Genomic DNA, 71,386 nt, shown 5'->3' with positions numbered 1-71,386 from the left:
ATGCTGACGCTGTGTGGTGAACAGTAATGTAACATTAGTGATTTTTTTTTTTAAAGACAAAAACTACATGTTGAATAGCTTTAGTGCATGACAGGAACAACAAGTTCCAATGAAGTTGAAAGTAGTCATTATTAAGCATACATTAAAACAAAAAGTTTATTAAGCTTAATCAAGATGGACTTGTTAAACATTTACAGTTAAATTTCTTATATTTTTACCTCTTCAGTCTCTGAGGGGTACTCTCTTGTTTCAACTTCTCCCGTGAGAGCTTGAATGCTGGAGATTCCATCTCTTGGGGTAGATACTTCTCAGCCTCACTAAACATGTATGATTTTGTATCATCATTAGCAAAATTCACTATTACATTTTCAAAGAATATCATAACAATTACAACAATAATATGTCAACAGTTAGTCTGATTTCACTCACCTTGGGGTCAGGAACTGCCAGTCCTTCACCGAGGGTATCCATTCAGGAAAGACCCACGGTAGCACGTTATCGTTACGGCTGAAAGAAAACAAACAGCTTAGCTACACAATAAAGATTCTCTTCCTGAGACACTTCAGGCAAGTGCATTTTTAAAATGTTTTAAATAAGTTTGGCAGCAAGCTCAGCTTCATCACTGAAATAGTTCCATGTTCAAAGGGACTCCTACGAAGGCCCATGGTAAGATGATCCTGTCAACAACATTCCTCACACACGAGCCAATCTAGTTCCTCTCACTGCTGTTTAGACACCATGCATGAAAAAGTAGAATAATCATAAGACAAGTGGAACTGCAAATAGTGCAATATTAAAACTGTGTTTGGAAGAGGCAGCCATGGCCTACTGGTTAGGGCTTCGAGCTAGTAACCAGAGGGTTGCCGGTTCGATCCCCGACTAGTCAATAGCTGAAATGCCATTGAGAAAGGCACCTAACCCCTCACTGCTCCCTGAGCGCCGCTGGTTGGGCAGGGGTTAGGGTGTGATTCACCTCACTGTGTGTTCACTGTTTGCTGTATGTGTTCACTAACTTGGTTAAATTGTGTTAAAGCAACACCAAAGAGTTTTTTGTACCTTTCCAAAATCATTTCAGTGGTTCATCAACTCGTAACTTCGCTTCAAGGCCCTCTATCGGCTATAACTGCACTATGTAAGTTCACCAAATCAGGTAGCGGATCAGTAGTTCGATTGAATGAGACATAAGAAACTACAAATTTGACTTGCTTCGATGTCGCAATGCATCATACTTTCATAAAGTCATGCAACATATTATTTGCTGGATAAACAAATAGCATGCATGCAACAGAGAAAAAGTGCTTTAGTGTTGCTTTAAATGCAGAGACTAAAATTCATAGTGAGCAGCTGACATACAGTATCTGTCTACATACATTCCAGTGTGTCTACTTAGAAAACCTGCTTATATCAAGGCATGACAAGAACCTTCTGAGGAACCAAACAAAGAATCAATGAAGAGCACTGACAGAACAAAATACAGAGAGGAACTTGCTACCATCCATAGAGAAAACTGCTGACACTCACAATTCCTTGTGTGCAGAGAAAGCCGACCACACAGGAAACATCAGTCTATTGGTGAGGCCATTGCTTGCCGTGCCTTGTCTCTGAGGAGATACATCATATTAATATAAATCAATACATTAATATACCAATCTAAATAATTCATACAAAGCAGCAGTGGCAACTGGAATTGAACCCACACCTTTTCTGGCTACAGCTGCATGTTAGCCCAGCTCCTTAACTACTATGCTATCACCCCAACTATGTGCTCTGTGCAAGTGCCTAGTAAAGAGGACATAACTTGGAGCAGCCGTGGCCTAATGGTTAAGGCTTCGAGGTTATATCCGGAGGGTTGCCGGTTCGATCCCCGATCAGTCCAGGGCTGAAGTGCCCTTGAGCAATGCACCTAACACTCACTGCTCCCCAAGCGTCGCTGTTGTGCTGGTTAGTGTGTGCTTCACCTCACTGTATATTCACTGTGTGCTGTGTGTGTTCACTAATTCACAACTTGGGATAAATACAGAGACCAAATTTCCCTCACAGGATCAAAAGTATATATACTGTACTTATACTTATACTAACTTGGATCTGGACTCACCCGTGACTGTTGAGGACCTGCCGAGAAATTTTTCCGAAAAATTGGAAATGTCTTGCGCTCGCGCTCGCGGAAAGAGAACTCTTCGTCCAGGTCCTCGTCCTCCATCTCCACGCTGTCCTCGCTCTCCACATCATCATCTTTTTCCTCAGGGACGAAGTCGGAGTCTTCCGCCGCATCGCTGTCTGGCTCAGGAGCCTTCCTTTTTTTCCTTGGGCCTGTCGCCTCTTTTTTGGGCTTCCTTGCGCTGGGTGAAGTGTCCGTGTCCATGTCCATGTCCTCGTCCTTATTCGGATAATCTGCATGGGTTTCATTCAGGCTCTTCACAATGCTGTGAAGGTACTCAATTGCACTACAAAAGATTGAAAAGAAACCAGTAGAGAAACTTGAATGTTATTTTTTGAGAATGCATTGAGGTAACAGGACCAGAAATTCTAATCTAATCATGCAGGACTGAAGTTGCATTACCAGCAACAATCTATTGCACCAAAGCTTAGAAAAGCAATACATCTCTCAGCAATAAGTGCTGCATAGTGAATGAACTCACTTGCCAACAGGTTAGCAAGATTTAGCCTCCTTAGATAAGGATACCCTAACTCTAAAAAAATGCCACAACATAACCTACATTGGTGTGACCGGATGGAAGTGAGATTTAGGGGGATACGTGTAACACTAGCCTGTAAATAAGTAGCACAGACACCTTAAGAGACGTGCCGGCAACAGCTAGCACACATAGGTTTAAGCCTCATTGCTAGCATACCCACATTCCAATCCGAAACGCTGACATGTTTGCAGCTTCTAGCCTAGACAGGTGCCAAACTGAACTGCGCTCTCAATACAACAAAAGGTATGTTAGCTGCAACTTGTTTTTACGTGTCCTGCCAGACATCATAGGTCATGCTGCCCTCAAACCAAGTCTACTGAATACTAGACTTTAATTAAGTCACTACTATGAATTCCTATGATGGCAGTGCACCTACTTATGAATATGGGTAAAGAGGAAACTGACAGGGAGAGTAAGGCATTCTATGCATGTTGCTGTAGTGAAGTGAATAAATGTATGGTTCATTGCTGTGTAGACTACATACGCTTTGGCTGCTCTCCTCTTGGGCCGACCGCCTGGCGTCACCTCTGGGGACGAGGGAGCCTCTGGTGGTGCCGCCATCTTGCCCATGGGTGTGCTGGTGGCCTGTGGAATTGGCATCATAGGCTTCTTTCCTGTGGCTTTAGGGGTAGCTGGGACAGCTTTGGGAGTTTTGGGAGCTTTGGCGGGGGTTTTCACTGGTTGCTTTTGCTGACCCTTCCCCTTGGACGGAGGACGCGCTTTGCCTTTTGCTTTTGATGGCGTTGCATTTGTGGACCCGTCAGATGTCAGTTGAGTGCTGTCTGATTGTATGCCTTGAAGGATAAATTATAGCATTTATAACCATTACTGATGCTTCACACAATTTAAAGTGTGCTGATTCTGAAGCTGACAAAAATATCATTTGTACTACATTGAATGGCATGGTTGAATCATTTCATACAGGGTCAAACAATATTTAACATGTTCAGAGTATGATACCTTGCTCACAATCATCTTGACCCGTCCCTACAGTGGAGTTGACCTCATCAGAGCCGATCTCTGCTGCCAACTCGGCCTCTTGCAGGTTGCTGTCAGATGCTTGTGAGCTGCACTTCCCAGCAGTTCGTCTAGGAGCTTTTGTTGAATTCCCATTTGTGCTCGGAGACGACTTGTTGGAGCTCTGATTTAGGCGGCGACCCGCTTGCTGTGCCAGATCCTCCGCTTTTGGCAGACCCATGCCCCTCTCTTTACGTCTGCTCAACCTTTGAGCACCGGATGCCATGGAACAACAGTGCCCCGTCTCGTGCGAGCTGGTGCCAGGTTTTACCTATGCACACCTGAGAAAATAAGGATGGTCAACTAAGCCAACTTAACGTTACTGTATGCAACTTTCCAACATGAAAATAAGTTTGTGATCAGACTGGTATTGCGAGTATTTTCCACGCTACTTGAGTCGTTTAGCATAACAAGATCGTCTACTCTAATGTCAAACTCATGTTCATGTAACATTACATCATTCGGTATCATCATTCATTAAACGTTATCAAAGCTACTTCCCATCTTTCATTATAGCGTTAGGGCTAGTTTATTTTAGCATAAATGACCACACTGCAGCTAGCTCCAAAGCTTAACAAGGACACTCAAGTACAAATTATTGAAGTGACCGCGATAAACTACAGATTTTGATAACTTAAATAAAATGTGATAACGCTAATTGCGGTCATTGTCAGTCAAGTCATCTAAAAGATCACCCAGATGCTTCATGTTTCATAGCAACTTTATTTGCCATGCTAGTCAGCTACATTTTGCAACGTCAACTCTGACAAATGTGTGTTACTTGATATTAATTACAGAATATAAAGAGTATATCTATGTGTAGAAATGGATAAAAGAAACCCTATCTCCTTACAGAGAGCACAAATGACATAGCCTTATTCAACCACAGGCCACATTGTTTCGGTGGCTCAAGCCTATAAGCCATGACCAAGAAAAGGGCCCCTTTCCCCGACAGATCACCGGTTCGAGACTCTGTCGACCTCGTTGAAATCATACAAAATACCAAATTATAATGTAACTTACTACACTCTGGTGATCCAAGTAAAATCTCAAAACACTTACTTTCGTCGTCCATCCGACGGAGAACAGGGGAAATCCAAAAAATCGATAATATCTACTGTTCAAACATACATACTAGCACCACGAGCCATCCGCGATTATGTGTTCCGCCATGTTTGTTCAGTTATCCCATACACTTTAGATTTACTCATTGCTGCCCCCTACCGAATGAAAGCTGTTGCAATTTGCCGTTGGGTTTGTAATTCGCCATCTCCCCACTGGGTGGTGTCACATGTTTCTCAGCAAAGAAAAATAACTCTGAAAATGTCAACAGTACACAACCTTTTAATTACACATGTCGAAAGTACATTTCCTTAAGTTGCTGCAAAAGGGTACATGTGATCTAAGTAAAATAATAATAAAAAAAAACACAAGTAGTATACAAGTTAACTAACCTAACAATATACTTTCATTATAAATACAGCTTGTTACAGGGCATGGAAAGTACTCCCAAAACCACCTGTAGACTACTGACATATACCATGAGGTTACGGTGTTAAGCTGACAACAACCTAAGAAAAACTGTACGTAAACGTCAATGCAATTGTCTTCTAGTGTTACTTTGCAGACGAAACAAGGCATATTGGGGAACAGATTTACAGAGCACAGTGGGATGATTTCCTCTCTCTGCACAATAATGCATGCATTCCTTTCATCATTTCTCCTGTGGCATGAACTGAACTTAGTAATGTTCAGCAATGTCTAAAGACTTATTTTGGTCCTTTGTGTTTAAAAACATCATATATGACAAGTTGAAAAAAAGTTTCATGACTGTGCGCAACAGTTCAACATTGTCATACACAGTGGCAGTCAGACAAGAAGTAACTCATGCAATACTCCTGCCACTTCTCTTCGTCATGAATTAATCTCTCAAACGTCATTTCTCAACAAAATGCACACCCAGAGCCACCTGCTAATTTAACTACTGCTCTCTTTTGCAGAAATTGATGATTAAAGTTGATAATGTTATCTATACAAAAACAACAACACCATCTTTCCCTTTTTTTTCCACACAGCAGCAATGATCACTACCATTCAATGGGTTCTGGAAAGAGCATTCTGTACAAGACCACATCACACATGCAGCTGGTTAAACACAGATTGAGCAGAAGTAATTTGGGCATCAATGTACCAGTTCGGCGAACTCCCCCTCACGTTCCACGTTCTGTATTGAAGTCAAATGAAAAAAAAAAAAAACACTGGCGCACGGATGTCAATAGTGTCAAAAGTAAACACAGTTACTCTTGGTTGGTTAAAACTGACTGTTGCTGCTGTACTACTTGTAGTACATCAACGTTGCACTCATGATTCACATGAAAGGACAACGGTCTGAACGTCTGAGAACCCAATGATGGCTGGGTTGGTTGGATAACAAACAGACGGACAAAGGCAGGTGTGTGTGCAGGTTAGGGGTGACCCCTGGTCTGCTTGGCGGGAGGAGGAGGCGGCGGGACGGCGTGGTGGGGGTCGGCGATGGGCGGCCTCCTCAGGGCCCACGTGTCCTGGCCCGTCTGCACGGCCGCGTCCTCGGCCTCCGACTCGCTGCTGGAGCTGCCGCCGCCGCCGCTGCTGCTGCTGCTGTTGCTGCCGTCAAAGTCGTAGCAGTCCTTCTCTCGACCCCCCTGCTCTCGAGCCCGCTCGCGCTCCCGCTCCCGGTCCGTCTCCTCGTCCTTCTCGCCCGGCTCCTTCCTCTTGCCCTCGGCCTCCGCGGCCCCGGGGTTGGCCATGATGACGGTGGAGGGGGCGGCCGCGACCGGCGGACCCATCTCCTGCCAGGTGTTGAGGCCCGGCGTGAAGCGGAGGCCCGGGTTCTGCTCGACAGTCTGCTCCGGCACCATCACCATCACCGTGGGCTTCGTCTTCAGCAGCTTCTCGAAGTTCTTGGAGGCTTTTTTGCTCACCACAAACCACTCCTGGTGGTGGTGCAATACACACGAGAGACAACAGTGGGGAAGGACAGTTACAGACACTTTGAACGCTCCCCTCAGTAAGAAAACTACTGACACAATGTTCATAATACAGCAGATATAATACTATTGTGCCAATACCAGTACACCACATGGTTGGGTTATCACAGGATGAGGATACATAGACAAGTTGATGCATAGTTCTAAAATTCACTGTAAACATGAGACATTGTGTAAGTTAATCCATGTACTCCATTTACAATACTGCTGATGAAAACCACTACTTACCTGAGAGTGGACAGAGTTGATGTGATACTTCACCCCACTCTCAGAGTTGAACTCTTTACGGCATATCAGGCATTTGTATTTGCCAGCTTCAAACTCTCCCTGTGCAAATAAAATAATAGAAAGATCGGGGTGAGAAGTCTTGGCCTGCCATTATCTACTTATAAAACAGTGGGTTTTAGATTTGGATATTTTGTTCTACAAAATTGTATTGTGCACAATAGTTTTCTTCAACTGGAAAATATTTCAGAACAATTTTATTGGGTCTGGTCACAGTTTGTTGAGCTGTCGAATATAAACTACAATTTCTAACAGCATATTTTAAAAGCAAGAGAAAGGTAAACATGCCAAAATAAATTCCTCACCATTGTACAGAGACCCAGGTGGGCTTTCAGCCCAGACACACTGGTGTAAACTGCACCACATCCCTTTGGACAAGAAAAGGAAAACTACTGTTGTCAACATATTCACACGATCCATAGATATGGCACACTCACTGAGAACTGACAGTTCTGACCTGGTTTGGGCACTGCACTTTTCTTTGCAGTTTGACTTCATTCTTCCACTTGCGCAAAACCTCCTGACTGAAAGCTGGCAGTCCAGGACGAGCGTATTTGAGCTGTCAAGTGACAAAGTGAGCTATTTACTCAAACAAGTCGAAAAGCACGCATCACATTTCGAAAGCACCCTCCCTTTAGAGCTTAGTTAGACTGGTGGCCTAGATGCAAATTACACAATTGTTTTTGTCTTCCACAATGCTTTTTTACGATTGACCAGGTCAGACTAGGCGATCAGAGAACCATAACATTTTGCCTGCATCTTGGTCCGGAGATTGGCCACATTACAAGATCATGTGGCCAATCATAGCCTAAGCCTGGCATGCCGCCATACTGTCAGTGTCAATGCTGGAGTCGTAGGAGATTCTCCAAAAATTGCAACATGCTAGACTATTGGTCGTGGAATTGTGGAATGCTGCAGACGATAAATTGCGGGTCGTTGAATAGGTCACATTATAAGACACGTTCCTCCTTCGCCATTGTTACCAACTTTTTATATTCGGGACACAACCCAAGAAATTTGTCGGCTACGAAAAAATCATCGCTAAATTGGGCTGAAATCGCGTAGTCTGCATGAGTCATAAGTTAAATAACGGATCGAGCGGTACCTTCTTATCGTCCGGGACCAGGTCCCGTTGCACCTTCCTCTTGGGCCACTCCTTACTGAGCTCGTCGTTGGCTATCTCCTGCAGGTGGTAGACGGCCACCTGGGCAGACATGCGCTTCACCCGGCCGCTGGACGTCCTCTCTGGACTGGGCTCCTGTTGGGCCTTCGACTCGTCCTCGTCCGCCTTCTGGGGCGTCTGTGGACAGGGCACGACCGGTAGATGTAAAGAGAATCATTCTTATGGTGTCAAAATGTGTCATTGTCAACAGAGGGATACAACTGCACCAGATTCAGTGATATTCAAACAATTCAAGCAACATAACACCAATTTCAAGAGTTTTCCTGCCTTCTTTTAAACGTCAAACCTTAGGGTACTAGACTAGAACACCTACAACATACTCAATGCAAGACAACAATAGAGTAAAAGATCTTATTCTTTAAAATAGCATACTAAAATGCATTACAATTCGTTTATCTTTTTTTCTCCTAATATTCTTGCATGGAACTGTTTAAGGAGCTGTTTACTTTCACACAAATCATAAAATGGTGCTATTTGTATTTGTGTATCGTTCCAGAAAAACTCACCGGGGCATGTTCAGACTTCAGGTGGTACTCCAGTCCTGCCCTGGAGCGGTACGGTTTCCCACAGTGCTGGCAGTTCAGCAGCAGCTTCTCCAGCTCAGACTCCTCCTTGCCACACTTCTTGGTGTGATACAGGTAGCCCATGATGCTGGTGAAGCTGCCACTGCATCCCTGAAAAATAATATGACAAAAAAGAACACATGAAGTAGGAAACAACAAAAACAAATGGCAAGAATACAAAAAAAACAACAACAGTTGTCCCAATTACGACAGCTTCACAATTCTGAAAATGAGTACTCCGGGTCTGTCAACTAAGGTCACAAATCACAAATCATACCTCTTTGGAGCATTTCAGTTTGCCCATCCTTTTCAGAATCTTCCGGAGCTTCTCCTTAAGCGCCTGATCATCTATCCCACTGCTTTCCTGGAGCAAAGGCTGAGACGGAACCAGACAGACGAAATGATGAGTACAATGAGCACAAGAGTACTGTATATAATGCAAACACATGTGAAATGGACATGTCCCATTGGAGCAGAGGCCCTACCAGGTTGTTGTGGTCAGCCATGAGGTGGTACTTCATCCCCGTTGAGGATTTCAGTTGTTTTCCACAGTGCGGACATGTAAAGGGGTGCTGTTGGGGCACAGTCGTAGGTGAGCAGCAATGAAATGTATTATACCAGAGTGGGTGTATGTGGACTGCTTTTGCAAAACAAGCTGAAATATTATGTGAGTATACTGTACATGTATGTGATGGAAAAATACTTACTAAAGGTCACCTTGAATTAACTTATTCTTTTTTCCAACTAATGACCAGTTAACTATCCAAACTAAAACCACAGTGTCATATTGCAACTAATTAGCCTGACGTAGCTGACGTAGTAAATAGAGTCTGTGCTGCGCCATTGAGACATGATTATAAGGCGTGTTTCAACCAATACAGGGGCCAAAATGCCTCAGTAAAAATGCCTCCGTGCACAATTGGATACACCTAACCAATCAGAGCAACGAAATACCTGTGAATTTTTAAATTGCGCTGTCAATATCTTGTACAACACAGACAATAGAGACATCTAAATGTCTAGCTTCTCCAGCGACAGTCGTTGTGTTGTAGGCTGAACACAATCAACCGAAGCACGCTCAGGTAACATGAATGACTAGGCACCGTTGCTTACATACTGGATCTACTGTATGGTTACTCAACTATCCATCATCGTATAAAGCCCGCCCCGACTTTTTGATTGGTCTACACAGATCTCAAGTTGTCAAAGAGGCTTCTCAATGAAACCAGACCGAATTTCCCGACCTCAAATATTGAGGGCGGGGTTAAATTCAGGCCGGCTTCCAGGCTAGCAACCAATGGCATTATGACAGCAATGGGAGATTTTCCGCTATGGCTTCTGGCCTCATTGCAAACCAATCTACCTGATCCTTGTAGTTGCACATTTGACCCCAGACCAGAACACTATTTCTGTCCATGAAAACATGAATGAATACATCATCAGTAATGTGTTCACGGTGTAAGTCGTGCTTGCAGTGCCTACCATATTGCACGATTCCATGTGCTTCTTTAGACCCTCCACTGTCTTCCTTCCAACCGATTTGCACTTGGGACACGTGACTCTTCCCTTCCCCAAGATCTGCAACTGCCACCTTTCTTCCTGACTCCCTATACCATGATACATACAGTACAAAAGCCAGGATTTCACATCTACGATGCCTGAATGGCACTATCAGATAAAGCAATTTGCTGAAGGCATGCCAATAGAGCTCCACAGTCCCGCCCCTCCTCCGAGAGAGGTGCTTGTCCGGAAGAAAATTTCTCATTCATTTCTCCCATTGACTTCTGGAAAAATCCGGATATAAAGAGTTTTAGACCGTGCCTTAGGCTAACCAGCTACGATGTGACTCATAAGCATATAACTTGTAATTTCGAGTGAAAAAATGAACAGAAAATGTAGAAAAAGCGAAAGGTACAAGACTGTGTACATATCTTAAATTCCTAGTTAGAGAACTCAAATCCCATGATGCTTTGCAAACGTACACATTTCCAACATTTGCAGCCTAACGATAGTTTAACATGGTTCCATATTAATCTGAGAAAAGAAGATGATTACTTCCTACCGTTTCCATTGAGTAAATTCAACCTTCAAGATGAGAAAACTGTTCTTTTTCGGAAGACCACACATCGGTCCTGACAGCCCTGCAGCCATTTTAAGTTTTGAAGTTCCAGCGATACGCTAGCCGGACGATAGGCGCGGGAAAAGTTGAGTACAGTTTGTTTGGGATTGCCATGGCAACGGCGATCTCTACCAATCAAAGGCTCTGCTTTCACCAGTTTTACACGGTAGGGTGTTGGGTAGTGTAGTACTCTCTCGTTAAATCCTGAATAAAACATTGTTTTCTCAAAAACAAGGTTGATGCCCCGTTAACTTTTGACATCTATATGAGCCGGTATAATCGCTTAGTCACATCGTAGCTGGTTTTAAGTCTACCATGGACGGTTACGATTTTATGGCTTATTCTCCAGTTGTCAATGGAGAAATTGTATTGGATTTTTACTTCCGGACAAGGCTGTGGGCGGGACTGTGGAGCTCTATAGCCCAGTCTCCCAAACTTGTGACATCTGTGGCATTATGCTGTGTGACATAACTGCACATTTGAACAGCCCAAGGCATATCTGTGCAATAATTATGCCTTTTAATCAGCACCTTCTGATAATGTCACACCTGTCAGAAAGACAGATTATGTTGGCAAAGTGTGAAGATCCCACTAATATGGATTTGAACAAATATCCATTCAGTTTGTCAAAACTAAACCTTTTGTGTGCTGCAGAATAATGTTTACTTCAATTTGTGAAAAATAGGGTGTTGAAATTCTATATTTCTATTTTGGTTGAGCATTTGAGGGACATTTTGGTTGAGCATTGCTGGTGCACCTGGAGGATAAGTCGGCGGCTCCTTCTTGGTAGTGAAGATCTTCGGCTTCGGCTCCTCAGATGGCAGCATCAGATGACTGCTGTCTGTACGCTCCACAACAAGAACTGTGAAGAGCAATAAAGAACAAGGGCAATTACAGTACGTATGGAGAGTGACTGAAGGGAAGGAGTAGAAGGGAAAGTATACATACAGTAATTTCCCTCATATAAGCCGCATTGTGTATAAGCCGCGGGACAGTGTTTTATGCAAGTTAAAAGAAACGAAACCATATTGATACCATAGTAACTGTCCCTGTGTATTAACCTCATAGCTGAAGAAATTTTGCAAAATCAATGTATAAGCTGCGGCTAATAGTCGGGAAATTACGGGTATATCACATATACAGTATACACCACTTATCACATATTTGTCCATATCATATATCATCCGTTGTCTTTTATTAGTTATGATAATGTGTTGATGCTGGGCTGTGGCCTATAACAGTAATATAACAGTAACAGTAACAGTGACAACATTACCTGACTCTCGTATAACACCTGGGAGGCTTGTGACTGGGGACCGGCACGGCTCCTCTACAGGTTGCTTCCTCTTCACGCCACCACCTACACGAGAACCTGTCGTCAAGAGAGGCAGCTCAATAAGTACTTATTACTAGTACACACTGCAGTTAATCTTGTACATATCTTTATGTTTATATTTAGAAGAAAGGGTGTGATGTGTAATTTGTTCTCATATTGCACTAGTTTATCTCAAAAGCTACTTCCTGGGTCTCCGTTTTCACTAAGCTGAACGGACAATTCAAAACTCCACTCGAGTCAGTCAGTAACATTATCGATAAACTGTCCCACACCTTTACTCTTTTAAAAAAGTTTTTTTTTGTGTCAATTTGTACTACTTGAATTCATGAGTCACCATCTCATGGACCCATGGACATTTTGGCTGATTACATTTCATCAATGAACTCATATGTTGCTATGACTTGTGCAGAAAATATGTGCTTATAACACCTACTATTATATATTATTACTACATACTATTGGATAATCTATACACCAAGTACTCACATTGGTCCATATTTTTTTGTAAAAAAAAATATATGTTGAGATAGGTATCGGTTCATACAGTAGGTAGGTTACTCCTTCAGAGGCTGTGTGTGTGCAGCACCTTACCGGTCGCCCTCATGCCGTCCATGACGTGGCAGCAGGGCTCTCTGGCCTGCATCCGGTAGGCCATGTGCCCCATGTGCCCCATGTGACTCAGGTGCCCCAGGTGGCTCATATGGGGCTCCTCTGCCCCGTTGATAAGGCTGGAGGCGATGACCGAGCAGGACGCTGCCGACTCACTGGTCGGATCCCCTGGAGGACTCATGTAGACCGGCTGCAGGTCATGGTACCTGTGGGAGACACATTTGGAGAAACAGGTGCGCACATCCAAAAAAAAATTTAAAACAGGTGCCAGACAAAAAAACGCGTCAGAGTAAAGGTGATGGTCTGTACGCTGTAATGGCTCCAAAATAGTTCATCATTCAACGTTTCGATCAACAGATCAACGTTTCGATCAACAGATCTGTTGATCGAAACGTTGCCTCTTTAACTAATAAAGAACTATTTTGGAGCCATTACAGTGTGCAGACCATCACCTTTACCTGTGGGAGACACCACAGCACACAGGGGTATGGACCAGTCAGTACCTTAGAGCTGGTTGTCTAGGGTTAACAAAGATCATACTGAGTTAAATTACTCACTATAAGGTCATGCAAAACAGTACGCATTTTTTCTTGTTTGCTTGTGTTTGGTAGAATTTAGAATCTACTTCCGTATTACACATCCATCATTAAAGTAATCTGATGCAGTTTCGGATTTAATTTGCTACTGGGCTCCCCCTACAGCTGTGGAGTATTTCTATTTAGCACAACTGTCGTAAATACCAGCCAAGGGACTGCACCCTTCCCCCTGCACACGTCTGCTTATAAATGAGTTAAGATCATCTCTGAACAGTCAAGTTGACTGACAAAGTAATATTACATGGATTCATACAAATAGTAAGCTATTCTCGGGTCAGAGGAGAGCAAAGTTGCAAGGTCGGTTCCCCCGTAGAAGAGTAAGCTGCATCTGGGAAGGAGCTCTATTCTCCCCATCACAGTCATCAAAATGACTTTGAAGTTGTTATATTAATATGGTAAAATACTTACACAAGATGCCTTTAAAAACAAACACTATAAAAGTATTGACATTGGGCCAAGAGATAGTGGTCAAAATATATGCACTCACTTTTTTCTTGCGTATGTCCTCTTTATGTTTTGAGTCTTCTGAGAACATGCCTCGATCTAGAAAACAGAGATTGCAGTAAAAATGTTCAGGAAGCGCTGGGTTTCTCTTTGAACATCAGGAGGCCAGTGGTTAATGTCATGTTGTCTTAATGATTGTCTTTAAACTGTTGAATAATCATAGGAGGTAGATAACTGTGATATAACAGATGCCTGTAGTCAGCATTGAAGTAGTAATTTACCTTGGATGGTCCAATGCCCCCTGATTCGTAGTCCCTGTCCAAGGTCTTGGGAACTAGAGTGAAATGGACAAAAGGTCCATTTTAAGCAACATTAGATGTTAACCATGTTTTATATTTCTGATGTGTACATTGCCAAGCAATATATCGACACATAAATGTCAATGTCATTAACATGTTTAAATTCTTTTACAGAAACAAAGGGAAAAAATCCTTCAATTCAAAAAAAAGTATCAGCTTTTAGTACAAAAGAAGAAGAACAACAACATTCATAAACAGTGACTACTGCACAAGATTACCTTGTGCATTGGGCTTTAATTGTGGCCTGGGGATCTTCTTTTTTGTGGTCACATACGTGACAGACATGTTGTTGTGTATGTGATCCATGTTCTCTTTGGATCTAAACAAGACAGTAAAGGTCAGAGAATAGCTCTATCTTTGGATTCAAATGTCATAGCAAAGCATCAAAGCAATCCTACAAGTAACAATTATACATTTTGTCTGCATTGTCCTGGTTGAAATACAGGCCACTGCACAATGGATAATATTATCAGGTTGTCTACCCTTGACTTCTAAAGATGCAGGATTCAAACTACCCAGGACTTCACAATCTGAACTATTTTGTATTCCGTTGCAGAAAGACGATCACGGTGTAGAAAGCTCAGCCACCATCATTGTCCGCCGACCGAGTAGCCTTTTCCATGGGATCCTTGCAGCGACATTGGGGTTCACATACTGACCATTAGCTTACACTCCCTTGGAAATATAAAACATTTGGTTCGCTATGTGATGCATCATAAGCTTGTTATGCCCCACTACATTCAACCCGAAAAGAAACACGTGCAAACCGATGCATTCTTTTTGGAAAATGCAGAGCTAGGTTAGCCACAATGTGACATGTCTACCCTACCTCACACCCCTAAGTGGCTACGGTTCCTGTCGTCTTTTTGTGCGATAGCACATTTTCTCCCTGGTAGCGCATACTGCTACTTGCATGCCACCCGAGATATATTATAAACACAATAATTGATCGATGTTGCTGAAATTGACTTCCTTTCACCGTCGCTGGCCAAATTCAGAAGAAACCATTACCAGCCCCTTTGGTCGATTACTTCATGCTGGGAACGCCCTCTTTTTCCGTGGCAACAAATGAGATGCACGTTCCTTTGGCTCCCCGAGCAACAATGTTGTAGAGGTGGGCGGTACGTATGGCCTAGGAACGCAGTCTCCTCCTTCAGGGCGAGTTCACTAGGATCATCGAAAGTGAGCTCAACTTGAAACAGCTGTAGTCTAGCTTGCTTGTAGTCCTGAATAGCCTATGCGTTTACGGCCAATTTTGGATCTATTTAAAAGTTTAGTTCCGCAATACACTGTATACGCTAGGCTGTGTTTAATAGGATAGCATAATCTTCCATATAGGATAACCTACAACAAGGAATAAAAAAGCATGCTCACAAAGCATAATGAGTAGGTTATGCCACTTACCTGGGAAAATATTTTTAAATTAGAAAGTTATTGGAGTCTCTCTATACTACCCAAGTGTGAAGAAGGATAGAGCATAGGCTAGGCCTATGACTCCCTACAGGAGCACTATTATGGCACACAAAATTTGATGAAAAGAAAAAATGCTCCTCCTATGTTTGTGCTCCGTCTATTTACAATTATCCAATTATGTAAATAGGCATAACTGTATTGACTGTCGGCTAGGCCTACTGTACAACTCTCTGAGCGAACAAGAATGTCGTTCGCGCACCACTATACATATTGAACATACCCATACAAAGTTTGCGCGTGGACACCCATCTCCAAGTAGTCACATTTGAAAAGATGCTATGCAGTTGATAAATTAGTGGGGTACGAATTGTAATTCCGTAGGATTTTTTTGCTAAAATTGATTTTTTCGTTTTATTTGCTTTATTTGGGGTCCTACTGTTGAAAAATGACGGGGTGCAAATTTTCTGACCCCGTTTTGCCCCCCCTCTGGGGGGCGCTTTCTCACCTTGGCCAGAATACTGACTGCACTCATACATCTACTAATAATGATCACATTTTCACAATCTTGGTGTCATTTTAGGGGCTATTGAGGATGCTGAGTCCATTTATGACAGTTTCATTGTGATCAGAAGTTGTTATGACTCATTTTGTCATAACACTGCAGTAATAAAGGCAAATCCAATGGGGCAAAGTCGGCAAACAGTAAGTGAGCTCATATCTTGGGAACGCTTTGATGTATGTTAACGAAACTTGGTCACATGACAACTGACCCCCTCCCAAGGGTACACAACAAATTTGGTGTAATTTGGCCACTGGGGGGCGCTATAATTAGCGAACCTGCGTTTAGAGGTTACAGTATATCATGTTGGGTTAGCAAAAAAAATCCAATGGCTAGTCATACTCTTCATACTCATATTGATGATCATTGCACATTTTACCCACTCATTATAAACAATTGCCCATTTTGGATTTTCCTGAAAGAGAAACTAGATCATCAGCAGTCACAACTTTGTTTGGCCCCTTCATTGCTGCTTGCCAATTTTTGTCAAAGATAACTATTTCAACACAAGATATGTCTTTTAATTCTGTCTAATGACACAAAGCTGAGAATCACATTGCTAAGATACAGACAGAAGATACAAGAAGACAAAATTATCAAATGATGCCATTTGTAATGGATGGCTAAAAATCGTTATGTAAAAATGTATGAAAATCAATATCGGATGAAATGAGAAAATTATCTTTTTCTTGTAAACAATTTAAGTGTGACAAGCAGTATGACACAAAATACCCCAGAAATGTTTCACTATCAGTAAACTGAAGAGTGTGTGTTATATGAAAGTCTCGATTTCAATTTGAAATTTGGAGCAAGAAAATCTAAACCGAGAGATGAGAGAGGAAAAATCACATGTAAAATTCTAGCTCTCTAAATAAGGTGGTTTTTCAAATCCAAAGGATAGGAGAAACCCTATGAGCCCTAGGCTGTTTTAAGGGCATTTCCACTACCTTTAGTTAGAAGCATTTATCCTGGTCATTGTAAGTGCCATTCACACATGCTACATAATACAAGAACCATGGTGGAGGGATACTTTGGAGCTGAGCAATTTACAGAAATATGTGGTGTGTGCCTTACAGAAATAAATGGCAATTTTGATTTAGTGATGAGAAATGATTTTTTGACACTTTTTGTGCTTCATATTTGTGACACGAGCTGATCTAACCTGACTTGTTTGCGTGGCACACATGATGATTCTCTATAATAACTTTTTACTGCATCGCAATGAACAAAGTAAAGGCAAAAAAGTGTTTATTTGTCAAACAAATTTGGATGCAATATGAGTCTTGAATTGGATACCATACAGGAATTTGCTAGGATCTCAAAACTGGATTATGAACGTGCCTTGCCATAGAGAAACACATGATAATGTTGGATTATGAACATAAGCTATTATGCCACAAAAAACACACAAAAACATGGGGTAAGTGGAGCTAAATGAAGTTATTATTTTGATGTCACTTCGTCTCTTTCATGACCTAGAAGGTTGTATGGTATCTGTGGATAGCTTTGCGTCTCCTCTTTCATCTGACATGTGTGCCATAGCTTTCTGATCTTTGGTTCAAGAGTAAATCAAACGAGAGTAATGGTAGCCTAAGCTATATGATATTATTATTTGTTTGTCACTTTGTCTATTTTTATAACACAGAAGGATCGATGTATTTGGTATCAATGGAAAGCTCTGTTTCTCCTCTTTCATCTGATATGCGTGCATGTCTGTGCGATCCCGGGTTCGTGAGTGATTCAAGCGAGAGTAATGGATGTGCGGTTGAACGCAGAGAGCAGTATAGACTATAAATATGATATACTTTGATTTAATTTAATGGCAAGTGTTTAGTCTCGTTGGAAAGCCCCAGTTCTGCTCTTTCGTGCAATAAAGGCTTCATCTCGCTGCAACTAATAATGGCAGAGCAATGTAACAGAGAAGAATGGGAGTGTTTGACGCACTTGGTCAATAGGGCTCATAGGGTTAAAAGGGATCCATTACAAATGGCATCATTTGATAATTTTGTCTTCTTGTATCTTCTGTCTGTATCTTAGCAATGTGATTCTCTGCTTTGTGTCATCAGACAGAATTAAAAGACATACCTTGTGTTGAAATAGTTATCTTTGACAAAAATTGGTAAGCAGCAATGAGGGGGCCAAACAAAGTTGTGACTGCTGATGATCTAGTTTCTCTTTCAGGAAAATCCAAAATGGGCAATTGTTTATAATGAGTGGGTAAAATTTGCAATGATCATCAATATGAGTATGAAGAGTATGACTAGCCATTGGATTTTTTTTGCTAACCAACGTCATCATGATATACTGTAACCCTTAAACGCAGGTTCGCTAATTATAGCGCCCCCCCCAGTGGCCAAATTACACCAAATTTGTTGTGTACCCTTGGGAGGGGGTCAGTTGTCATGTGACCAAGTTTCGTTGACATACATGAAAGCATTCCCAAGATATGAGCTCACTTACTGTTTGGCGACTTTGCCCCATTGGATTTGCCTTTATTACTGCAATGTTATGTAAAAATGAGTCATAACAACTTCTGATCACAATGAAACTGACATAAATGGACTCAGCATCCTCAATAGCCCCTAAAATGACACCAAGATTGTGAAAATGTGATCATTATTAGTAGATGTATGATTGCAGTCAGTATCCTGGCCAAGGTGAGAAAGCGCCCCCCAGAGGAAGGGCAAAACGGGGTCAGAAAATTTGCACCCCGTCATTTTTCAACAGTAGGACCCCAAATAAAGCAAATAAAACAAAAAAATCAATTTTAGCAAAAAAATCCTACGGGACCATTATTTCATGACAATTCATACCCCACTAAATGCATGTGGGCCTAATTGCATTTTCTGAAAATTGAAATAGCATTATAAAAATGTTGACGAAAACAAAATTATGACCACATTCTTACTCAAATTAGCAGGATTGAAAAGAAAGTTAATTCTGATTCATTTCATGAAATCACAATGCTGCTGAGCCTTCCTTATGAGGTCTTCCAGGGAGTGCATCCTGTTTGAAGACATGCGCCTTTATGATGATTGATGAGACATTTTGGAGACTACATGATTTTGAACGTAGGCCTTTAGCTTGTGTGAATCCAACGTTTCATTGACATTCATTAGTTTGGGGAGGATCCACTCACTGTCCTACATCAGGAAGTAGGCCTGACATATTTTATCATTCAGAGACGCAGAAACCATCATGCTTTTATCTCCTCAGTCCTCACGCCTGGATTATTGTAACAGTTTTTTCACATGCCTCACTAAGGTCCTTACACAGGGTTCAAATAAAACTCTGCTGCCAGGCTCCTAAATCAAACTAAACGGTATGAACACATCATGTTGGTGCAAATATCACATTGATTGCCATGTAGCCTATAGACAAAACTGCTTGATCATAAACTGAAAGAAGACAGGGAGGGTTCACTTGACATTTCTCAACAACAATAGTAACATTAATTCTGCAATTACAGTGGTCATGCCCCTCTGCCTGTTGTAAAGACAATTGTAATGCAGAATTAATGTTGCAACTGTTGCCGAGGAGAGTGCACGCTATTGAATCCTCTTGGGGTCAGCTTCACAAGCAAAAAAACATGCAGCTAGATATGTCATTAATTGACATTATTATGTTTAAATATAGTGTAAAGACGATTATTGGAAAATAACCAAAATCGGCCATACTGTCAAACTGAAGGTGCATTGAGGTAGGCCTAGATCATTAATCTTCACCAAACTTCATATTTATTGTTTATTCATCAAATTGCACAACTTTATCCACCATTGAGAGAAAGAGGGGCACTTATGCGCTCTAATAGATAGATAGCATGGATGTGTTGTGTCTCATATCATTGAGCCTATTTATATGTGAAATATAATATCATGTAGGCTAAATATCATGGATCACCACGAGCTGGATTTATCCGAGAAACTACGCCATCTACTGTCCAACACTATGCACCACAACCATAGAACGCTTTTTCCCACAGAAACCTACGACGACAAAGGGCAAAGTGAAAGTAACAGGACCGCAAAAGAAAAACACAGTGTCACAATTAAAAGGTCTGTACTGGCGTTTTCTTTGAGTATGTCCATGTTTTACTCCAAATTGTAGGTTACTTGGTTGATCAAGATTTGGTGTATGTCAAGGTAAATTACTGGTGCTGCATGATATGGTGATTTAGCCTGTGTTTTAGTATCATAAAAAATGCGTGATAAGGAAGTAAACAGAGAGAACAGCAGCTGTAGGCTATTGCTGACTTGTTGAGACACTCATCTTGATCTTTGTTCATGACATTGTGGTTCAATGCAGAATATTACAAGAAATATACCCTGTCCAGTAAGCAGAGTTTCAACTAATTGTATGTAGGCTTGGCTATTTTTACATTTTGTTTTGTGTTTCCAGTAGGCCCTATGGCAGAAGAGCATGCAAGGTAAGACAACAACCATGTAGGCCTACAGTAGCCTACGTTGAAATAACAATGATTTTGTTGTTGGGATACAGGTTTTCAAGTAACCCTATTCAATATTTAGGCTATTGTTTACAGGTTAGAATTATCATTTTTAATGAAAATAGGCAACCTCAACACTTTTGCAAATCGTCTGTAGGCTACTTTATCTCAGTTTCATGAAAACAATGAGCCAATCTTGAGAGGAAGCCAATATTTGTCAAAAATGTTTCTGTTTTTCTTCTCTGAATAGGCTACATTTCCCTCCCTCGAGGATGTTTTTTTCTGAAGTATTTTCATTGTAAAAATATTTATATATTTTTAAATTATTTACCAGGAGTGGTACTAGGCTACTGGGGAGGGCGCTGTACATGGTATTCCTGTTTGTGTTTGTTAGTCAGTGTATGTAACTCTGATATTAATCTTTTAAAGTATTGAAGACCCCCAGGATGACAGGGAGGTGTTTGAAGGAGCTACTATACAGATGGGTGAGACTACACAAATGGGACATGTAGCCTAGCGTACATGTTGTCCTTGACACAAATTACTATTTTGCAAAACAGCATTAGGGCACTATGAAGAATGCGCAATAAGGAAGTAAATTGAAGAGAATGGATGTGTAGTATTGCTGACTTGTTATGAGACACTCATCTCAGTTCAGAATGTTGCAGTTCAGTGCAAAACGTTACAGAATATGAAGCCTAGCCAGTACTCTGTCCTGCATAGTAGCTACAACTATTGCATAGGTGTGGCTATTTTAAAAAAAAATTCTGTGTTTCCAGTTGATGACATGGCAGAGGAGCCTGTAAGGTAAGACAGTATAGCCTACTTTGAAAAAGCCTAACTATGATTTTCTTATTTGGTATATGGCTTTTCAAGTAACCCTGTTCAAAACACTATTAGGCTATTGTAGCCTACAAAAGGTTAAAATTATGACTGTAACAGTCGGTTTGTGTCGTTCCATTTTTAATGAAAACAGGCTACTTCAACACTTTTGCAAATCGTGTGCACGGGGAAGCATGAGGGGAAGCAAATCTTTGTGAAAATGTTTTTGTTAAAAAATGGATATTTATTGAATTGTTCCCTAAAATAAATTTGCTCTACTCAATGGGTTTTCTGCATTATTTTCTTTGTAAAATCATTTGTGTGCCTCTTTTTTTAATCATTTCCCAGGAGTGCCACTACATGTACTGTAGAGGGTGTACATAGCAAAACCATTCTGCCATTCCTGAATCTGAAGTCTGTTAGTGTATTATACTGTAACTTTGAAATTACTCTTTTAAAGCATTGGCGACCTCCTGGATGACTGGGAAGTTTTTGACCAAGCTTCTACACAGATAGGTGAGAAGTACATGTTGCATGTTGCTATTATGCCTATTTAGCATATTCTTAGCAAATGTGTACATATTCAGATTTTTTCTTTTATGGGTGTGTAATAGTATCCATACTATCCATCCACAGTTAACTTGTTTTGAGCACAGAACCAAGACAAATTGCTTGTATGAAGTTTACCTGGCAATAAATAAATTCCTTTTACAGTATGTGGAAACCTACTGGTATAACCCTATTTCTGATTCTGACTAACTTTCATCACCTTACACATCTTCTCAACCCCACTATCATCACTTCTTTCCCTCCTCAAGAATGTCCTACTGTCAGGTTCTTCAGCAAGGTGCCAGGGGACATTAAAGAACACATCGAAGACTTTAGGTCCTCTGTTAAAAGGCCCTTTTCCACCGAAGTGTCCTCGTCAGAGTGCAGCGATATCGTGCTGAATTTTTGCCCTGTCGATTCCGAAGCAGGTTTTGACGTTGAAGCCATTCTGAAAGAGATCCCAGGTACAGTAAATTGTGTCACCCAGTCCAACAAGTTTAAACATTCAACACACACACTCACATGCACATGCACATGCACATGCACATGCACACGCACACGCACACACACACACACACACACACACACACACACACACACACACACACAATGCTAAAACACTCTAAGAACAACTTCACAAAACATCCAGATGAATTAAACACCAAAATGATGGGTGTTGTCAGAGGCTATGTGGAAGTTGAATTTGTCTTACAGATCAGATATTTGTGAATGTTTGTGTCTGGTAGAACAAGAGCCCAGAGAGTTAGAGAACGTTTAGACATGCAGTCATCCCAAATATCAGTTGAAAATGTTGAGTGCCTTGTTTGTTGTGTTTGTTGTCTGTAGATTGCAAGCCTGCCATCTTGGTTCTGATGCACCACACTGATAACCCTGCATATGTGGTACCAGACCGTAGCAGCTATGAAAACAAGAAGGATATACCCATAGTGCACCTGCTGTACCATGAACACAAGGGACTCCTGAAATGTCAAAAGAATGATGAAGCTCGTAAAACAATCGTGGAAACCTTAGAAAGGTTTGGCATCATGTCAAATTCTTGAAACTTTGCTACAGTATGTGTCTTGGGTTTGTTGTACAAGGTGCTTTTCAAAGCATTAAGAAATGTTCCCAAACAAAATATGTTGTGCAATGTATTTTAGACATCTCTCTCTCACTCATGCTCTCTCTCATTTTTTTCATAGTTATGAAGAATATGATAAGTGTGAAGATGCAAAAGACATTGGTGAGCATGCTACATTACAGTGTCCTGCAGTTCACTATCTCCTCATTAGTTCACCAAGATGCTCATTTGAATTGTTGAATTGTTTATAACAGAGTGCCCATCAGTACGTATCCATAGCATTGTTCCAGGAAGTATTAAAAAACATATCAGCACTTTCAAGACTTCTTTGGTTGGGAGTCCCAATCTGACTGAAGTGTCCAGTTCAAAATGGTCAGATGTCATCCTTGCTTTCTGTCCTATCGTGTCTCGAGTTGGAACTGACATCGAAGCTGCTCTCAAGAACATTGAAGGTGATGTCTTATTGTGTGTTATAGCTTCCATTTTTATTCTATTTTATTTCATTATTCCTTTTTTATTTTATATCTCAGTTTTTTTTGGTGAGGGGATAATTGCCTTTTATGTGTTTTTGCCTGACAGACAAAAGCCCTAGCAGCACAAAACCTGCCATCCTGGTAGCAATGCACCATACATTTGAACCTGAGTATGTCATACCAGACACCAGGCGCTTTGGAAGAGACAAGGGTGTTCATATCGTGGACTGCCTGTTCCACGAGGATTCAGGGCTCCTGAAGTGTAAGGCAAACCAAGACGCAGCGGAAGTCATCAAGCGGTGCTTGGATGAGGAGCTCAAAAAGTAAGTGTCTCTGTTCACCCTCACCTGCTTCTGTCATTCCTCTTTCTAGAAATATTTGTAGGTTTTTTTTTTCAGAAGAACCTTTCAATTTCACTAAAAAATAATGGGTGGCATAATAAAAAAAACAGCTCATACATAACCCCTACTTTCAAGTAAAAAAAAATGCGCTTTAAATTATAGTTCTACTTTAAGTGTCTAAAATATCTTGTGCACTTCATTTTGTTCTCAGGAAAACATTAAAGCCTTCACAAGCTGTGGATTCAGATCCTGCTACTCAACAGCAGGGTGCGAGTTAGGGGGGAGCAGGGGGAGCCATGGCTCCCCTAGTGGCCACCTGAGCTCCCCTGGAAACATGTTTTGTGAAATTTTGGGGGAGCTCTAAAATATTAATGATTGCCAAATAAATTATATTTTGACCATGTTTTTCCCTCAAAGGTGTAAAATCAGATAAATAAATGTATTTTGAGTTTATGATTCATGAAAAAAGTGCCTGCTTTCGCGCTTGAAACGTGGGGACGCTGCCCGCAGCTCCACCCACTACCCACTCACACAAGCTCGTTCACACTATTAGCACTGTCGAATGTCTAAAAGTAGCTTCTGTATTAGGTAATACCTGTTTTTACTTACATTTTGCTGTGTTGTAGGCCTATGGATTGCTGTGATGTGATAGGCCTACTTATGATAATGGCTCTGTGCATCGTTGTGTTGTGTATGGCGTTGCGTCTCTCCAGGCAGGGAGAGGGTTGTGTTGTGTCCTGTATTGTAAAGGCTTTGCCATAATTTGTTCATGGTTGCAGCCGCTGGCTGCTCTTATTTCGTGTGTTTGGCTCTGTGTACAGGATATCCCATGTGGTTGTGAAACAATGTAAGTTGTTGAGTAGCCTAATTAAGTTGATTCAATTAAACAGTCAGAAGACACATTATTGGTGGTCCGTGGATTATTTACTATCAAGTTCACTGAAGTTTGCGTAGCCCATTCGGGAAATCTGTTGACGTGATCCATCAGGGTGTTTCGTCTAAATATGGCTATATAGCTGTTAGACCTATCGCACCCGTGTGCAACGAATTTTCTCTTTATAATAGGCCTATGCTGTTGCAGGATCGGCATTTAAACTTTGCCCCCCCCCCAAAAAAAAAAACCCCGCCCCGCCCCCCGGCTCCCCCGGAGACCCTGGTATAACTCGCACACTGCTCAACAGGAGTCCTAGACAATGTTTGTGATTCGACTAGATGTGTCATAGCCGAGTGTCAAAAGGGTCTTTCCAGTCTTCTGGGCTTAAATTACACACAGAGTCTATTGTTGGAGGCTGCTTCTGGGGACCCCCCGACCCCCACCCCTCTTGGTGAAGTAGATTAAGAAATCTAAGGGTTCTCCTCCTCCTATCAGACATACAATACATTTGTATGTACATTATATGCAAAATAGTGATGAAATGATATATCCATCAAAGTATACATTGATGCAAGCATAATTAAACGGACAAAATGCCTTAGATTTGTGTAATACTGAGTTATGTAGGATATTGTACAGTAGCCTAATTGAAATGTTAGTGTGTAAGTAATCATTTTGATAATTAGCTTAGTTGTCTTTGTCCTTTTTATGTGTTTATCTGTTTGTGCCTGGCGAATAATATTTTGTTTAATATGTGATGTTTCATTAAACTGATAATAAAATGAGTCTTGTTGTGGTGATGACCTGTTTGTACCTTTGTTTGAACCTGTCGTTGACACTGATTTCCCCCATGTTCTGTAGTTTGTGTTTCTCAGCTGAGCTTCCAGAAAACATTGAGATGTTGAAAACACACCTTGGATAAGTGTCGATCAAATTTTATAATGCAACTGACATCTCCCTGGATATGTACACAGCTGTACTCAGTTGTAAAACTGTACAAAACAATAGCCATAAATAGCCATGTCTTAACAGTTTCACTTTTACCCAGACGTGCTCAGTGACATGACAGGCGATTCAAAGTGAAAGCAAAAGTAGGCTGAGAGGTGGTGTGGTGTCTTTCTTCAGCAGACGTTGTTCAGCGAGGTCTTGAGGAGATTCTTCACTCCAGGACTTGTCAATAGTAGAACAATTAGCAATTTACTTTGGAATGAAGTTTCGTGTGTCAAAAGTCACAAGGCTTGTGCTGTGAATGAGTAAGTACATGTTGTACATGAATGCATTTCTGTTTGCTCTCCCTCTGTCTCTCTCCCTCCCCCTCCTCCCTCCCTCCTCTCTCTCTCTTTCTCGGTATGCGAGTGTGTGAGAGTGTTAGTCTGTATGCGCTGCAGAATCTAAACACATCACTAATACAATGTCATTGAAGTCTGTTATCATGTCTTACTGTGTGTGTTTGTGTTAGGATAAGATCTGTTCAAGATGGTCAAAATCTGTGCTAAATTCCCTCCTGACCTAAAAGAGGTACATGCATGTGTGGCACAGTCCTTTGGAAAAGACGCAAGTCTTCAGGAAGTGTACGAGCAAGAAGAATGTGACATTGTGTTGATGTACAGTCTAGCTGGAGACTATACGCCCTCAGCAGAGAAAGAAGGTAGCCTGCCTACACATTTTCCTGGTTAACTTATTTGATGTGTTTACATTTTGGGTTACACCATACAATAAGGATACACAATTAAATATTGGTCAAGGATTAACTAACACTTAATTAATCATTATTAAGTATATTTTCAACATTAGTTAATGATTAACGTGCTTTTCCTCATTAACATTCTTATTTAGATGTTATCAGTGTGTTTTCCTTTGTTATACATGAGGAATTCCTAATGTGTACATACTGAACTCATGATGAATTCATAAGGTACAAGCCATAAACTAACTCAGATCATCATACATCTTGCACCCAGTGTCCCTGATAAATCTTAGCGTTGCAGCACTCATAGCTGTATAGATAGATAGATAGATAGATAGATACTTTATTGATCCCCAAGGGGAAATTCAAGTATGAAGGCCAATAACCAAACACTCCTGGACCACCGTTTGTGTCATTACAGTACATGCAATTGAGCTTTGTTTCAGTTCAGTGTTGTTTGCTTTACTGAATGGGTACAGCCTGTATTTTGCAAATCATTTTACAACGACTATACAAAAAGTAAGGAATCAAAGACACTAAAGAGCAAAATCATATAGTGTGTGGTCTCAGTACTTCCTGTTTGCTTGGGATGAGGTCAAGTTCTGGTTCTGAGAGTTCAAGCTGTTCTCTGTGAAGTGCATGGAGACATATTGCATGTTATGGCACTGTACTGTAGAAGTAAATGTATTCTATTTACATTGTTTACTTTGCATGTGACTTTTCTGACAGCATCAAAGCCTGTCATACATGTGTTGGTGAAGCAAAATGACACAATGCTGGAGGGTGGCAGAGATGAGACTGGAGAGAATGTGCTGCTTGTTGACTGGCAGGACCAGAGGCTCAGTGAGGAAGACTGCGCCAAGATTCTGGAGAAGCTAAGTCAACAGCAGGTTGGAGGAGATTTGTTATTGGGTCGAGTTAAATATTTTGAAGAGTTACAATTTTCAAAACAGAAACTCATAGAGTTGATTGTAAAAGAGACTTGTAAAATATGTAATAACAAGATGCTTCTAAAATTGTTCAAGTAAATGTACACTCAAGAACAGGCAAATAGGCAGTTATTTGATCAATTCAAAATCAATATATTTTAAATTTCCCATTGCAGCTCTGCACTGATTTGGTACATGGGAATCCTACTGATACTCACACTGAGGAAGAAAAGCAAAGTCAGAAAAGTCCTCCACGTGATCACACAAGTGAGTGGCACTAAGTTAATCTGTCAGTGAATAACTTTAAACTGTGTGCATTACAACTCTGTACCTTGTACACTACAAAAAGACAATGGCCGGGTTTCCCAGAATCGTTAAGAAGCTCTTAACTGCTAAGAACTTCTTAGGAGCGTTCTTACAACGCTCCTAAGAAGTTCTTAGCACTATTAAGAGCTTCTTAACGATTCTGGGAAACCCGGCCAATGTCTGATATCCCACTGACTTTTTGCTTGTTGGTGTTCTCAGAGAGAACAAAATATGGCATCTTACATAGTTTTAAACATCTTGTAATGGAAATTGGGTTAGAAGAATGTGCAGTATATGATGGAAATTTAGCCTACATGAAGCGCAACATGTTCATTTAAAATCAAAAAGTTGCTGTTAGGGCGTGCCTCTGTACATTCCTTATGTCTTATCAGAGATGAAATTTAAATGTTACTTTGCACTTTGCACATGTACTGTACATATGACAACTTCAGCAGATACACAGGACACTGAACAGAAAGAAGAAATGAAGAACACTGACACTGATAAAGGACAAGAAAAGGTTCAGTGACCTTCTTTTCTTTGCTTTCATAACTTCTGGAAATGTAAAAATCTGTCATGTTAGGAATGAACGATTGACTTACAGTACATGGAATGGATTTGTTGATGGTTGGTCTCTAATTTACAGAACAAAGCACATATTGGCAGTGATCACACAACACAAGGCAAGTCCCTATACCACTGAAGAATTATCTAATAAAATCAACTCACACCTATTGACTAAACTCAAGCTAAAACTGTCACATACGTGTCAATTTTCTTTAACGACTTACACAGTTGTTATGGTAGTTCTAAGACCTGTTATGGTTATGACTTAGGAGAATTCCAGTGATTTTTCACATACATCTCTGTGTCTTGAGGTCACCGAGTTGTAGGTACCAACAAAAACAAGACAAATCCGTGCTACAAAGTTCAAGTTGCTGCAGTTAAGGGGAAGTCCACCATGCTAGAGCTGTTACTTCCATTAGCCTATGGAAGAATCTCTGGGCCAGATGTATGTACTGTACATTTGCGAATGCAACGCATGTCAACGCTATGGCCAACTCACAGAAACTGCATGTTCTCACACTTACTGTATGTTAGCGTTGAATTTATCAAACCTGGGTAACTGCACCTTTCTCTGTCCCCTATACCGCAATTAATGAAGGTTAACAACTGAACAACACCTCAGTCAGAAGGGCAGTTGAGTGTTGAAAGTTAACTGATGACAACTTTAAAAGGAATCAAACGTTTAGCAATCATGAAATAATACAATGCATGACGTCAACAAGCAGGAAGATCATTAAGAGCAGTAGTCCTTCTCAAACTAGGCCTACTTGTGCACGTAAACTATGGAGGATTGGTCAAGTCTAGCGAGTAGGAAAGTTTAAGTGGATGGCATAAAAGTGAAAGTAAGCCTCCAAGTGGTGTAAGAGTGAAAGTCACTGTATTTTGTCTGTTCTGCAACTACCCCAGAATTAACCAGTGGAAGTGATCAAGATATTCAAATGGAAAATGCAGACACTGCTGTAGAGAAACAACAACAACAAGAACAGGTAGATAATGTTTCCATCTTCACATATACAGTGCAGTCAAAGGATTCACTATTTCAACCTAATTAAGTTGTGATTTCATTACAGGATACAGCAGGAATGTCTCGCAAAAGGAAACAAGATGTGCAGGAACCTGGAATGGGTAATTTGGCTCTTGTGGAGTATTAGTGATTATTATCCTGCTAATATAATTTGAGAAGGGTTCACATCATGTGTGTGTTCAGGGAGGCTGTGGTGATAGCAATATAGGGCCATGGTAAGTTCAGGGAGAGTTTGGGTCTAAGCACTGTACAGGGCTGGGGTTCAGGGGGAAAACGTAGGGATCACAGGACTGTCACATGGTTGCTATGCACCCAAAACGTAATTTACACTAGCTATAAATTATTATTGAGATGTATTGATCGTTAATAATGAGTATGATTTTTTCAAGGAAAAAAACAAAACAAAATATGAAATGGGTCAGAGCAGGCCACTTGACTTTACTAATTCAGTAATAACACCCTGAAGGAAAGTAGAACAGTAAAAACCTTAACTTCTTCTCATGAAGGAATTTGACACTTCCTCTTTCTCTGCACAACAGCACCCTCCAGTTCAACTGACTGCACTGGACAGGACGGTCCAATCTCAAAGGAAGCCCGCCATGAGGTAAGATTTTCTTCATGTTGACTATACTGATTTTAAACCTAACAACAGAAGTGGGACTTGTTTGATGCACCACTGCAGTGTATCTTGCAGGCCAATGTGTATTGGAAAAAAAGTGTTGTCATGTGAATGTTATCACATTCTTTTATGCCTCACCACAGGATCAAACAAAAGACACAAACAAAACTGAAGGTAAGTCCAACATCTTACGTGACACCTAAGTTATCTACCAGAAAAATGCTTCTCAAAGCATTTCATAGCATGCCACAGTATTTCACAGTTTGTTAACCTTGATCCTGTCAGCTGTTTCTAACATGAAAGTTGATAGAATCTGGTTTCATGATGTTGTGCACACATTGTGATTTGAAAGGTTTTACAATTTATTAAATCAAATAGGTTCAAATAATAGTGCCAAAACAAGCAGCATCGAGTGATCAGGCCTTCAAACAAAGGCATATGACACGATCGGCAAGCATTGCACCTGATGCTCTGCTGTTCACCTGCCCTGTAGAGGGGAAGAGTGGCAGCCATTTTAAATCCAACAAGTGACTTGCGTTCCTGTGCAGTTAATTGGGCTGACATATGACTAAAATATGTTTTGAATACCGGTACTTCATCATTTATAATTTAGCTACAATACTGTGTCCATCTGTGTGATATGATGTCTTCCATGCTCACAGAAGACCCTGGAAAGAAAACTGAGATGAATTAGAAAATTGATGGAAGTCTGAATAGTGAAGAGAATGTATATGTACTGTATATCTGCCTCCAAGGGTGAAAGTCACTGGTTTTGTCTGTTCTGCAGCTACCCCAGAATTCACCAGTGGCAGTAATGAAGATATTGAAATGAAAACCGCAGATGCAGGTGCTGCAGAGAAACAAGAACAGGTATGTACACACACTCTTTCCATTATGGCATTCCATTTCTTCAATCATTAAACAAAACTGAGACTGAATTGATTTACAGACAAAGAATGTGATGCAGTTAGGATATGTTCTCTCCTTCACTCAATATTGTATCTCCTGTAAATATGTCCACTAGCATCTTAGTCTTCTATCAGCTGTCATTATAACAGTTCACTATTTCAGTCTTAATCATTTGAGCTTTACTATAAAGGATCCTAAGCAACATTCTTCAACTGAAAATGCTGATAATGGGCAACAACATAACACAGAAGAAGTTGGTGAGTCATTTTGTTTACCATTTGTCTTGTTTAGTCATTTCCTTTTTACTTAATACTCTGGTCATGGTCAGTTGATATGGACTTTATTTACAAATGCAATTCAAATGTGATTTTCGTTTTATGAAAATAGTGGAGCATGATACAGGCCCATCTGCTGTTTTGCCAGGAGAGAAATATGTGATCACAACAGGTAAATAAAAGAAATTTGTTAAGAATATATGCATCTAATGAACTAAAAGTGTACCATCATCATACTGTCTGTCATTTCGACTGAAAAGGTAAGAAGGGAATAATTGACAATGTTATTTTGCTTGACTACTATAATAACAAATCAATGAGTCTTTTGGTGGTCTGGTGAATACTGTACATTATATCACTTCATTGTCGCAGGGAAGAAAACAGTCCAGCTCTACACTCTAGTGCCAAATAATGTGAAGAAGCACTGTCAAAATCTGCTGACATCATTACATGCTAAGAAAGTAACTGAAGCAACTGAGATGTCCTCAGTAGAAGAATGTGATGTCATCCTGGCAGTCTGCCCTGTTGTGTCTCGACTGGGAACAGATGTTGAAGCAGCTCTCAAAGACATTCCAAGTAAATATGGCGGTGTAACGTGCAATTTAAATCCACTAATATCAGTCTTCTCTTGAATGTACTAACTTACAGTAATTCAAATGTAGAAATGTAAAAACACAGAAATAATCCTTGACACTCTTCACAGGCACAAGGCCTTGTATCCTGGTGGTGATGCACATCACCTTTGATAAAGATTATGTAGCACCAGACAGCAGCAGATTCACCAAAGGGAAGAATGTGGTCACTGTGGACTGTCTGTTTAGTGAAGATGATGGACTACTGAAGTGTCCAAGAAACGATAAAGCAGTTGAAACAATTCACAAAAAACTGACAGAACATGCTAAGGTTTGAATCCTCCTGTATATATATTTTGTAAATATCAGCAGTAACATATTTCCCCATTATCTCTCTCATGTACAGTGCAGTCAAAGGATTCTCTATTTCAACCTAATTAAGTTGTGATTTCATTAAAGGATACAGAACAAATGTCTCGCAAAAGGAAACCAGAGGCACAGGAACCTGGAATGGGTAATTTGGTTCTTGTGGAGTATTAGTGATTTGATGTAAAAATAAACAAATGGGTCAGAGCAGGCCACTTGACTTGACTACTAATTCAGTAATAACACCCCGAAGGAAAGTAGAAAAGTAAAAACCTTAACTTCATCTCATTAAGGAATTTGACACTTCCGCTTTTTCTGTAAAACAGCACCCTCCAGTTCAACTGACTGCACTGGACAGGACGGTCCAATCCCAAAGGAAGCCCGCCATGAGGTAAGAATTTCTTCATGTTGACTATACTGATTTTTAACCTAACAACAGAAGTGAGACTTGTTTGATGCATCACTGCTGTGTATCTTGGAGGCCAATGTGTATTGGAAAAAAAGTGTTGTCATGTGTATGCAGTTATCACATTCTTTTATGCCTCACCACAGGATCAAACAAAAGACACAAACAAAACTGAAGGTAAGTCCAACATCTTACCTGACACCTAAGTTATCTACCAGAAAAATGCTTCTCAACGCATTTCATAGCATGCCGCAGTATTTCACAGTTTGTTAACCTTGATCCTGTCAGCTGTTTCTAACATAAAAGTTGATAGAATCTGGTTTCATGATGTTGTGCACACATTGTGATATCAAAGGTTTTACAATTTATTAAATCAAATAGGTTCAAATAAGTCCCAAAACAAGCAGCATCGAGTGATCAGGCCTTCAAACCAAGGCATATGACGCAATCGGCAAGCATTGATAAGCACCTGATGCTCTGCTGCTCATCTGCTCTGTAGAGGGGAAGAGTGGCAGCGATTTTAAATCCAACAAGTGACTTGCGTACATGTGCACTTAATTGGGCTGACATATGACTAATATGTTTTGAATACTTCATTATTCATAATTTAGCTACAATACTGTGTCCATCTGTGTGATATGATGTCTTCCATGCTCACAGAAGACCGTGGAAAGAAAACTGAAATGAATTGTTGAAAATTGATGGAAGTCTAAATAGAATGTATGTACTGTACATCTGGCTCCTAGTGGTGTAAGGGTGAAAGTTGGGGCAGCCGTGGGCTACTGGTTAGGGCTTCGGGCTTGTAACCGGAGGGTTGCCGGTTCAATCCCCAACCAGCCCATGGCTGAAGTGCCCTTGAGCAAGGCACCTGCTCCCCGAGCGCCGCTGGTTGGGCAGGCAGCTCACTGCTCTGGGTTGTGTGATTCACCTCACTGTGTGCTGTGTGTTGACTAATTCGGTTAAATTGGGTTAAATACAGAGAACTGAATTTCCCTCACAGGATCAAAAAAGTATCTATTCTATTCTATTCTATTCACTGTCACTGGTTTTGTCTGTTCTGCAACTACCCCAGAATTCACCAGTGAAGATATGGACTTGAAAAGTGCAGATGCAGGTGCTGCAGAGAAACAAGAACAGGTACACACTCTTTCCATTACGCCATTCCATTTTTTCAATCATTAAACAAAACTGAGACTGAATTGATTTACAGACAAAGAATGTGATGCAGTTAGGATGTGTTCTCTCCTTCACTCAATATCTCCTGTAAATATGTCCACTAGCATCTTAGTCTTCTATCAGATGTCATTATAACAGTTCACTACTTCAGTCTTATTCATTTGAGCTTTGCTATAAAGGATCCTAAGCAACATTCTTCAACTGAAAATGCTGATAATGGGAAACAACATAACACAGAAGTAGTTGGTGAGTCATTTTGTTTACCATTTGTCTTGTTTAGTCATTTCCTTTTTACTTAATACTCTGGTCATGGTCAGTTGATATGGACTTTATTTACAAATGCAATTCAAATGTGATTTTCGTTTTATGAAAATAGTGGAGCATGATACAGGCCCATCTGCTGTTTTGCCAGGAGAGAAATATGTGATCACAACAGGTAAATAAAAGAAATTTGTTAAGAATATATGCATCTAATGAACTAAAAGTGTACCATCATCATACTGTATGTCATTTCGACTGAAAAGGTAAGAAGGGAATAATTGACTATGTTATTTTGCTTGACTACTATAATAACAAATCAATGAGTCTTTTGGTGGTCTGGTGAATACTGTACATTATATCACTTCATTGTCACAGGGAAGAAAACAGTCAAGCTCTACACTCTAGTGCCAAATAATGTGAAGAAGTACTGTCAAAATCTGCTGACATCACTTTTTGCATTGCTACTCTGACCATCGTCAATTAACATGGACTTTATTTACAAATGAACAATTGCAATGAGATTTTGTTTTGTTTTATAGAAATAGCGGAGCATGATAAAGAGGTTCCAGGGCCACCTGCTGTTGTGCCAGGAGATAATTATGTGATCACAATAGGTAAATAAAATAAATAATATATCTAAATCTAATGAACTAAAAGTGTCTTAGTGGCCATCTGTCTTATTGAAATTGAAATTGAAATTGAAATTATCATATGTCATTTCAACTGAAAAGGTGTAATAAGGGAATCTTTATCAATGTAATGATACTTTGTCTGACTTCTATAGTGACGAATCAAAATGAGTCTTGAGGTTTTCTGGTGTACACATTTTATCCTTCACAGGGAAGAAAACAGTCAAGCTCTACACTCTAGTGCCAAATAATGTGAAGAAGCACTGTCAGACTCTGCTGACATCACTACATGCTGTGAAAGTAACTGAAGCAACTGAGGTGTCCTCAGTAGAAGAGTGTGATGTCATCCTGGCAGTCTGTCCCGTTGTGTCTCGATTGGGAACAGATGTTGAAGCAGCTCTCAAGGACATTCCAAGTAAATGTGGCGTTGTAACATGTTATTTAAATCCACTAATATCAGTCTTCTCTACTTGAATGTACAAATGTAATTAAAATGTGGAAATGTATTTAAATACACAGAAATAAGCCATGCCATTTTTCACAGGCACAAAGCCTTGCATCCTGGTGGTGATGCACATCACCTTTGATGGAGATTTTGTAGTGCCAGACAGCAGCAGATTTGCCAAAGGGAAGAATGTTGTCACTGTGGACTGTCTGTTTAGTGAAGATGATGGACTACTGACATGTTCAAGAAACAATAAAGCCGTTGAAACAATTAACAAACATCTGAAAGAACATGCTAAGGTTTGAATCCTCCTATCTTTTGTGAAGCAGTAACATCTTTCCCCATTATCTCTCACTCTCACATTTACACTGCAGTCAAAGGATTCACTATTTCAACCTGATTATATTGTGATTTCATTAAAGGATACAGCACAAAGAGGAACAATACAAATCTGACAGTCAATCAGAATCTATCAAATTTTAGACAATAGGCTACTTAACATGTGGAAAGACTTTCCTCATCGTTGGTTAGTTTGAACGTTAATGTTGTTATAGTAATGGTTGTCCATAGTTATTGATGCTGGTGTGAATGGCCCTTTGCAAGATTAGAAGGTCAGAAGATTACAATGTTGTGATCTATTAATTAAGTTTTCCTCAGAATCCTTTTTTTCTGTTTAAAATAGTACCATGGTGAAGATAAAAGCAATGCAGAAGGTAAGTATTTTATATCACATACAATCAGCATGTAAAATATGCACTTTACTTAACAATAATAACACCCTAAAGTAAGGTAAAAAAAAAGCCAATAAAATTATAACTTCTTCTACAGTAATAATGGTATTTGAAATATACTGTACACTTCCACTTTTTGTCTGCTCAACAGCAACCCCCAGTGGGCAGGACAGTAAAATCTCAAATGACGACAACCATGCGAGCAGAGAACGAGATAAGGTTGAAGATTTTCATCAGGCTGACTAGTCATATTCTCATATATGCTGTTTTTAATCTTTAAACAGAAGTTAGACTTGATCGATGCATCACACTGCAAAACTCCTTGTCTAACCAATTGTTATCTAGTCTAACCCATTGTTTTTAGTGAGGCACTTGCCAATAACTGTCTATTGTGGTTATTTTCTGAACTTGACACAACGCCATACATTAGTTGACGAATGATGCAGCATAATGCTAATGATACACTTTTCTAAACTCTTCACCTCATTTACTTGCACAGATATCAGGAAAAAAAGAAAACATTCTACTCAGTAAATTTAGAAATTTTGCCAGAAGAGTTATCCACGAGGAAATAAGTAAGTAAAATGTTTCATGCATGCACACATGAACAACCCCCCTCACACACACACATACAGTAAACACGCACACACACATAGAAACATACACACATACAGGCACACACGCACGTGCACACACACACACACACACACACACACACACGCACACACACGCACACACACGCACACAAGCTGACATACACACACTTAAAACATAAAACACACACACACTCTTGGCCCCACATACAAGAACACAAGCAAAAACACACACACAGAAGCAGACATACACAAAAGCAAATGCACACATGCACACACTCATTTACATAGAGTACCGAAAAGTTGCTTGAGTATGGGGATGTAGAAGATGGAGACAAGGTATAATAAGGGAATCTTTGACAATGTTGTTTTGTCTGACGATAATAACAGACATGGAGACAAATTGACAACCGTGATTCATTTTTGCAGAGCGAATGTTCAAGACTGACTATATTGTTCTGCTTTGCGGTACATCCAGTTTATGATTGTTTTATAGTGGAGAAAGGAAGGAGGATACATACAAGCCACCCTACAGTGATGTCACAAGATAATATTGTTCTCTAAAATATATATATATATATTTAAGGTATAAGGGAGTCTTAGACAGCAATGCTGGACTGATAACAAATTGAAGTGAGTTGTTTGGTGTTCTTGTTTATGCATTATACTGTATCCTTTCATTGTCACAGGGAAAACAGTCAAGCTCTACACTGTAGTGCCAAAAAATGTGAAGAAGCACTGTCAAACTCTGCTGACATCACTAGATGCTGAGAAAGTAGCTAAAGTAACTCAGGCGTCCTCAGTAGAAGAATGTGATGTCATCCTGGCATTCTGTCCTGTTGTGTCTCGACTTGGAACAGATGTTGAAGCAGCTCTCAAGGGCATTCCATGTAAAGGTGGCGTAACAACGTTATTTAAATCCATTAACATCAATCTTATCTTCTCGAATTTACCAGCTAAATTCAAATGTGGAATGTACTTAACACAGAAATAATGCTTGATATTTTTCACAGGCATAAAGCCTTGTATCCTGGTGGTGATGCACATCACCTTTGATAAAGATTATGTAGCACCAGACAGCAGCAGGTTTGCCAAAGAGAAGAATGTGGTCACTGTGGACTGTCTGTTTAGTGAAGATGATGGACTACTGAAGTGTTCAAAAAACAATAAAGCCGTTGAAACCATCAACAAACACCTGAAAGAACATGCTAAGGTTTGAATCCTCCTATCTTTTGTAAATATAAGCAGTTACATCATTCCCCATTATCTCTCACATATACAGCGCAGTCAAAGGATTCACTATTTCAACCTGATTATATTGTGATTTCATTACATACATCACAAAGAAGAGCAATACAAATCTGACAGTCAATCAGAATCTATCAAATTTTAGACAATACACTGAAACTGTATCACTCTCCTGCATGATAAATCTTATGTAAATATAAGCAGCAGCATCTTTCCCCATTATCTCTCGTACAGAACAATCAGCAGTCCACTTTAAGAGTGATTATGAGAACAACTAGAAAGGAATTACTGTAATTTCCCGACTATTAGCCGTGGCTTATACATTGATTTAGCAAGATTTCTTCCGCTATGAGGTTAATACAGGGAGGCAGTTAATATGGTGTTAATATGGTTTTGTTTCTTTTAACTCACATAAAACACTGTACTGCGGTTTATACACAATGCGAATAGTTTGGAATTTTGGACATAGGACCTAATTTCCAACTTTTTTCATCGTCATTTATCCGGTCTTTAATTTGCAGTGGTCGCCTTTGCTTAGCTGTGTTGAGCGTGTGGTGTGGTTTGGTAGAGCGTGTGGTGTGGTTTGGTAGAGGTAACTTTGAATCCTGATATCTCATCTTAATTTAAAGGGATAATCCGGAGTGAAATGCACTTTAGATACATTTTTCGGACTATTGGGAGTACATACGTTGAGTTGACACCAAAATCATGTCATTCGGATGTATTTTGAGAAAGTTCGAGTTCACCGTTTTTAGCCAAAACTCGTTAGCCTGTAAGTGACCGGGGCAGGTCCTTTCGCCGCTACAAAACGCTATTTTTATACCTCTTCTACTGTTCCAAACAACACTACACTTACGTGGTAGTGAGTAGAGGGTCCCTAAAGCCAAACCGAAGTCTCCCCACGTCTTTATGTGGTCGGATAGAGAGTCCAGAATGAATTTAATCGAGTCCGTACCTTTCCGGAAATGTTAATAAAGTGTTGTTAAAGCGTTGCCAGCTGCAGCAGCGACATTTCCGGAAAGGTACTGATGCACTACAGCGTATCTTGCAGGCCCATGTGTATTGAAAATATAAATGCAGTGATATGTATGTAGGTTTCACATTCTTTTATGCCTCATCACAGGATCTAACAAAAGACACAAACAAAACGGAAGATAAGCCTGACAGTGGCAGTAATCAAGATAATGAAATGGAGAATGGAGATGGTGATTTACATCAAAAAAAGGTAGATCATCTAAAGGATGAGGCACATTCTTCAGATGAAAATGCTGGTAAAAGCCAAAAACATGACACACCAGAAACTAGTGAGTAATTTTGTTTACCCTCGCTTGTGTTGTCATTTCCTTTTTCACTTTTTTTTACCCCCCCCCCCCCCCCCCCCCCCCCAATTAAAGTGTAGTATGTGTAAGAATGTGAAGAATGCACTAACTCCTCCTTCTGTACAACAGCAACCTCTAGCCCAACTGACTGCACTGGGCAGGACGGTCCGATCTCAAATGACGACCACCATGCAGGCGAAGAGCGAGTTGAGGTTGAAGAGTTTCCTTATGTTAACTACAGTATACTGTTCTTATGTTGACTTACTGAAGTTAGACTTATTTGATGCGTTTCTTGCAGGCACATGTGTATTGAAAATATAAATGCGGTGATATGTATGTAGGTATCACATTCTTTTATGCCTCATCACAGGATCTAGCAGAAGACACAGACAAAACGGAAGGTAAGTGTGACAGATGGAAGCCTGAATTGTGAAGAGAATGTATGTACATCTGCCCCCATGTGGTGTAAGAGTGTAAGTCACTGTTTTTTGTCTGTTCTGCAACTACTCCAGGATCCACCAATAGCAGTAATCAAGATATCCTGGAGCCACATTCTTCAAATCAAAATTCTGACAAAGGCCAACAACATAACACACCAGAAACTGGTGAGTATTTATTTTTTTAATTTTTTTTTTTAAAGAACAGATAGCTGCACACCATCTTGCATGCTCCCAGACAGTGTGCGGATATCTGTTCTCTATTCTACGTTTGTGCCTGTACTATCCAGCGCCTGTATCATTTCCCTTCCGTATTTATTTCATCATTTTCCTATCTGTAACTGCTACAGCATTGATTTTGCATTGCTACTCTGACCATCGTCAATTAATATGGACTTTATTTACAAATGAGCAATTCAAATAAGATTTTCTTTTGTTTTGTAAAACTAGTGGAGCATTATAATAAGGATACATGCCCTTCTGCTGTTGTGCCAGGAGAGAAAGATGTGATCAAAACAGGTAAATAAATGTGTTTGGTTAGAATATTTCAATCTAATGAGCTAAATGGTAACCAGTAAAAAAAACATTATTTCTTCTACAGTAATAACGGTATTTGAAATATACTGTACATTTCCTCCTTTTTCTGCTCAACAGCAACCCCCAGTGGGCAGGAAGGTCAAATCTCAAATGACGACCACCTTGCGAGCAGAGAAGGAGATAAGGTTGAAGATTTTCATCAGGCTGACTAGTCATATTCTCATATATGCTGTTTTTAATCTTTAAACAGAAGTTAGACTTGTTTGATGCGTCACACTGCAAAACTCCTTGTCTAACCAATTGTTATCTAGTCTAACCCATTGTTTTTAGTATGAAGGCACTTACCTAGAACTGTCTATTGTGGTTATTTTTTGAACTTGACACAACGCCATACATTAGTTGACGAATGATGCAGCATAATGCTAATGATACACTTTTCTAAACTCTTCACCTCATTTACTTGCACAGATATCAGCAAAAAAAGAAAACATTCTACTCAGTAAATTTAGAAATTTTGCCAGAAGAGTTATCCACGAGGAAATAAGTAAGTAAAATGTTTCATGCATGCACACATGAACAACCCCCCTCACACACACACATACAGTAAACACGCACACACACATAGAAACATACACACATACAGGAACGCACGCACGTGCGCACACACACACACACACACACACACACACACACACACACACACACACACACACACACACACACACTTACACACACACACACACACACACACACACACACACACAAGCTGACATACACACACTTAGACACATAAAACACATACATACTCTTGGCCCCACATACAAGAACACAAGCAAAAACACACACACAGAAGCAGACATACACAAAAGCAAATGCACACATGCACACACTCATTTACATAGGGTACCGAAAAGTTGCTTGAGTATGGGGATGTAGAAGATGGAGACAAGGTATAATAAGGGAATCTTTGACAATGTTGTTTTGTCTGACGATAATAACAGACATGGAGACAAATTGACAACCATGATTCATTTTTGCAGAGCAAATGTTCAAGACTGACTATATTGTTCTGCTTTGCGGTACATCCAGTTTATGATTGTTTTATAGTGGAGAAAGACAAGGAGGATACATACAAGCCACCATACAGTGATGTCACAAGATAACTATGTTCTCTAAAATATATATATTTTTTTTAAGAGTCTAGCAATGCTGGACTGATAACAAATTGAAGTGAGTTGTTTGGTGTTCTTGTTTATGCATTATATCCTTTCATTGTCACAGGGAAAACAGTCAAGCTTTACACTGTAGTGCCAAAAAATGTGAAGAAGCACTGTCAAACTCTGCTGACATCACTAGATGCTGAGAAAGTAGCTAAAGTAACTCAGGCGTCCTCAGTAGAAGAATGTGATGTCATCCTGGCATTCTGTCCTGTTGTGTCTCGACTTGGAACAGATGTTGAAGCAGCTCTCAAGGGCATTCCATGTAAAGGTGGCGTAACAACGTTATTTAAATCCATTAACATCAATCTTATCTTCTCGAATTTACCAGCTAAATTCAAATGTGGAATGTAAAACACAGAAATAATGCTTGATATTTTCACAGGCACAAAGCCGTGTATCCTGGTGGTGATGCACATCACCTTTGATAAAGATTATGTAGCACCAGACAGCAGCAGATTTGCTAGAGAGAAGGGCGTGGTCACAGTAGACTGTCTGTTTAGTGAAGATGATGGACTACTGCAGTGTTCAAAAAACAATAAAGCAGTTGAAACCATCAACAAACACCTGAAAGAACATGCTAAGGTTTGAATCCTCCTATCTTTTGTAAATATAAGCAGTCATATCTTTCCTCATTATCTCTCACATACACAGCACAGTCAAAGGATTCACTATTTCAACCTGATTATATTGTGATTTAATTACCAGTTTCTAGTTTCCTTATGTGGACTATACTGTTTTAAAACCTAGTTGTTTTTAAAACAACTGAAGTTAGACTTGTTTGATGCACCACTACCGTAATTTCCCGACTATTAGCCGCAGCTTATACTTTGATTTTGCAAAATTTCTTCCGCTATGAGGTTAATACAGGGGGGCAGTTAATATGGCGTTACAGTTTTTTTCAATTGCTAACAAGCGTTTGTCCATTCAGTTGACACATTTTCAAAACTCTAAACACAGTTAGCACAGCATCGGTCTTTTGTGGCCATACCATTCACACATTTCATGTTGTTTTCACACAGTATGCAGTCAGTGAATACATTTTCACAATGCATACATTTACTTAACAGACAAACTATACCTCCAAACAAAACAATGGATCGTTTTTGTATTATTTTCGAATGTTAACACACAACATCCCACAATAGTTAAAACAATATTCCAAACCTTAGATACAGTATAAAAACCTCTGCTTCTGCAATGTTATCAATTCAAAAGCAATATATCTCAGCTGATAATAAACAAACAATCGAATAATTGACACACAGATGATTTATGTTGGGTAAATTGGGCCAGCCACAGCTAATTCCAGTCTATCTTAGACTCAGTGGCAGGGGTTATTTCTCTCTATTACATTGAAACTTACACAGTAAAAAGAGGAGGTGATGTTTTTGGAAGCAGAAACAGAAAAAGACAAATACTGTAATGTCTGGACGGGGAAGAGTAAGAGTAAGGGGCCCAGGGAGAAGAGCAGGCCCAGTGAGAGATGCAGTGAGAGGTGCAGGAGCACTGAGAGGAGCAGGTGCAGAGTTTAGACACAGTAATATTGTGCTTTTTTACTGGAATGCATTTGAATGTGAACTAAAAGTTGGACTTGTTGGATGCACCACCTGCAGAGTATCTTGCAGACCCATGTGTATTGAAAATATAAATGCTGTGATATGTATGTAGGTATCACATTCTTGTATGCCTCATCACAGGATCCAACAGAAGACACATACAAAATGGAAGATAAGCCTGACAGTGGCAGTAATCAAGATAATGAAATGGAGAATGGAGATGGTGTTGCACAGCAAGAAAAGGTAGATCATCTAAAGGACCCTGAGCCACATTCTTCAGATGAAAATACTGACAAAGGCCAACAACATGACACACCAGAAACTAGTGAGTAATTTAGTTTACCCTTGCTTGTGTTGTCATTTCCTTTTTATTTCATACTTTTCCCATCTGTAACTGCTACAGCATTGATTTTGCATTGTTACTCCAACCGTCGTCAATTAATATGGACTTTATTTACAAATGAGCAATTCAAATGTGATTTTCTTTTGTTTTGTAAAAATAGTGGAGCATGCTAAGGAGGATACAGGGCCATCTGCTGTTGTGCCAGGAGAGAAAGATGTGACCAAAGCAGGTAAATAAAAGAAATGTGTTTACAATATTTAAATCTAATGAACTAAAGTGTAACCAGTGGTCATCTAGTATGCCCTGACTCCTCCATGTTATGGTATAAAGAAAATAATGTAAAATTGTGAAACCATAAAGAGACCCTATGCAACTTTTTCATAGTCATAAAATCGCTTAGAAATCGTTGTTTTGCTTGACTGACCAGTTTTATCGAAAACAGTCACATTTCCTCCCGCCCCTGGTGTCCCTATCCGCTATTACAACCTTGCAACTTTCTGATGAACGATCGTCTGCTGTTTATATCTGGAAGTCAGAGACGCGTAAGGAACAAGAAGAACCACGCTTGCAATTTATATATTTATATATAGCCTATATATGTATAAATATACACGCTAAAGCTGTCGGGGAAGCTCTGTAGAGAAATATGCAAGCATAAAATGAGCGAAAATGAAAAACGAAACCGAAACCAGAGATGAAATCGCCAATCCTGCATTGTTCCTCTTTAAAGTGTAAGTACAGTATATGAATGTGAAGTACATGTATGCCCTAATTCCTCCTGTTTCTGTGCAACAGCAACCTCTAGTCCAACTGACTGCACTGGGCAGGAAGGTCCGATCTCAAATGACGACCACCATGCGGGCAAAGAGCGAATTGAGGTTGAAGAGTTTCCTTATGTCACAGTTTTTTTCAATTGTTTACACGCAATTTTTAGCAAAATATAAGCACAGCTATCCAAACGCCACACTCAGTTTGCATAATTCCGAGATTGTTTGCAAAATGACACACTTCAGTCAAAACATACACACTTCAGTCAAAACATATACACATATTTGTGAATTTATTTGTGTACCTTGCAGGCCCATGTGTATTGAACATATAAATGCTGTGATATGTATGTAGGTATCACATTCTTTTATGCCTCATCACAGGATCTAACGGAAGACACAGACGAAACGGAAGGTAAGTGTGACAGATGGAAGCCTGAATTGTGAAGAGAATGTGTGTACATCTGCCCCCAAGTGGTGTAAGAGTGTAAGTCACTGTTTTTTGTCTGTTCTGCAGCTACCCTAGGATCAGTTACCAGTGGCATTAATCAAGATATTCTGGAGCCACATTCTTCAAATCAAAATGCTGGCAAAGGCCAACAACATGACACACCAGAAACAGGTGAGTTCTTTTTTTTTTTTTTTTTTAAAGAACTGATATCTGACACCATCTTGTGCCCATATCCAGCAACTGTCAAATTTGTAGAGGTGCACACATTTCTACACTACAGACTAATTTCATTTACCCTTGATTGTTTTGTCATTTCCTTTTTACTCCATCTTTTTCCCGTCTGTAACTGCAGTATTGATTTTGCATTGCTCCTCTGATGACCGTCAATTAATTTGGACTTTATTTATAAATGAACGATTCAAATGAGATTTTCTTTTGTTTTGTAAAAATAGTGGAGCATGATAAAGAGGTTCCAGGGCCACCTGCTGTTGTGTCAGGAGATAATTATGTGATCGCAATAGGTAAATAAAAGAAATGTGTTTACAATATTTAAATCTAATCAACTAAAAGTGTAACCAGTGGTCATTTTGCCACTTCATCGTAAGTCATTTCAGCTGAAAGGGTATAAAGTAATAACCTTTTTTTCATTAAAGTGTAAGTATATGAATATGAAGTACATGTATGCCCTAATTCCACCTTTCTCTGTTCGACAGCAACCTCTAGCCCAACTGACTTCACTGAGTCCAGCACAAATGAAGATCACCATGCAGGCAGAGAGCAAGTTGAGGTTGAAGAGTTTCCTTATGTTAACTATACTGTTCTTATGTTGACTATATGAAGTTAGTCTTGTTTGATGCACCACTGCAGCGTATCTTGCAGGCCCATGTGTTATTGAAAATATAAATGCTGTGATATGTATGTAGGTATCACATTCTTGTATGCCTCATCACAGGATCCAACAGAAGACACAAACAAAATGGAAGATAAGCCTGACAGAAGAATTACCAGTAATCAAGATAATGAAATGGAGAATGGAGATGGTGTTGTACATCATCTAAAGGATGAGCCACATTCTTCAAATGGAAATACTGACAAAGGCCAACAACATGACACACCAAAAACTGGTGAGTAATTTTGTTTACTCTCGCTTGTGTTGTCATTTCCTTTTTACTTCATCATTTTCCTGTCTGTAACTGCTACAGCATTGATTTTGCATTGTTTCTCTCTGAATAAATGAACAATTGCAATGAGATTTTCTTTTGTTTTATAGAAATAGTGGAGCATGATAAAGAGGTTCCAGGGCCACCTGCTGTTGTGCCAGGAGATAATTATGTGATCACAATAGGTAAATAAAATAAATGATATATCTAAATGAACTAAAAGTGTCTTAGTGGCCATCTGTCTTATCATATGTCATTTCAACTGAAAAGGTGTAATAAGGGAATCTTTATCAATGTAATGATACTTTGTCTGACTTCTATAGTGACAAATCAAAATGAGTCTTGAGGTTTTCTGGTGTACACATTATATCCTTCACAGGGAAGAAAACAGTCAAGCTCTACACTCTAGTGCCAAATAATGTGAAGAAGCACTGTCAGACTCTGCTGACATCACTACATGCTGTGAAAGTAACTGAAGCAACTGAGGTGTCCTCAGTAGAAGAGTGTGATGTCATCCTGGCATTCTGTCCTGTTGTGTCTCGACTGGGAACAGATGTTGAAGCAGCTCTCAAGGACATTCCAAGTAAATGTGGTGGTGTAACATGCTATTTAGATGCACTAATATCAGTCTTCTCTGCTTGAATGTACCAACTTAAATAAAATGCGGAGATGTATTTAAAAACACAGAAATAATCTGACACTTGACACTCTTCACAGATGTAAAGCCTTGTATCCTGGTGGTGATGCACATCACCTTTGATAGAGATTATGTAGCACCAGACAGCAGCAGATTTGCCAAAGAGAAGGATGTGGTCACTGTGGACTGTCTGTTCAGTGAAGATGATGGACTACTGAAGTGCTCAAGAAACAATAAAGCGGTTGAAACAATTAACAAAACTTTGCAAGAACATGCTAAGGTTTGAATATGTGTACTTCTCTTCTTCTGTAGCATCTTTACTCATTATGTCTCATATATACAGTACAGTCCATGGATTCAGTATTGTAACTTAATTAAATTGTGATTTCATTGAAGGGTACACCAAAAGGCAGGAAGCAGAAAAAAAAGGGTAATTAAAATTATTTTTGAGAATTGATTATTATTATCCTGTTAATATAATTTGAGAAGGGTTTAATATGTGTATTTGTGTGTCTGCTATACTGTACACTCCAGTCTTTCATTGCTCTCCAAACTGTTCCAGCAACTACCCCAGAACCAAACTGTTCAGCAACTACCCCAGAACCAAACTGTTCAGCGACTACCCCAGGATCCACCAATGACAGTAATCAAGATATCCTGCCACATCCTTCAAATGAAAATGCTGACAAAGGCCAACAACATAACACACCAGAAACTGGTGTGTAGTTTTAATAATAAAAAAAAGAGAACCGATATCCATACCCTCTTCTATGCTCCCAGACGGTGTGCGGATATCTGTTCTTTTTCCCTACATTTGTGCCTATATCCAGCACCTGCTGAATCTCTAAATGTGCGCACATTTCTACACTACTAGAGTTAGTTTGTCCTTGTTTTGTCTTGTCATTTCCTTTTTATTTAATCATTTTCCTATCTGTAACTGCTACAGCATTGATTTTGCATTGCTACTCCGGCCATCGTCAATTAATAAGGATTTTATTTACAAATGAGCAATTCAAATGAGATTTTCTTTTGTTTTGTGTGTCTGCTGTACACTCTAGTCTTTCATTGCTCTCCAAACTGTTTTTTCTCTGTTCAGTAACTATCCCAGTACAGCCACATTCTTCAAATGAAAATGCTGACAACGGCCAACAACATATCACACCAGGAATGGGTGAGTAATTTTTTTTTTTTTTTTTTTAAAAAGATAACTGCACACCATGTTGTATGCTTCCAGACGGTGTGCGAATATCTGTTCTCTTGCGTTTGTGGCCATATCCTGCACATGTCGGATTTCTAGATGTACATACTGAGCATTTCTACACTACAGAGTAATTTAGTTTAATCTTGTTTTGTCATGTCACTTCGTTTTTTACTTCATTTCCCTATGTGTAGCTTATACGGTATAGACTTTGCTTTGCTACTCTGTCCGTGGTCATTTTTCTGTAAAATATGGACTTGATTTAATGCAATTCAAATGAGATTTTTTTGTTGTCTTGTAGAAATAGAGGGGCAAAAGAAGGAGGATACAGAAGCTTCTAATGCTGATCCGAATTGCTGCGACTGTGTAAGTTGCTGGCTTTGGCATTAATCGGGGGTGCCCGGCACATTGCATCACGGCATCAGGTGCAATGCCACTGTCTGTACTATGTTTATGGCCAGCTGAATTAACATCCTTCTGTCAGGCACCCATGCTGTGTAAATAGCAAATTAATCTTGCACACCCACAGATGTGTCAATGATAAAGCTTGGTGTGGCCAGGGACATGCTCACCAATTGCTACTTTGACGACACTGAAAATAAATGGAAGTGGTTCTGACTGAGGAAAAACTTGGTCTAAAGTGAAATGCACAGTATTAACTGTTATTTTGAGAGTGCACTGTCAAACAATTGATCTGCTCAGTGGCGAGACCTTAGCAGTGAGTTTGTGTCAACGCAATGCAAAAAAATGTGCTGGTGTGCTTCTATGAATGTCCTAAGAATTTTTGGTCAAATGATTTTTCAGTCATTTGAATTATTATTGGGTTAAGTGTTGCTTTTCTCCAGGCTATGTTTCCACCGTCAAACTAAAAGCAGATAGTCTAGATACACCAAAAATGCACTAATATCATGCTTCAGACCATACAGTATGTTTTAGATTGTCAGAATTGTGCCCCATATGTTATGTACAAAGTTAACATATAGCTATTGTCTCATATCTCTCTTTTTTTAGTGGTTGTGTTGGGTAAGTGCCTACCTCTCTAAGCATTGCATTTCTTTTCAGCAGCACTGTAAAAGTATATATTTAAAAGTTCAAAATGAGTATATTTGTCCTGTGACACAGTTTTGCAGGCTTTAACTTGAACCACATGTTATGTACTGTACAAAGTTGACAAATAACCACTGTTTCATAACCCTGTTATTTTGTTGTTGTGGACAGTGTTGTTGTGGACAGCTCTGTTGTGGACGGAGGAACAGATCTCAGGTAAGTGTCACATTTACAGGGTAGCAGCATTAAAGAGGAACATTAAAGAGAGAGAAGTCCAAAATTAGTACAAAAGTAATTACTGTATATGACACTGATCCTTTGACATGTGTGTCCAAAAGAATAAAACACTTTTATATAGTTCACACATAGTCTATTCACAAACCTGCCACAATCATTCTTGAGGTGGCAGGTGCTGTTGTCATCCACACTGGAAGCCACACTGCATCAGATCAGCAAGCCCAGTCTTGTCTGAGAGAGTTCTCAAAACACCACCCAAAAGCCAGTGTTAAGCAATATAAAGTATTATATAACTATTTTAGTTTAAAAGCTAGTCTTTGTTGATGAAGCCTCCTCCCCCTACCCTGTACATGCCTAATCACTCAGGCACTCCGCCACTGACGGCACATCTCATCAGCATGATCCATGAAACGATCAAACCCATTATTGGATAGAAAGTACTTCTGTCAGGACCACTTCAGTCAAAAATACACAAGACAGAAATATCTTTAGGACCAATTTTATTTGTATTTGGCGGTATGGCTCTGTTCAGAGGAAATTCCCTGTCTTTCCATGAGCTCCATGGAAAGCCGAGACAGGGAACAGCAGCATCCTCGGGGGGCTCCCATTCCAGTTTAAACTGGGAGAGCAACTCTATTCCCCCTAGAACAGAGCAAGCAACAATGACAACAGTATGTCATTATTTCAAGTTAAACCATTTTGAGGTGGAGCTGGGGATACATAGGGTCACATAGGGGTGCCACTATTTTTGACCTCGGTATTTTGGGAAGAACATTTATTTATTTATGATACTTTATTCATTCACAAAGAAAATTGGTGTCCTTAAAGGTTGGATTTTTCCTAATTTTATTACTTAAGCCATTCAAATCAATTTCCAAAAGATGATTTGATATTCCTCTTTTTAGTCAACTTTAGCATGGGTGCCAAAAATTTCAACCATGACTGTATATGCCGCATTGTGTATAAGCCGCAGGACAGTGTTTTATGCAAGTTAAAAGAAACAAAACCATATTAACATCATATTAACTGCCCCCCTGTATTAACCTCATAGCTGACGAAATTTTGCAAAATCAACCTATAAGCCGCGGCTAATAGTCGGAAATTACGATACTTATTGTGCAAATGTATGATTACACGTACTCCATGTACTTTTTGAAGCATTCTGTCTATAGCACGTGATCAAAAGACTCGTAAGCTTTGAAACATAATGAAACTCGTGGAATGAGTACATTTCTCCCCCCATATGATTTGTGTCCTGGCTCTAATAGTCATTTGTCTTAGATACGTCACGCCTCTCTTTTTTTCCAGATGGACTCATCAGAAAAACAGCGCCTTGTCCCTTCAGCATCTTCTGAAGCTTAACCCAAAGGAAAATGTATTGTCCCGAAAATGGTCTTATCTTTCCTTTGTCTCACGAGAAATAAATCAGCTCTGATAAGATTTAATAGAATTCTCTGAGAAGAGAGTAAAATCTGTTATGTTCTGTTTTGCATTGAAGCATAATTTCTTGTCATTGCATTTTACCCTGTAACACACCAATCAAATTGAAACTGAAACATTGCTGATGTTAAATCACCAGAGCTGCATGACACTTGTCTGGTTTTCACCATACTAAGCTCAATCTTTTAAGATTGAACATTAGTCTGGGGAGGCTGCGCTTTCTTTCTACTGCACTTGGCATCGCTTAAAGGTATACTATGCAACGTTTTTCAGTTAATCAATTCGTTCCATACTGTTATATATGATTAAATGAGTCATTACCGGTCAAACTGTGTTTTTCTTGGCCGCTCCAGTGGTCTGTAGCGGTAAAACCACACTTGCAACTTCAGGAGACACCGGGCACGCACCCATGCTCTACTCCAGGAAGTGTCATGTAAAGTCTCATGTAAAGGCACGGCAGACTGACCGATTGAGGAGTTTTGTCAAATATACACGCTAAAGCTGTAGGGGAAGCTCTGCAGAGAAATATGCAAGCATAAAACGAGCGAAAATGAAAAGTGAAAGCGAAACCGGCGATAAAATCGCCAATCCTGCATAGTATACCTTTAAGTTTTGTTATCGTCATGTCACCAGCCAATAGCGTGCCAGGACTAGAGTATGGCCGTTTCTGATTGGAGCCAAAGGTTCTGGCAGTAAACAAAGGAAATAGATCTGCTGGTTTCCAGCCTGAGGTGCCCGGCAAAATTCAAATTCCCCGGAAGTTCAGGCAGGGTTCACCCAGCCTAGCATGACACTATATTGTGCAATAATCAGTGAGTAAGTAATTCACTTATTTAATCAATAGCTGAATAATTTCTGAAATCTAGTCAGGGTGCTGATTGCTTGCAATCACCAGTACTCATTTTTTTCCATGAAATTGAGGACACTTATTTAATCAATATGTGAGTCATTCCTAACAAACTGTGTTTTAATTACTTGTAATATGTTGACCTACGTCATTAACTGCAAGTTTATTTTTCTCATAGAAGTTGTAGTCGAAGTTGTGTTTGAATATCAGGTAGTAACTTTAATTTCCTGCATTTAGTGTAAGGACGAATAAAATATAAGTGTAAAAAATGACTTTTGTGGCATGCCTATTTCTTTGCTGGCTTGTCTGACATGGTCTTGTTTTAGCAGTGTTCTTCAGAGAACTGCTACAACCAGTGAGACTTTGAAGCTTGATGTTATTTTACAAACTGTCAGGTCAGGATAATAAAATGTGTTCAACAACAGTTAACAACTGTCAACAGTCAAAACTAACGGTAGTTGATAAATTGCTTTCTTTCAGAAACTGGTATTTATACCCCTTTAGAGTCCATTTTCATTCAGCACTAAAGTAGCCTAGTACCTAGTACGTCAAAAACCAATGAACAGGGTTATGTTCCTAAACGAACAACAACGCTCCATATGAAATATCAGGTGTTGTGTGCAGGCAAACGCCATTATCTGCACTTTTATAGTGAAGCATCAAAATGAGTTTGTATAGGCATTATGCATATTTAATCAGTATTGATTTAAGAATTTACAGTTTGATTGAAAATGTATTTTACTACTTAAAGCTATATGAATATTTCCATTAAATGATATGTAAATATTTGAAATTGGCCAAAACATATATTTGTGACACTTAAAAACTACTTTTTAATTGGTTTTCTTTTTAAAAAGGGAGGTAATATTAACACAAAAAGTACATCTGTGTTTACATTTGAATTGAACAATATTACTGTTTTTGTAGTGTTTAATGTTGTTATGTCTTGTTAGTCTTTAAAGAAACCCTATGCAACATTTTCATAGTCATAAAATCGCTTAGAAAACGAAAAGCGAAAACGAAACTGGAGATGAAATTTCCAATCCTGCATAGTTTCTCTTTAAGAAATATTGTGACAATTGTGAATTTTCAATGCGTTTTGAGGTGAATTGTCAGGTTAGGCAAAGACAGGAGGCGGGAGAAGGATGGAGGGAGGGGAGGCACTTCAAGTGACACATGCGCTTGTGCTGATTGAGATTGCTGTTAGCATGATAGTTTCACTCGGGAAAATGTCAGAAAGACAACAAAGTTGAATTAACTTTTTCAAATACGCCGGCCAGTCGGATCCCAAACCAGCAAAAATCATTTCCAACGATCAAGAATGTGGAGACTACTGTATAATGGACATAGTAGTAGCCTAACATTAATGCTACTAATGCACCTGTTGTTAGCGGGGATGATGACCCACAGGTAAGGAGATGAAGATGATGATAAGACAGCGGATAGGCACTTTCAATCTGCGAGATTGATGCCAACGGTTCAGGTATATTTGTCGGGGTCGGGGACGCTCAAACTGGGCAAATCTGGACGGACGCTGTGCCATTTGTTAAAAAGTGGGATCACTGGGTCTGGAAAAAACTGCCAAAAGAAAGTAGCTCGGGCTCAGTGACATCATCTGCGCCCGATTTAAGAAAGCAAAGAGCCTTGAGGAAAAAGGGTTTTGAGCCTGTTTTGAGTTTAAGTGCTCCAAATCTGTTTTAGAAGATGTTAGACAAATTACACAAAACTTTGCATGCGTTCCGAGGGGTCATCATAATGATCATAGACTTCGCTTGCATGCATGACGATCACTTGCCAACGTACCATGGGCGCAGTGATATCACGCAGCATCTGAAAATAGTCCCCATAGACAACAAGCAGTAGTAGTGCCAGTAGTTTGCAAGTTGTCTTGATGAGAGTGTAGTTCCATGTCAAATCAGCCTAGAAAAACGCCAGGTTTCATTTTCAGTTGGTCTTATTGCACAGCTGAGCTTATACAGTAAACATTGAATTGTTGAAAACACACATTGAATTAGCACCAATCAAATTTTCCAATGCAATGTCATCTTCCTGAATACACAACTGTAGGCTACTCAGTTGTACAATTGTAATAAATAGCCAAGTCTTAGTTTCACTTTTCAGTGACACAGCAGGCAGTTCAATGTGAAAGCAAAAGTAGGCTGAGAGGTGGTGTAGCATCTTTCTTCAGCAGACGTTGTTCAGCGAGGTCTTGAGGAGATTCTTCACTCCCGGACCTGTCAGGAGAACAATCGGCAATTTACTTTGGATTGAAGTTTCATGGGTCACAAGTTTGCCAGAGGCCCAGTGAGGAAGACTGTGCAAAGATTCTGGAGAAGCTAAGTCAACAGCAGGTTGGAGGTTGGAAATTTGTTATTGGGTCAAGTTAACACACATTTTTAAAGAGTTGCCCATTCAAAGCAGAAAGCAGGGAGCAGAGAGTTGATTGTAAAAGTGTCTTGTAAAATATGTAATAACAAGATGCTTGTACAATTTATAAAGTAAATGTAGTAAATGCACGTAGGTGTCGAGAACAGAGAAATAATTATTTGATAAAGATGAAGATCTATATACAGTAATTTCCCGCATATAAGCCGCATTGTGTATAAGCCGCAGGACAGTGTTTTATGCAAGTTAAAAGAAACGAAACCATATTGATACCATATTAACGGTCCCTGTGTATTAACCTCATAGCTGAAGAAATGTTGCCAAATCAATGTATAAACCGCGGCTAATAGTCGAGAAATTACGGTATATATATCATTTAAATAAAAAAAAAAAAATCCAATTGCAGGGCTGCACTGATTTGGCACATGGGAATCCTACTGACACTCCCACTGAGGAAAAAAATCAAAGTCTGAAAAGTCCTCCACTTGATCTACTGTAAGTGAGTGGCACATATTAAACTGATAGTGAACCATTTTCAACTGTGTGCATTACAACTTTGTAGATTTGATATCACACTGTTTTTGTTTCCTTGTTGGGTCTCTCAGAGAGAACAAAATATGGCATCTTACATAGTCATGTAAACAATGCAGTATATCATAGGCATTTCCACGAAGGACAGCATACTCATTTAAAAACAAAAAGTTGCTGTTAGGGCGTGCCTCTGTACATTCCTTATGTCTTATCAGAGAAGTGATTTAAATGTTACTTTGTACTTTGCACATGTACATATTATGGCAACCCCAGCAGATACACACACTGAACAGAAAGAAGAGAAGAAAAACACTTCTGACACTGATAAAGGACAAGGAAAGGTTCAGTGACCTTCTTTTCTTTGCTTTCATAACTTTTGGAAATGTGAAAATCTGTCATGTTTGAATGGCATATGAATGACGTGGCTGGAATGGATATATTGATGGTTGGTCTCTAATTTACAGAACAAAGCACAGATTAGCAGTGAAGACACAACACAAGGCAAGTCCCTAATACCACTTAAGAATAAATTAATAAAATCAGCTCTCACCCATTGAACACTAAGAATGTCACATTCGCCAGTGTCAGTTTTCTTTAATGACTTACACATCTATTATGGCAGTTCTAAGACCTGTTATGGTTATGACTTAAAGGAGAATTCTAGTGATTTTTCTCATCTCTGTGTCTCGAGGCCACTTAGTACTGTTGGTACCAACAAAAACAGAGCAAATCAGTGCTACCAAGTTTGAGTTGCTGCAGTTAACAGCCAGTGTAGCTAGGATAGCCAGAAAGTTACATTGCTACACTTTTGGGGCATCTTTAAAATCATGCCCCCAGAGTGTAGCACTGTAGCTGCCTGGCTGCTTTAACTGTATGTTTCTTTTTTCATTTTTACTCTAAATGTAGCACAACATGTCATTGGTTATTAACTGTCATGATGACTAGTGGGAAAATGTGAAGGAATGTTTCATTCACATGTATGACAGGTAAAATGGGGTCAGGTGTCCGATAAAATTTTACCCTTTTACACATGTACTGTAGCAGGGGGGGTGAGACTATTTAGCAGAAAATTGTACATATTAATTTGCACGGATGTACCAAAACATTTGCAACTTGTTCAAAGAAATGAGAAACTGCTTTTTTGATGTGCACAAGTGACACAGTGATGTGAAGATTGAACAGGTAGTTTTGAAGATTTCAATTCTGATTTGAGAAATGTACCAAAGCGACAGTGACAACTGTAAAATATAGCTGTTGCTATAGAGCGAAGGGTTGCTGCTGGTTAATAATGATACTGTCACACACACATACACACACGAACACAAGCACACACACACACACACACACACACACACACACACACACATATTCCACACACGCATGTACAGTATGCACACACACACACACACACACACACACACACTCACACACTATCACAAGTGAACACACACACAGACACATAAAACACACTCAAATGCAGGCAAGCAGACACATACACACATTCCATTATCACATCACACACACTCACAAGGGAAAACACTTATTACATCATTTATGACATGATTGGCGAAACGTTATTACATTATTGGCTTTAATACAATTAAATTATTACGTTATTGGTCGTTATACAACAGTTGGGTCCGGTCGAGACGCGTTCTATCAGTGGTGATATTAAGCAATATCACCACTGGTGACTCTTCACAGCTAATAATCACTCCGCCAATGTATCCAGAGACGGTTGATTCTTCGCTTTGATTTACTGTAACCAGAGACGCCATTCCATGTTCTTTGATTAGCAGTTGCATAACAACCACACACATTCTGAGCTAGGCCTACTTCGCAGAGCGGAGGAACTGGGCTAAAAAAAACAAACAATGGCAAATAATAAATTATCCTTCCTAAAAATGCACTCTTTTTTTTGTTGGCAATGGAGATGCAACAAAAGCCACGGCCTATATCGCCATGGCTGTGGTTACCTACGTGCCTACGCCGAACCACAGCCATGGCAATATAGGCCAACAACACCACGACCAAAAGTGCGATAATGCTTAATTATACGCTACTGAGCGTATTACATTATCGGCCGCTATACTGTATACCTTATCTAATATATGATACTACTTTACAGGAAATTCAGCATCCATGGAGAATTCTGAACTGAACAGTAAAAAGGAGGTATCTTTCCTATTTGCCTTCCCGCTTTGAAGCCGTGGTATCCCAAGTCAAAGGTCACTTTTGTGATCATAGACCACACTGCACACATACACCACACCCCCTTCACACCCGTGGGAAAATAAAGAAAATACAGACTTAGAAATACATTTACCTACCACTTGCCTGTACCTTCTAGTGAATATTTTCTGAACTTCACACAACTCCTTACATTAGTTGACATGTTTATCCAAAGTGACTACAAAATTAACGTTTCAAAGGAGACCTTAGATACCAACAAATACTAGCCTACTTTTAAGAGACATTCACACCTGGAATGATGTACAGTAACCAATTGATAATGATCACTCTCACCTCATTAACTTACACAGATACCACCTAAGAAAGAAAGCAATCCACTGAATCGATTTAGAGAGTTGTGCAAAAGAGTTGTTCAATGGAAAACTAGTAAGTAAAATGCATTTGTTTTGTTTGCATTGAAACTAATTAGCTGTTAATGAATTAGTTATTTTCAGATATAAGTGTTTACTGACCATCTTTTCATTATCTCAGGAAAGCAAGTCAAGCTCTACACTATAGAGCCAGAAGATGTAGGCCTAAAGGACACTTGTAAAACCCTGTTGACATCAATAAAAACTAAGAATAAGCCAATTGAAGTGACTAAAGTGTCCTCGCCAGAAGAGTGTGATGTGATCCTGGCATTCTATCATATTGAAGATCCTCAAATGTTTGATCTTAAAACAGCTCTGGCTGCTCTAGCTGCTCGCTGCAGCAACAACAAGCTTGGTAAAACCAATTGTTTTCTGTTTGTTTGTTTTTTTCATACCGACAATACTGTATACTTGGATGTAATTTAGTCATGTGTTCTCCTTTTTGGATAGGTTAAGAAACTACAGAGAGTTATGTCACAGAAATAATCACTGGCTTTTATACGTTATGTTTTTCACAGATATAAAGCCCTGCATCCTGGTAGTGATGCATGTAGTCCGTGATCCAGATTTTGTTGTACCGAGCAGTGGTACATTGGCTGTTGTCACTGTGCTCTGTTTTAAACATGATGGACTATTGAAGTGTTTCAGAAACTCTGAAGCAGTGGATTCAATTTGTACACACCTGAACAAATATGCACATGATACAGAAAGTAAGTTCATCATGTTACATGATGTCTCAGCTATCCACTAGAAAAATGTTTCTCAAAGCAGTAAATACTGTATCATGCCATATTATTTCAACCTAGACTTTCTTTAATCTTGATGTACATTATTACTCATCTGTTTCTAACATGAAAGTTGATATAATTTGTTTTCATTAGCACTATTAGGCTACATATACATACTCAATGGTAAAAAAATATTTTCAGTTCATATAAAAGTTTATTTACCGGTATATATCTATATGACCATGATTATAATTGTGCTTTGTGTCAATAATCGCAAATAGCTAAACAACCTGTTGTGCATTCTGCATCCTACTCTCTTGCAGTTACAGCAGACCAAACACCAACTGAATTGGCTGAACGGACAAGTCTAATGAATGATCATGTTAGTAGTATACAGTATCTCCTTTTTATTTGGTCACTAATTTCTAAACACAGAACAATTTATCATTATTAAGTCATTACATATGGTGGTTGACGCTTTTATAGAAAAAATAATACTGATTTAGTTATGCTTGTCTTAGTGAACGGTCCTTTTAAAAATTGTAATTGTGTGATTTCTTCATGAAGTACTCCTACTTTCTTTATAAAAACAGGTCCTTAGTGGAAAGGAAAACAATGCAGAAGGTAAATTACATAGAGTAAGCATGTAAAAGTTGAAGAATTAGGGTCTAATTATGAATTATTAATGAAACCCTCGGAATGCATGCAAAGTTTAGTGTAATTCTGTTAATCAGCTGCATACATTCACTCACTCTCTCTCTCTCTCACACACACACACACACACAGTGCACATATGCACACGCACACAAATGCATTCAAACAGGCATGCACACACTCACGCACACACATACAGTACTGAACAGCGATCATACAGTATTTGTTACTGCTTTGCAGTGCAACTAGTTAAGCCTTAAAGGAACACTTCACCGTTTTTTCATATTAAACTACTTTATTCGCTTAATCAAGACGAGTTGATACATACCTCTGACGTTTCAATGCGTGCACTCACTGGCTCTGGCGTGCAGCGCAACTTTGATAGCACTTAGCTAGCCCAATGCATTCATTACGATCCAAACCGAGATGAAGTTAGATGTGACCAAACACCTCCATGTTTTCCCTATTAAAATACAGTTACACGAGTAGTCACACGACCAAGTATGGTGAGACAAAATAAAACGTGGTGCATTTCTAAGCAGGTAAAAGGGATACAGGTAACTATATTGTGTGGCGGAATAATATTGGGAGCACATATACTCTGCGCAGTAATATCCTCATTTCAAAATGAAACTGAAAGTGCAAGAGTGAGGATATTACTGGCCACAGTAAACAGTAGAAGTTTTTCTTGGTCAGTGGCAGAATGATTTTTAGTGGGTGTTAGGTAGTCATTTTTGGATTATGTGCCTGACCACATTTTTGTAACTGATGCACCTGTGGGCATAGTGTTCAGTGGAACATTGTTTAACTGGAGCGACTGGCGAAAAATGTATCACTGAATTGGGTCTAAGATAAGAACAAGCCTTGTGTCACGCTTGACACCAGGTTGCACCGAGTGTACCACATAGCCCTATGCCTACACTACGAGTGGTCAATAAGTTGATTTCTTTTTTTCTGCTACTACCTCAGGAGTCATCAGTGACGGTAGAAAAGATGATGAAACTGCAGATGGTGTTGTAGAGGACACACAAGAAAAGGTAGATAATCTTTCCAATTCACATCCCATTTTTCAAAACTTTAGACAGAACTGAGGCCAATTTGGTTTACAGACAAATAATGTGATGAGATTCAAATGTGTTCTCTCCTCTGAATGTTGTATCTTCTGTTAATATACCCACTAGCTTCTTAGTCATCCCTCTCTCAGATGGCTTTTTTAAATGTACCACTTGGGTCTTATTCATTTAAGTTTTGCTATAAGGAAAATAAGGTTCCAAAACTACTTTCTTCAAATGAAAAATATGACAATGGAGAGCGACAAAACACTCAAGTTGGAACAAGTGAGTAATTAAGTTTACATGTTATGCATTGACATTTCCTTTTTACTTCCATCATTTTCCTATATGTACAGTAGCTGCTACAGCATAGACTTGGCTTTGCTACTCCATCTGGTCATTTTGCTGTAAAATACGGACTTGATTTACAAATGAGCTGTTGTCTTGTAGAGATAATGGGGCAAAACAAGGAGGTTACGGGCCTTCCTGCTGCTGTGCCAGGAGAAAAATATGTGATCACAACAGGTAAATAAAATGCATAATGTATAATATAAATCAAATGAACTTGAGTGTACTTGTGTAGTAATAATGTGTACTAATGAAACACAAGAACATCAAAAGACTCATTTTGATTTGTATTTTTTTTTATTAATGTTATTTTGCGTGATTGCTATAATAACAAATCAAATTGAGTCTTTTGGTGTTCTTGTGTGTACATTATATCCTTCCATTGTCACAGGGAAGAAAACAGTCAAGCTCTACATTCTAGTGCCAGATAATGTAAAGAAGCACTGTCAAACTCTGCTGACATCACTACATGCTGTGAAAGTAACTGAAGCAACTGAGGTGTCCTCAGTAGAAGAGTGTGATGTCATCCTGGCAGTCTGTCCTGTTGTGTCTCGACTTGGAACAGATGTTGAAGCAGCTCTCAAGGACATTCCAAGTAAATGTGGCGTTGTAACGTGTTATTGAAATCCACTAATATCAGTCTTCTCTTCTTGAATGTACCAACTTATAAAATGTGGAAATGTATTTAAAAACACAACAAATAATCCTTGACACTTTTCACAGGCGCAAAGCCTTGTATCCTGGTGGTGATGCACATCACCTTTGATGGAGATTATGTAGCACCAGACAGCAGCAGATTTGCCAAAGAGAAGGATGTGGTCACTGTGGACTGTCTGTTCAATGAAAATGAGGGACTACTGAAGTGTCCAAGAAACGATAAAGCAGTTGAAACAATTAGCAACAAATTTAAAGAACATGCTAAGGTTTGAATATGTGTAGTTCTCTTCTTCTTCATTAAAATAAAGTGCATCTTTCCCCAATATCTCTCACATATACAGTACAGTCCAAGGATTCACTATTTCAACCTGATTAAATTGTGATTTCATTGAAGGATACAGCACGACAGTCTCGCAGATGGAGCCAAAAAAAGATACAGAAAAAGGGTAATTTGATTCTTGTTGAGTATTATTGTTGATTATTACTATCCTGTTAAAGGGATAGTTCGGATTTTAAGACACGAAGTTGTATGGGTTCCCTGTCAGCAACGTAGTGCATCAGCACTGACTTACCCCCGACAGCGTCCTGTGAGCCGAGATCCAGCCGGTTTTTGATCGTTTTTGATGCCGGACTATTTTCTTCAGCAAGTTTCTGGGGTCACGAAAGTAAAGTGTTTTTCTTCTCAAAACCATATGCGTTCAACAGAGTGATATATTTGCACCACAAAAACGTTGTCCAGCTGTCAGTAGCGCGCAGTGATAGGAATCGCGAAAAATAAGTAAGTGATAACGAGGTTTGAATTTTTCCTGGACAACGTTTTTGTGGTGCAAATATATCACTCTGTTGAACGCATATGGTTTTGAGAAGAAAAACACTTTACTTTCGTGACCCCAGAAACTTGCCGGACTACTTTCTTCAGCATCAAAAACGATCTAAAACCGGCTGGATCTCGGCTCACAGGACGCTGTCGGGGGTAAGTCAGTGCTGATGCACTACGTTGCTGACAGGGAACCCATTAGGGGTGTAAAAAATAACCGATACATATCGATATTCGTTTTTAACCTGTAAAAGACGACTACATCGATGCATCAAGCCTCGTTTCGAATTTTTCATGACATGAATCGGTTATTGTTTCGATTTAAAAGAAACAAATCGGTTCACATTCGCAAACGTTTCTGACTTGACCGTCTCTTATGAAATACTCGATTTCCTGGCCTGGTGCGTGGCTGTGTGCATCCCAATTTTGATTTGAGAACAATGACAGCCTCTCATTGGTCAAAGATGGCATAGCCTATCACGTTCGTCTATCCATTCCAACGAAACGTGCCCTGGACGTGCCTGAAGGAATGAGATGCTAGTCTTCCTCAGAAAAGATTTCTGACAACTCCGAACCTATATTCAACGCGCCGGCGAAACTTAAATCCAACGTTTGGAAGTCGTTTGGCTTTTTCAAAAGAGAAGGTCTCTTTATATGGCTCTGGTTCTATCTCTCCCGTTGTCAAGCGGGCATATCCCAGGATTCTGATTAACTTTAACTTTGAAAGATCGCTACTTTTATAGCCTACATGGCATCCAACTAGCTACAATCCACCTCCCGTCATATGCTACAATGTTACTATGGTTCTGCACGTCTGTATTTCAGCTTGGATGCAACGTGACAGTTCATTTAAACTTCGCAACGAGTTTGGCGAATTAATATTCAAGTGTGATACGGGAACTACTTCAAAGGTAGCAGGTTATACGAAGTTAATGGCCACCCCATCAGCCAATCAGAGAAGAGAATTCCATTGTTGAGGGAGATAAGCAGAGAATCATTTATTCTTTTACATGAGAAAAGGCCAAGGGCAAAGCACTGCTTTATTTTCTTTTGTAACGACACCTCTTTGGTCTTTAATTTTTTTATGCAACATATACAGAGATATGTGTTTCTTCTGTTTATTTCTTTATGGTGTCCTCAGTGTGTGCCATTACTAAAATATTATATGAAAAACCTCACCTTTTCACAATAAAATGTTTTGTCATGTTCATACATCAAGTTGTTTGTCCTATTGATAACCATTAACTTGATCATGTAAAATGTGCACAATTGTAAAGTGAATGTGCACAATGAAAAATAACTTTCAGAATGCTTTTGATTATTGAACCGCATCGAATTGCATCGAATCGCATCGAATTGAATCGTACCGAATCGTTTGCTATTAACATGTATCTTTTTTTGAATCGTATCGTGACAATGTATCTAGATGCGAATCGTATCGTCTTTCACATGAGAGATTCACACCCCTAGAACCCATACAACTTCGTGTCTTAAAATCCGAACTATCCCTTTAATATACTGTAATTTGAGTAGGGTTTATGTGTTTTGTGTGCCTGCTATACATTCCAGTCTTTCATTACTCTCATTGCCACAGTTGAGTTTCAGCAGGGGTCCATATGCAAACGCATGTTACTATGAAAATTAGTTGTTGCCTCATTGCTAAGGGCTGCACATCTCGCTACAGTGTGTCTTCACCGCTGTGCTTTATTATGTGCTTTCCACTATAGACTAGGTTTTTTTTTTGGGGGGGTGGGGGTGGGGGGGGGGGGGGTTGTAAGGTAGCAATTTTGGATCATGGGCCATCACACATATTTTTTAAATTGACACGCCTATGGGCGCAATGTCGCTGAGGCACCTGGTGATGAATGCATCACTGAATTGGGTCTAAGAAAATAAGCCTTGTGTTGTGCTTGACAACAGGTTGTGCCAAGTGTAAGCCATAGCCCTATGCCTACGAGTGGTCAATAAGTCATTTTTTTTTGTTTTGCTTCTACCACAGAAATCATCAGTGACAATGGTGTTGTGGAGAAAGCACAAGAAAAGGTACAGTAGATCATTGTTCCATTTTACATCCCATTTTTCCAAACTTTAGATAGAACTGAGGCTGATTTGGTTGATAGACAAAGAATGTGATAACATCCAAATGAGCTCTCTCCTCTCACTGTTGTATCTTCTATTATCTACTAGCTTCTTAGTCATCTCTCTTTCAGATGCCATTATATTAATTCACCACTTGAGTCGTGCTAATTTAAGTTTTGCTATTAGGAAAATAAGGTCCCTAAGCCACCTTCTTCAAATGATAATGCTGACAATGGACAACAACATAACACTCAAGTTGGAAAAGGTTTGTAATTACTGTAGGTTTACATTTGATGTCTTGTCATTTCCTTTTTACTTCATAATTTAGCTATATGTATCTGCTACAGCATAGGCTTTACTCTGTATGGTCATTTTGCTGCAAAATATGGACTTTATTTACAAATGAGCTGTTGTCTTGTAGAAATAGCCGGGCAAAGCAAGGAGGATTCAGGCCCTACTACTGTTGTGCGAGGAGGGAAATATGTGATCACAATAGGTAAATAAAATGTATAATAATATACAGTATAATGTAAAACTAATGAGCTAAATCTGTCCTTGTGGTCATCTGTTTGGTGTTCTGGTGTATATCATTATATAATTTCATTGTCACAGGGAAGAAAACAGTCAAGCTCTACACTCTAGTGCCAGATAAAGTGAGTAAGCACTATCAAAATCTGCTGACATCACTACATGCTAAGAAAGTAACTGAAGCAACTGAGGTGTCCTCAGTAGAAGAGTGTGATGTCATCCTAGCAGTCTGTCCTGTTGTGTCTCGACTTGGAACAGATGTTGAAGCCACTCTCAAGGAAATTCCAAGTAAATATGACGTTGTAACGTGTTATTTAAATCCACTAATACCAGTATCAGTCTGCTCTTCTTGAATGTGCCACCTTAAATACAATGTTGAGATGTATTTAAGAACACAGAAATAACCCATGACACTCTTCACAGATACAAAGCCTTGTATCCTGGTGGTGATGCACATCACCTTTGATGGAGATTATGTAGTGCCAGACAGCAGCAGATTTGCCAAAGAGAAGAGTGTGGTCACTGTGGACTGTCTGTTCAATGAAGATGATGGACTATTGAAATGTCCAAGAAACGATAAAGCAGTTGAAACAATTGGCAAAAAACTGAAAGAACATGCTAAGGTTTGAATATGTGTAGTTCTCTTCTTCATTAAAATAAAGTGTATCTTTCCCCATTATCTCTCACATATACTGTACAGTACAGTCCAAGGATTCACTATTTCAACCTAATTAAATTGTGATTTCATTGAAGGATACAGCACGACAGTCTCGCAGATGGAGCCAAAAAAAGACACAGAAACAGGGTAATTTGATTCTTGTTGAGTATTATTGTTGATTATTACTATCCTGTTAATATACTGTAATTTGAGTAGGGTTTATGTGTTTTGTGTGCCTGCTATCCACTGCAGTCTTTCATTACTCTCCAAACTTGCCACAGTTGAGTTTCAGCAGGGGTCCATATGCAAACACATGTTACTATGAAAATGAGTTGTTGCCTCATTGCTAAGGGCTGCTTACATCTCGCTACAGTGTGTCTTCACCGCTGTGCTTTATATGTGCTTTCTAGGTTTGGTCAATGCCATAATGATGTTTAGTGGGTGTAAGGTAGCAATTTTGGATCATGGACCAGACCACACATTTTTTTTTATTGACATGCCTGTGGGCGCAATGTGGCTGAAGTGCCTGGCGATAAATGCATCACTGAATTGGGTCTAAGATAAGAGCAATCCTTGTGTTGTGCTTGACACCAGGTTGTGCCAAGTGTAAGCCATAGCCCTATGCCTACGAGTGGTCAATAAGTCATTTTTTTGTTCCGCTTCTACCCCAGAAATCATCAGTGACCGTAACCAAGATGATACAAATACATATGGTGTTGTAGAGAAAGCACAAGAAAAGGTAAACCATTGTTCCATTTTACATCCCAGATACTGCTGTAAATATATCCACTAGCGTCTCAGTCATCTCTCTCTCATTTGCCATTATATTAATTCACCACTTGAGTCTTATTCGTTTGAATTTTGCTTTAAGGAAAATAAGGTCCTTAAGCCACATTCTTCAAATGATAATGCTGACAATGTACAACAACATAACACTCAAATTGGAAAAGGTTAGTAATTAGGTTTACATTTGATGTCTTGTGATTTCCTTTTTACTTCATCATTTCCCTATGTACAGTATGGCTGCTACAGCATAGACTTTGCTTTGCTACTCCGTCTGTGGTCATTTTGCTGTTGTCTTGCAGAGATAATGGGGCAAAACCAGGAGGTTACGGGGCCCCCTACTGCTGTGCCAGGAGAGAAATATTTGATCACAATAGGTAAATAAAATACATAATATTATTTATAATGTAAACCTAATGAGCTAAAAGCGTACTAGTGGCCATCTGTCTTATGTCTTTTCAACTGACGAGGTGTAGTAAGGAAATGTTATTTTGCCTGACTATAATACCAAACTGAAATAAAATTAGTCTTTTGGTATTCTGTTTTACATCCTATATCCTTACATTGTCGCAGGGAAGAAAACAGTCAAGCTCTACACTCTAGTGCCAAATAGTGTAAAGAAGCACTGTCAAACTCTGCTGACATCACTACATGCTGTGAAAGTAACTGAAGCAACTGAGGTGTCCTCAGTAGAAGAGTGTGATGTCATCCTGGCATTCTGTCCTGTTGTGTCTCGATTGGGAACAGATGTTGAAGCCACTCTCAAGGACATTCCAAGTAAATATGGCGGTGTAACATGCTATTTAAATACACTAATATCAGTCTTCTGTTCTTGAACGTACCAATTTAATTCAAATGTGAAAATGTATTTAAAAACACATCAAATAACCCTTGACACTCTTCACAGATACAAAGCCTTGTATTCTGGTGGTGATGCACATCACCTTTGATGGAGATTATGTAGCACCAGACAGCAGCAGATTTGCCAAAGAGAAGAATGTGGTCACTGTGGACTGTCTGTTCAATGAAGATGAGGGACTACTGAAGTGTCCAAGAAACTCTAAAGCAGTTGAAACAATCAGCGAAAAATTGAAAGAACATGCTAAGGTTGGAATATGTGTACTTCTCTTTAGTAAATTTAAGCATTATCATCTTTCCTCTATCTCTGACATATACTGTACAGTCCCAGGATTAAGTAATTGAACCTAATTCAATTGTGATTTCATTGAAGGATACAGCAAAAGGCAAAAGGAACCAAAAAGACCGGCAGAAAAAGGGTAATTTGATTCTCAATGAGTGTTATTGATTATTATTATCTCGTTAATATAATTTGAGAAGTGTTTATTTGTGTGTTTTGTGTGTCTGCTACTCCAGTCTTTCATTGCTCTCCACAACTTGCCACAGTTGAGTTTCAGCAGCATAATGGGTGTTATTATGAATTTTTAATGAAATATTTCTTATTTCTTGCGCTTACAATCAGCCTTCTTGTCTTCCACTGATTGCACCATTTTGCACTGTGACATGGCTCACAGAATTCAGTTAATTGCAATTCAGCAATGTTGTCACTAGATGGCACACACAGTTCCAGGCAGTTAGGACCAGACAGTTAGGGCCAGACAGACAGTCAGGCTATGATAGGAATTCCGGGAGGTTGTAGTGAAAGCAATACAGGGCCATGATAAAACTCAGAGTTTGGGCCTAAGCACTGCATAGGGCTGGGTTTCAGGGGGAATTTAATGGCGAGATTATGTGATCAGACACTGGGTGCATTGTTCAAAAGGGTTGTTCTTATGTTTCTTAATTAGTCATGAGCGTGTTTTGGTCGTAACATCCTTTAAACCAATGAGAGTGACATCTATCATTCCCTTGCAAGCAGTGTAACATCAAAAAGTGTGTTGGTATTTTGACAGTCATTTGCAGCACATTTGACACTGAATTGGGTCTAAGATCAGGACAAGCCTTGTGTCATGCTTGACACCAGGTTGCGGTGATTGTACAATGTAGCTCTATGCCTACAAGTGGTCAGTAAGACAATTTTTTTTGTTCTGCTAATCCAGGAATCCAGGACAGTAACCAAGATGATGATGTACAGAACGCACACAAAAAGGTAGATCATTGTTCCAATTCACATCCTATTTTTTCAAACATTAGACAGAACTGAGACCTCTTTGGTTTACATGCAAAGAATGTGATTCAAATGTGTTCTCTCCTTCTCTCAATATTGTATCTTCTGTAAATATGTACGTATGTTGCTATAAGGACTATAAGGATCTTCAACCACAATCTTCAACTGAAAATGCTGGCAATGGGCAACAACATAACACAGAAGAAACTACAGGTGAGTAATGTTTATCTTTTGTCATTTCATTTTTACAAAATCACTTTCTTATGTGTAGCCGCTATGGCATAGACTTTGCATTGCTATTCTGTCTGTAGTCATTTTGCTGTAAAATATGCACCTCATTTACAAATGCAATTCAAATGAGATTTTCTTTTGCTGTCTTGTAGAAACAGCGTGGCAAAAGAAGGATAAAGACACTCCTACTGCTGCTAGGAATTGGTGCTTGGCCTGGGTAAGTTGCTGGCTTTGGCATTAATCATGGGCGCCCATGCAGTGCATCACATCATGGCATCAGGTGCACTGCAACTGTCTTCTTTAGTTTATGGCCAACGCAATTAACATCCTTCTGTCAGCTACTCACGCTGTGTAATAGACCTTGCACACCCACAGGTGTGTCAATGATAAAAGCTAGGCGTGGTCAGTTGCATGCTCACCCAACTATTTTCATGCCATTGAAAATTATAATGTCACTGACAGGTGAAACCTTAGTCGAGGACTGTGACAATGACTGTAGAGCAAAGACTGTGCTAGTGTGAATGTTTGAATCATTGGGCTACAGTAAGTGCTCTAAGTTGCTTTTTGTCAGGCTGTTTCCACCATCAAATTAGCAAAAGTAGACTGGTTACACCATAAATGCACTAAAATGATATGCTTCAAACTATGCGTTTTAGACTGTCAAAATCGGGCCCCATGTGTTATGCTAAGTTGGCATATACTGTAGCTATTGTTTCATATCTCTCATATCCACCTATTTTTTGTTATTGTGGACAGTTCTGTTGTGGACAGAGGGACGAATCTCAGGTAAGTGTCACATTGACAGTGTAGCAGCATTGTAGTAAAGAGCGAGTTAAAAATCTTAAAACTTAAAGTCCAAAGATCAAGTCCATCAAGATGCTTCAACTCGCCCTCACTAAAAATGGCAACAAATTGACTAATTTTCATGTGAACAAATGTCTTTTTTTTGTGACATTTCTTTATATGTATTGAGAACTAATTTCAGAACTTGAGATTACACTTATTGTACAAATGTATGATTATAAGTACTCCATGATATGTTCTGTATATAGCACATGATCAAAATACTGCTAGGCTTTGAGGCCTAATGAAACTCATGAAATGAGTCTTCATGAGTAAATTTCTTCCCTCATATAATTTGCTTCTTTGCTTTAACAGTCATTTAAATCTTAAATAAGACATGCCTCTTTGTTCCAGAGTGACACTTCAGAAACAGAACCCCTTTTCTACCAAGCCCCTTCTGAAACCTAACCCAAAGGAAAATGTATTGTCCTGAAATTTGTCCCATCTTTCCTTTGTCTCATAACAAGTAAATCAGCTCTTATGAGATCTGACCTGTTTCTTAAAAGCCCTGTCTCTTTAGGAGAAGCAAGGAGCAATGTGAATAGATTGAGAAGAAAAACAGATTGTTCAAGATAGTTGTTGAGAAACAGATTGTTCAAGATAGGTGTTGAGCTTGAACTTTTCTCCACCCAAATTAAGACCCTTTTGATAATTCTATTATCATTGCTGCATTTTGCTTAAGTGAGTTTGAGCAAAAAAAGGATCAGATCTCATTAAGAATTTTGTTTCCTTAAGTGAAATAATTATAATGGTAACTCCCGAGCTACAGCATGAACTGTATTGTTTTTCCCTGTCTCTGAGAGAGGAGAGTAAAATCTGGTATGTTCTGTTTTGCATTGAAGCATGATTTCTTGTCATTGCATTTTACCCTGTAACACACCAATCAAATTGAAACTGAAACCTTGCAGATGTTAAAACACCAGAGCTGCACAACACTTTGTTGTGCAATAATCAGTGAAATCCATGTATTTAATCAATGGCTGAATAATTTCTGAAATCTAGTTAGAGTGTTGATTGCTTGCAATCACCAGTAGAAATGACAGTGCATGAAAATGCACTGTTCTAGTCAGACCGTGTGTGCTGTAGGCCTAAAGGATTTCATATTGAGGCATATACTAGTGTAAAATGAATGAACTTACTTAAAATGAGAAACAGCAACCACCTTTATAAGAATGATGTAGGCTATGATGTACCCTGGGTGTAGATTGAATTCAAGATGTATGCAATTATATGTAGTTTTTGTTTCTTTTCATTTTATTTCTTTCCATTGTAGCCAGCACTCTGTAAAATGTCTTGAACTTGATTTGACTTCATTGTATCCAACATTGTAACATGTCTGGACTTGACTCTGAACACTGTCAGAGAGGCACCCTTAGAGATGTCTGTAACTTTAAAGTAGCCCATAATTTGTTAAAAGGCAACTTTTCCCGTAGTTAGGGGCTTTTGACTTATTTTACTCTACCTCTCTTTTCGCCACATCTCATCCTCATCAAGCCACCTGCAAGCCCCATCCCAACGAGCCTGCGCAAAAGCAGCTAGGCCTATACAAACTCTGGGTCCGGGAGAAGCCATTCTCGCAAGATCGCACAATGTGATAGAAACTTATTACCCATTCTTTTCCTTAACTTTTTGTCTTGTTAGTTTATGTCCTTTAAGTCAGCTTATCATGCCTTCTCCTTTTATTCTGAAATTAATATTTATCCTATATAAACTTTTCATTATATGCTCTGGTGTTCTGATTCCCATTTCTATGGGGCAAGGGTATTTCTGTGTTTAAAAACTAGTGTTTGGCTGATGTGATTAGGTCACCAAAACTAAACCAATGCTTGTACCAACGTAAATAACCTGTGTCTTCAGACAGTGTTGTGTTGGGAGTAACGAATTACAAAAGTAATGTAATTACTGTAATGTATTGCTTTTTGCTGTAGGCCTAACGCGGTAATAAATTGCAAAAACGAAATGGGTAATATTTTACTCGGTACAAAGGTCAGTAGGCTAACGCAAGTTACATTGCAATTAAGTGGTGTTTTGTTTTTACTATCGCGACACGAGATCAGTAGAGGAGAAACAATCTGCGCAAATATACGGCCTAGAACGTTTTTTTCTTACTTGTAAAAGATGGCTGAAGCTGTAGCAGGCTCGACGTCGGACAGGACATGTTCAAGATGGACATACTTTCATTACTTTCAGTTTGTTAGAGACAAAGATATGAGGATGGGACATAGTAAGTGCACTTCATGCGCGAAACCAAAAGATACCTCACGCAATAGCACAAGTAATTTCACAAAACGTTTAGAGCGATACCACGGTAACATTACGTGAGTAATAAGAAAGCAGAGAGGAGAGAGGAGACTATACAAAGCAGCTAAATTATCCCGTTCCGCGATGCCACTTGAAACCTCAAGAAGTAAGGAGACTTGTGGAAGAGTATGGTTGAAGATATGCATCCGCTGTCAGCAGTGGAGTCTCCAGCTTTTTGCAAGACCCCCGTCCAGACTAGCAATTGTAACCTGCGTTGTGTGGAACCACCGCGGTCCAGCCCTGCATACGCCCGGACTCGAACCCGCGAGACAGCAGCACCTCGGATCGGGAGTCGAGCGCGCTAACAATCCAGCTAAAAGCCCAGGCTACTAACTTTCATGCCAGCAGCGCTCTTGAAGCGTCGGGGAGTGAGGTTTACTAACGTTCTACAGCATAGCTAACCAGCTAGCACCCGTTACACTATGACAAGGTAAGGTGTTGTTGCCTCAACAGGTTTAGTTGTCACTGCTGTAAATAACTATTAGAACAGCAACATCATGTCAATCTGTGATCCAGACAAAAACGTCTGTTGAACACAATAAACATGAGCAATAAATATTAGCTGCCACAAGTCTCCTTACTTCCTGAGGTTCAAGTGGAATATAAATGCAAAAAAAGTGTATCTTGTCAGGTCTTTGGCTTTAGGTTAGGCTATAGGTGGGCACTGATTTTAATGAGTAGGCTAGGCCGATCAAGATGCGTCATGAACACAGACTGTTCTATAAACATACACTTACTAGCCTTGCTGAAGGTCTTTGGCTAAAGCAGCTCTAATGAAAGTGGCGTGCAATGGTGATGGTAGGGCAGTCCTAGGGATGGGACCTCAGGTGGGATGATCGAGGGCCACAAGGATTGCTGGGGGAAGAAAGACAGATATAGAGTGGATTATTACTATAAGTCATGATGGTTAGTATTAATAAGTAATTCAATGGTACTATATAATGTTATATCATATGAGAGAAAAGGCAGAGAGGGAGAGTTGATAGAGGGGGGGAGCAGAGGGAGTTGAACAACCAGACAGCAGCACAGGTAGCCAGCACCAGCGCAGGTACAGTATGGTCAGTGGCCACCATGGGGCGCATGACTGGGGTGCCAGTCACACAGCAGAGGTGGTCCATTCCAGGAGGTCATAGATATATGCCAGGAGGTCAGGATTTGACTGATTAGCTTCGCCTATTAGCAAGGCACTTCCTTGTCACCATTTTCCAGAAATACATCATGTCCGGTGCCATTTCTCCTCATGCTGATTGGTGGCTGTTCCACTCTCAGCTCATGCACGAGCTTACTGTAGTGTGGGCACGAGCTCTCCTTCTGTACCTTACGTCAATCAGTAAC

The 71,386-nt window shown here is 39.6% G+C and overlaps 4 protein-coding genes across 12 annotated transcripts in view; 2 read left to right on the top strand and 2 right to left on the bottom strand.

Annotated features, from left to right (window-relative positions):
- The window catches only part of gtf3c2 (general transcription factor IIIC, polypeptide 2, beta), a 28,438-nt gene extending 23,536 nt beyond the window's left edge, over positions 1-4,902 (bottom strand). The window contains exons 1-7 of one of the 2 annotated variants that reach the window (XM_062551235.1): positions 4,776-4,902; positions 3,657-3,994; positions 3,181-3,490; positions 2,096-2,444; positions 1,522-1,601; positions 430-507; positions 219-317 (exon numbers count right to left, since the gene is read on the bottom strand). In XM_062551235.1, the coding sequence (XP_062407219.1) occupies positions 219-317; positions 430-507; positions 1,522-1,601; positions 2,096-2,444; positions 3,181-3,490; positions 3,657-3,939 (1,199 nt within the window). In that variant the 5' untranslated portion in view covers positions 3,940-3,994; positions 4,776-4,902. The remainder of the gene's footprint in view (positions 1-218; positions 318-429; positions 508-1,521; positions 1,602-2,095; positions 2,445-3,180; positions 3,491-3,656; positions 3,995-4,775) is intronic. The other variant, XM_062551236.1, reaches the window with a different exon arrangement.
- A 139-nt stretch (positions 4,903-5,041) lies between these two features.
- znf512 (zinc finger protein 512) lies at positions 5,042-15,306 on the bottom strand. 4 transcript variants are annotated; one of them, XM_062550942.1, is made up of 16 exons: positions 15,245-15,306; positions 14,452-14,552; positions 14,156-14,208; positions 13,918-13,973; positions 12,817-13,040; positions 12,166-12,261; positions 11,647-11,751; positions 10,253-10,377; positions 9,256-9,342; positions 9,048-9,146; positions 8,714-8,881; positions 8,130-8,324; positions 7,482-7,583; positions 7,330-7,392; positions 6,968-7,066; positions 5,042-6,685 (listed from the first exon to the last, which is right to left on the bottom strand). In XM_062550942.1, exons 2-16 carry the CDS (start codon positions 14,537-14,539, stop codon positions 6,179-6,181), a joined length of 2,067 nt encoding a protein of 688 aa, XP_062406926.1. In that variant the 5' UTR covers positions 14,540-14,552; positions 15,245-15,306; the 3' UTR covers positions 5,042-6,178. The 4 variants fall into 4 exon arrangements, with proteins under 4 accessions (XP_062406926.1, XP_062406925.1, XP_062406927.1 ...); XM_062550941.1 differs by lacking the exon at positions 15,245-15,306 and adding an exon at positions 14,716-15,233; XM_062550943.1 differs by lacking the exon at positions 15,245-15,306 and adding an exon at positions 14,749-15,233.
- Positions 15,307-20,180: 4,874 nt separating this feature from the next.
- On the top strand, positions 20,181-25,238 carry LOC134098229 (uncharacterized). Its single transcript, XM_062551233.1, has 12 exons — positions 20,181-20,260; positions 20,604-20,631; positions 21,079-21,134; positions 21,429-21,456; positions 21,932-21,987; positions 22,290-22,484; positions 22,867-23,056; positions 23,223-23,263; positions 23,356-23,553; positions 23,681-23,897; positions 24,127-24,178; positions 25,097-25,238. The coding sequence occupies exons 2-12, from the start codon at positions 20,612-20,614 to the stop codon at positions 25,103-25,105; spliced, it is 1,062 nt and encodes a 353-aa protein (XP_062407217.1). The 5' UTR covers positions 20,181-20,260; positions 20,604-20,611; the 3' UTR covers positions 25,106-25,238.
- Positions 25,239-25,900: 662 nt separating this feature from the next.
- On the top strand, positions 25,901-51,000 carry LOC134098105 (uncharacterized). Of its 5 annotated transcripts, none has more exons than XM_062551057.1 (55): positions 25,901-26,042; positions 26,249-26,437; positions 27,206-27,366; positions 27,582-27,672; positions 28,167-28,231; positions 28,358-28,394; positions 29,185-29,264; positions 29,349-29,403; positions 29,842-29,906; positions 30,065-30,095; positions 30,709-30,791; positions 31,021-31,087; positions 31,218-31,277; positions 31,478-31,681; positions 31,809-32,008; positions 32,137-32,191; positions 32,370-32,434; positions 32,596-32,626; positions 33,522-33,586; positions 33,805-33,871; positions 34,002-34,061; positions 34,426-34,500; positions 34,727-34,930; positions 35,060-35,259; positions 35,643-35,673; positions 35,843-35,910; positions 36,191-36,266; positions 36,974-37,180; positions 37,298-37,497; positions 38,656-38,836; positions 38,981-39,063; positions 39,222-39,252; positions 39,364-39,456; positions 39,739-39,807; positions 39,943-40,010; positions 40,294-40,369; positions 41,107-41,313; positions 41,428-41,627; positions 42,743-42,926; positions 43,105-43,173; positions 43,740-43,822; positions 44,096-44,126; positions 44,229-44,333; positions 44,615-44,683; positions 44,876-44,949; positions 45,115-45,286; positions 45,433-45,507; positions 45,702-45,905; positions 46,040-46,239; positions 46,356-46,389; positions 46,522-46,677; positions 47,056-47,130; positions 47,459-47,523; positions 48,169-48,420; positions 49,750-51,000. In XM_062551057.1, exons 2-54 carry the CDS (start codon positions 26,266-26,268, stop codon positions 48,292-48,294), a joined length of 5,505 nt encoding a protein of 1,834 aa, XP_062407041.1. In that variant the 5' UTR covers positions 25,901-26,042; positions 26,249-26,265; the 3' UTR covers positions 48,295-48,420; positions 49,750-51,000. The 5 variants fall into 5 exon arrangements, with proteins under 5 accessions (XP_062407041.1, XP_062407040.1, XP_062407042.1 ...); XM_062551056.1 differs by having other exon boundaries at positions 28,164-28,231; XM_062551058.1 differs by lacking the exon at positions 44,615-44,683 and having other exon boundaries at positions 28,164-28,231.
- The last annotated feature ends 20,386 nt before the right edge of the window (positions 51,001-71,386 follow it).

The sequence above is a fragment of the Sardina pilchardus genome, chromosome 12 (assembly GCF_963854185.1).
Source record: "Sardina pilchardus chromosome 12, fSarPil1.1, whole genome shotgun sequence".
In the NCBI taxonomy this organism is placed as follows: domain Eukaryota; kingdom Metazoa; phylum Chordata; class Actinopteri; order Clupeiformes; family Clupeidae; genus Sardina; species Sardina pilchardus.
Note: the sequence above shows the minus strand (reverse complement) of the source record. Positions and strands in the feature narration are given on the sequence as shown.

Excerpts from the sequence above, each read along its gene's own strand:
- znf512 (XM_062550942.1), bottom strand. The coding sequence starts at position 14,539 with ATGGATCACATACACAACAACATGTCTGTCACGTATGTGACCACAAAA. Across the intron at positions 13,974-14,155 it reads GGGGCATTGGACCATCCAAG|ATCGAGGCATGTTCTCAGAA; the intron begins GTAAATTACTAC and ends TCTGTTTTCTAG. Across the intron at positions 13,041-13,917 it reads AGGACATACGCAAGAAAAAA|GTACCATGACCTGCAGCCGG; the intron begins GTGAGTGCATAT and ends TGTCTCCCACAG.
- LOC134098229 (XM_062551233.1), top strand. The coding sequence starts at position 20,612 with ATGGCAGAAGAGCATGCAAG. Across the intron at positions 20,632-21,078 it reads ATGGCAGAAGAGCATGCAAG|TATTGAAGACCCCCAGGATG; the intron begins GTAAGACAACAA and ends AATCTTTTAAAG. Across the intron at positions 21,135-21,428 it reads AGGAGCTACTATACAGATGG|TTGATGACATGGCAGAGGAG; the intron begins GTGAGACTACAC and ends CTGTGTTTCCAG.
- LOC134098105 (XM_062551056.1), top strand. The coding sequence starts at position 26,266 with ATGGTCAAAATCTGTGCTAAATTCCCTCCTGACCTAAAAGAGGTACAT. Across the intron at positions 37,181-37,297 it reads CAAGGGCATTCCATGTAAAG|GCATAAAGCCTTGTATCCTG; the intron begins GTGGCGTAACAA and ends TATTTTTCACAG. Across the intron at positions 45,287-45,432 it reads ACATGACACACCAAAAACTG|AAATAGTGGAGCATGATAAA; the intron begins GTGAGTAATTTT and ends TTTGTTTTATAG.